The sequence below is a fragment of the Convolutriloba macropyga genome, unplaced genomic scaffold (genome assembly GCF_964194025.1).
Source record: "Convolutriloba macropyga unplaced genomic scaffold, txConMacr16.3 SCAFFOLD_1014, whole genome shotgun sequence".
NCBI classification, from domain to species: domain Eukaryota; kingdom Metazoa; phylum Xenacoelomorpha; order Acoela; family Convolutidae; genus Convolutriloba; species Convolutriloba macropyga.
This window is the reverse complement of record NW_027449575.1, coordinates 2501-70000: the sequence shown is the minus strand read 5'-3', so window position 1 is coordinate 70000 and position 67500 is coordinate 2501. Positions and strand designations below refer to the sequence as shown.

General features: G+C 35.3%; 1 protein-coding gene across 1 annotated transcript; it reads left to right on the top strand.

Moving 5' to 3' along the window:
* Positions 1 to 17728: 17728 nt before the first annotated feature.
* Positions 17729 to 63886, top strand: LOC142355155 (uncharacterized). The gene is made up of 3 exons (XM_075407409.1): positions 17729 to 17820; positions 18764 to 21052; positions 63300 to 63886. The coding sequence occupies exon 2, from the start codon at positions 19811 to 19813 to the stop codon at positions 21014 to 21016; it is 1206 nt and encodes a 401-aa protein (XP_075263524.1). The 5' UTR covers positions 17729 to 17820; positions 18764 to 19810; the 3' UTR covers positions 21017 to 21052; positions 63300 to 63886.
* The last annotated feature ends 3614 nt before the right edge of the window (positions 63887 to 67500 follow it).

Sequence of the window (67500 nt, the reverse complement as noted above, 5' to 3'; positions counted from 1 at the left end):
CTGTGTAAGTACGGTTTTTTTCCGTACTATATCAGTACTCCGATAGTTTAACGCGGCTGGTCCCATCGAGCCTGGCAGAAATAGACTAAAGAACCACAAAATGATACTGGAAAATCTCAGAGTCGATTGTTAACTTGACTTAAGATCATTTTCTGCAACCTGTTTGCTATATTCTATATAAACTGATTTATTTCGTTGGGTCTTGTTGTTTCTGTTACGGAAAACTGTCTAAGTGCGGCCCTTTTTACCGTACTATAGCAGTACTCCTATACTTTTTAATAACTCCGCCGTTTCTTGCCCACAAAGCCTCGAATGAAAAGAGAAGAGGACCACAAATTGATAATGGAAAATCTCAAGAGAGTCGGTTCTTAACTTGAGTTGAGATCAATTTCCGGCAACCTGTTAGCTTTTTTCTTTTTATACTGATCTCGTTTGTCTGAATTTGAAAATTAGAGTAGCGAAGAATATTATACCTAGAAATCTCAAAAGAGTCGGTTTTTAACTTTAACTAAGATTATTTTCCGACAACCTATTTGCAGTATTGTTTTCATATTGATGTCCGTTGTCTGGTTATGTCGTTTTGTTTGTTTTGGAGAACTCGGCGAGTGCTGTTTTTTAACGTACTGTATCAGTACTCCTATAGTTTACTATATAAGTACTCCTATAGTTTATTTCAGTAACTCCGCCACTGCCGGTCCTAAGACCGGAATAAAAATAGAGTAGCGAAGGACCTTCTCTATACTGGAAAATCTCGAAAAGGTTGGATTTTAAATTGACTTGAGATCATTTTCCGATAACCTCTTTGCTAAATTGTTTTCATATTGGTTCCTGTTGTCTGGTTTTTTCGTTCTGTTTGTTTTGGAGAGCTGTGTAAGTGCGGTTTTTTGCCGTACTGTATGAGTACTCCTATAGTTTACTATATCAGTACTCCTCTAGTTTATTTCAGTAACTCCGCCACTGCCGGTCCTAAGACCGGAATAAAAATAGAGTAGCGAAGGACCTTCTTTATACCGAAAAATCTCGAAAAAGTTGGTTTTTAAATTTGTTTAAATCATTTTCCTATAACTTGTTTGCTATATTGTTTGTATTGGTTTCTGTTGTCTGGTTATGTCGTTTTGTTTGTTTTGGAGAACTGTCTAAGTGCGGTTTTTTGCCGTACTGCATCAGTGTTCCTATAGTTTACTATATCAGTACTCCTATTGTTTTTTTCAGTGACTGCCATTACCGGTCCTAAGCCCGGAATTAAAATAGAGTAGCAAAGAACAGTATTTATACAGGAAAATCTCGAAGAAGTTGGTTTTTTAACTTGACTTGAAATCTTTCTGACAACCTATTTGCTATATTGTTTTCATATTGGTTTCTGTTGTCTGGTTTTGTCGCTTTGTTTGTTTTGGAAAACTGTGTAGGTGCGGTGTTTTGCCGTACTGTATGAGTACTCCTATAGTTTACTATATCAGTACTCCTCTAGTTTATTTCAGTAACTCCGCCACTGCCGGTCCTAAGACCGGAATAAAAATAGAGTGGCGAAGGACCTTCTTTATACCGAAAAATCTCGAAAAAGTTGGTTTTTAAATTTGTTTAAATCATTTTCCTATAACTTGTTTGCTATATTGTTTGTATTGGTTTCTGTTGTCTGGTTATGTCGTTTTGTTTGTTTTGGAGAACTGTCTAAGTGCGGTTTTTTGCCGTACTGCATCAGTGTTCCTATAGTTTACTATATCAGTACTCCTATTGTTTTTTTCAGTGACTGCCATTACCGGTCCTAAGCCCGGAATTAAAATAGAGTAGCAAAGAACAGTATTTATACAGGAAAATCTCGAAGAAGTTGGTTTTTTAACTTGACTTGAAATCTTTCTGACAACCTATTTGCTATATTGTTTTCATATTGGTTTCTGTTGTCTGGTTTTGTCGCTTTGTTTGTTTTGGAAAACTGTGTAGGTGCGGTGTTTTGCCGTACTGTATCCGTACTCCTATAGCTTACTAAATTATTACTCCTATAGTTGATTTCAGTAACTCCGCCGGTCCTAAGCCCTGAATAAAAATAGAATAGCGAAGGACCTTATACCGGAAGATCTCAAAAAAATTGGTTTTTAAATTGAGTTGAAATCATTTTCCTATAACCTGTTTGCTATATTGTTTTGTATTGGCTTCTGTTGTCTGGTTTTGTCGTTTTGTTTGTTTTGGAGAACTGTCTAAGTGCGGTTTTTTGCCGTACTGTATCAGTGTTCCTATAGTTTACAATATCAGTACTCCTATTGTTTATTTCAGTGACTCTGCCATTACCGGTCCTCAGCCCGGAATTAAAATAGAGTAGCAAAGAGCAGTATTTATACCGAAAAATCTCGAAAAAGTTGTTTTTTTAACTTGACTTGACATCATTTTCCGACAACTTATTTCCTTTATTGTTTTATATTGATTTCTGTTGTCTGGTGTTGTCGTTTTGTTTGTTTTGGAGAACTGTCTAATTGCGGTTTTTAGCCGTACTGTATCAGTGTTCCTATAGTTTACAATATCAGTACTCCTATTGTTTATTTCAGTGACTCTGCCATTACCGGTCCTAAGCCCGGAATTAAAATAGAGTAGCAAAGAGCAGTATTTATACCGGAAAATCTGGAAAAAGTTGATTTTTTAACTTGACTTGAGATCATTTTCCGACAACTTATTTCCTTTATTGTTTTGATATTGATTTCTGTTGTCTGGTTTTGGCGTTTTGTTTGTTTTGGAGAACTGTCTAAGTGCGGTTTTTTGCCGTACTGTATCAGTGTTCCTATAGTTTACAATATCAGTACTCCTATTGTTTATTTCAGTGACTCTGCCATTACCGGTCCTCAGCCCGGAATTAAAATAGAGTAGCAAAGAGCAGTATTTATACCGAAAAATCTCGAAAAAGTTGTTTTTTTAACTTGACTTGACATCATTTTCCGACAACTTATTTCCTTTATTGTTTTATATTGATTTCTGTTGTCTGGTGTTGTCGTTTTGTTTGTTTTGGAGAACTGTCTAAGTGCGGTTTTTTGCCGTACTGTATCAGTGTTCCTATAGTTTACAATATCAGTACTCCTATTGTTTATTTCAGTGACTCTGCCATTACCGGTCCTCAGCCCGGAATTAAAATAGAGTAGCAAAGAGCAGTATTTATACCGAAAAATCTCGAAAAAGTTGTTTTTTTAACTTGACTTGACATCATTTTCCGACAACTTATTTCCTTTATTGTTTTATATTGATTTCTGTTGTCTGGTGTTGTCGTTTTGTTTGTTTTGGAGAACTGTCTAATTGCGGTTTTTAGCCGTACTGTATCAGTGTTCCTATAGTTTACAATATCAGTACTCCTATTGTTTATTTCAGTGACTCTGCCATTACCGGTCCTAAGCCCGGAATTAAAATAGAGTAGCAAAGAGCAGTATTTATACCGGAAAATCTGGAAAAAGTTGATTTTTTAACTTGACTTGAGATCATTTTCCGACAACTTATTTCCTTTATTGTTTTGATATTGATTTCTGTTGTCTGGTTTTGGCGTTTTGTTTGTTTTGGAGAACTGTCTAAGTGCGGTTTTTTGCCGTACTGTATCAGTGTTCCTATAGTTTACCATATCAGTACTCCTATAGTTGATTTAAGTAATTCCGCCACTGCCGGTCCTTAGCCCGGAATAAAAATACGAGTAGCGAAGAACATTATTTATACCGGAAAATCTAAAAAAGTCGGTTTTTAAATTGACTAGAGATCGTTTTCCGATAACCTTTTTGCTATATTGTTTCATATTGGTTTCTGTTGTCTGGTGTTGTCGTTTTGTTTGTTTTGGAGAACTGTCTAATTGCGGTTTTTTGCCGTACTGTATCAGTGTTCCTATAGTTTACAATATCAGTACTCCTATTGTTTATTTCAGTGACTCTGCCATTACCGGTCCTAAGCCCGGAATTAAAATAGAGTAGCAAAGAGCAGTATTTATACCGGAAAATCTGGAAAAAGTCGGTTTTTTAACTTGACTTGAGATCATTTTCCGACAACTTATTTCCTTTATTGTTTTGATATTGATTTCTGTTGTCTGGTTTTGGCGTTTTGTTTGTTTTGGAGAGCTGTCTAAGTGCGGTGTTTTGCCGTACTGTATCAGTGTTCCTATAGTTTACCATATCAGTGCTCCTATAGTTGATTTAAGTAATTCCGCCACTGCCGGTCCTTAGCCCGGAATAAAAATACGAGTAGCGAAGAACATTATTTATACCGGAAAATCTAAAAAAGTCGGTTTTTAAATTGACTAGAGATCGTTTTCCGATAACTTTTTTGCTATATTGTTTCATATTGGTTTCTGTTGTCTGGTGTTGTCGTTTTGTTTGTTTTGGAGAACTGTCTAATTGCGGTTTTTTGCCGTACTGTATCAGTGTTCCTATAGTTTACAATATCAGTACTCCTATTGTTTATTTCAGTGACTCTGCCATTACTGGTCCTAAGCCCGGAATTAAAATAGAGTAGCAAAGAGCAGTATTTATACCGGAAAATCTGGAAAAAGTTGGTTTTTTAACTTGACTTGAGATCATTTTCCGACAACTTATTTCCTTTATTGTTTTGATATTGATTTCTGTTGTCTGGTTTTGGCGTTTTGTTTGTTTTGGAGAGCTGTCTAAGTGCGGTGTTTTGCCGTACTGTATCAGTGTTCCTATAGTTTACCATATCAGTGCTCCTATAGTTGATTTAAGTAATTCCGCCACTGCCGGTCCTTAGCCCGGAATAAAAATACGAGTAGCGAAGAACATTATTTATACCGGAAAATCTAAAAAAGTCGGTTTTTAAATTGACTAGAGATCGTTTTCCGATAACCTTTTTGCTATATTGTTTCATATTGGTTTCTGTTGTCTGGTGTTGTCGTTTTGTTTGTTTTGGAGAACTGTCTAAGTGCGGTGTTTTGCCGTACTGTATCAGTGTTCCTATAGTTTACTATATCAGTACTCCTATAGTTTATTTCAGTGACTCGGCCACTTCCGGTCCTAAGCCCGGAATAAAAATAGAGTAGCGAAAAACATTATTTATACCGGAAAATCGCGAAAAAGTTGGTTTTTTAACTTGACTCGAGATCAATTTCCGGCAACTTATTTGCTATATTGTTTTCATGTTGACTTCTGTTGTCCGGTTTAGTCGTTTTCTTTGTTTTGGAGAACTGTCTAAGTGCGGTGTTGCCGTACTGTATCAGTACTCCTATAGTTTACTATATCAGTACTCCTTTAGTTGATTTCAGTAACTCCGCCACTTCCGGTCCTAAGCCCGGAATAAAAATAGAGTAGCGAAAAACATTATTTATACCGGAAAATCGCGAAAAAGTTGGTTTTTAAAATGGCTTGAAATCATTTTCCGATAACTTCTTTGCTATATTGTGTTCATATTGATTTATTTTGTCTGGTTTAGTTGTTTTGTTTGTTTCGGAGAACTGTGTAAGTGCGGTTTTTTGCCGTACTGAATCAGTACTCCTATAGCTTATTTCAGTAACTCCGCCACTGCCGGTCCCCAGCCCGGAATGAAAAAGGAGGAGGGATGAACCACAAAAATCATAATGGAAAATCTCAAAAAAGTCTTGTTTTTTAACTTGACTTGAGATAATTTTCCGACACTCTGTTTGCTTTTTTGCATTTATATTGATTTATTTTGTCTGGTTTAGTTGTTTTGTTTGTTTCGGAGAACTGCGTAAGTGCGGTTTTTTTGCCGTACTGAATCAGTACTCCTATAGCTTATTTCAGTAACTCCGCCACTGCCGGTCCCCAGCCCGGAATGAAAAAGGAGGAGGGATGAACCACAAAAATCATACTGGAAAATCTCGAAAAAGTCGGTTTTTTAACTGGACTGAATTAGATTTTCCGACAGTAGCTTAACTATTTCAGCTCCATCAACCGCCGAGTGCAGCCAGCGAACCAGGTAAAAAAAATCGAAGAATTCAAAATCTTGCAAGAAACTTGCAAGATGAATTCATAATCTTGCAAGATACTTGCAAGTTGAATTCAAAATCTTGCAAGATTCTTGCAAGATGATTCAAATCTTGCAAGAATCTTGCAAGCTGCTTGCAAGTAGTATGCATTCCCTTCCAAGATTGCTTGCAAGATTCTTGCAAGATTTTGAATTCGTCGATCACTAGGGCCCCCTTCTCTGCTATACTTTATACGACAATATGGATCTTTTCTGCTAGCGCCCCCCCGCTTAGTTAGGCACCCCCCATTTATAAATGTGTAAACATATTGTTAAAGCTAAGTAATCTTATACGTGAACATATATGAGCAATATGCATTTACTAAAAGCTAGCACAGCTATGGTTTGAAAGTATTACGTATTCAACCAAAATTTGTTGCATATAACGTAAGCATCAATAAAAATTTCTGTATTAGATCATTTTTGGTGTTATCGGCTACTATAGAGCTTGAATTTTTAAAACTTTTTAAAGGAAACTATTCTAAAAGTGCCTTCAGTCTACCTAGACACTCTTGTTTCAATGAAATTCAAATATAGCTCTTACAATTCGCGAAAACTTAGATTTTGGGGGGTGTAAAATTTATCGGCTATATAAGGCTGGGGGGGGGGGGCGCTAGCAGAAAAGATCCGACAATATTACTCGGCCTACGGTTAATGTAGCCGAATATGAGTTTACGACAACATTACTCGACCTACGGTTAATGTAGCCGAATATGAGTTTGAGCGCAATTGCGGACCGCTGTCCATGGCCATGCCTCTCATGCGTTGTGGGATGTAATCCGGAAATCGCGGGTCGGTTATCGCGGCGAAGCCGCGACGCGCGCGAAGCGTGCCCACCGACCCGCCAGTCGGAAATTCTATTCGCTTTGTATTCCAATTCGGCTAGTTGGCATAGCATGGCGTATTTTACTCTATTCAGTTTAACATAGTATGCGCATACGCGGAAAGTTGTTAGTCGTCTTTGATTGGTTAATAAATCGCTCGCTTAAATTCTATTCAAGAATAGCCCCCCCCCTTGCAAAAGGGGGGGGGCAATTTTTGAAAAGATCCGGAACAAAATTGTATTGAATGATTGGCGTTATTGATAAAAAAAAGTTTGATCACTCATCTTTTTTTTTCTAGAATTGATGTATAATTCAAATCAGGCACAAACTTGTTAATGAAAACATTATTAGCACATAGGCCGATAGCTGCATTCAACATTACATTGACGCCACTAGACACCATACCTCTACTTTTTAATCATGAAAGTATAAACTGATTGAGGTTATCTTTGTTCCGACCCCACTTATGGTGGGAGAAACTATATAATCAAATGGTTTTTTTCTGTTCAGTCAATTTTGGCCGATCGATGTTTTCATCGTACAGAAATGTGGTTGGTATCATTAGAAAACGATTCAATTATAGAAATTGAGATTAAAAAGATTTTGTTGAAGTTTGTCTGAACAATTGATATTTGGCTGGAATTTGTTCACTTTAGCGTAATTTTTGATCAAATTAAGAGTTTTTCTATCAAAATGTTAATTCAAAATTGGATTTTACGCTAAAAAATGAAACAATTTTGTGTTCCTAACAGACGAAAGGTGATGAATGGGCTAATTTTGGTCGCATTGGGAAATTTACTATCAAAAATTCGAATTCTATTGGATTGCTGTCCTTTCTAATATCTTTTCATAAGTATTTTTTTTCAAGTCACTTAGAGACTAGTAGCTTTTCATATCAACGTCCCTTTTAGCGAAAAGCTTCATTTACAGTATAATGAGGCTCATTGGAAAAATAATTGGTTTCCAACGAATCGCTCATATTTTCTTATCGCTTCGACACAGTTTTCGCAATTTTGACTAAAGTTTTGAGTTTCATTTAGAGATTTCAATGAGCCGTTGTAGTCCAATAGCAAAAACACGTTGATTATGATGTTAATAGGCCTCCGAAATAGCATTAAATGAGCCTATCTATTGCCTTATATGGAGAGCTAATAGCTGTATAGACGTTTGAAAAACAAACTTTTCAAGCGTTATCCAATTTTAAAATTCTTTCTGTGAACTTATACACCAATTCCACTAATAACAAGGCCCATATTCTCTCTACTGAAATATTTGATTTTTGTGACGCTTGTTTGGAAAGGTTTAACATTTTAGAGAGGCAAGCTCCGATTCTCTATCGAGAATTTTATATTGGATCCCCGAAAATGAGAATATGGGTCAGTTACACTACAAAGTTTTGTCTAAACTTGTCGCGCCAGTTTCGCTTCTTTTGTTCAAATCAAACACGCAAATTTCAGGACAACCACCAAAGTTTAAAATATTACATGCCAAACCATATCATTCAAATAACTTAGTGTGATTTGAAAAAATAGGGTCCGTTCAAGTCTGGTTCTGTGTTTGTATACGTAAAATTGAGTCATATTTGGTCCAAAACTTAAGTTCAACATTTTCATGTTGCTTTAGCAACAATTCCGCCAGTCTATAATTGTAACTTACTTTCAAACTCGTCGACCTTAAGTGACATAGAATTTTATTCAATTTTTGGGCATTCTTGAAGAACAGCGAATTTTGTCCACGTTTTTATTGTTTTCCTTTCCACAAACGAAATTGTGTGGTTTTCTCTGTTCCATAAAATTTCATTGAACCCTGTCCATTTAAAAAAAATAGTGATGTTCCCCAGTGCATCGTGTCTAAATGCAGTGAAAGTTTTTAGGAGTACAGCAATCAACTCAGACCGGCTTGCAATTATTCGGGAGAAAAATAATCTCGGAGGGAGGAGTGTAGAACGCGTAAATTAAAAGTTCCACAAGCAGATACAGCAAGTAAGATAGATAAGCTAAGTGAAGTTAAATTAACAATTTCAGTGCAGCTTTCTGTTAAAAATGTTATTGATTTCTAGGCGATACTGAGAAGAGTTGAGTGAAATATCTTAAAGAAACACTTTACTGAATAAAAGCATATTGAGCTGTCAAAATATTTCAATTGCTGAGCAAAGTTATATCTGTGCATCAGGCCAAATTCCAAATCCACCAGAAAGCAAATTTAAATTTTGAAGTGAACTAGATATTTTGAAGAGAAATCGAGAATGGATATGAAGTGAAGAAATTGAGTTAAACTAATCTAGTAGTTTTAGGAAAAAACCACCAATCTGATCACTCCCGCACCCCCTTAGGTAGACCAATTAAGCGGACGTTAACCAAATTTTAACGTCATGTACAACCCACGGTCCTGTTGGGCTGGCATAGTTTCCGCGCGAAGGCCACCACCCCCTTCCGATTTACTAACACCGGAGGTAGCCTGGTTTGAAGGTTGTTGAAGTTTTGGGCAACGTGAAAAAAATTGGCGCAATTTGTTTAAAAACAAATAAGCGAATAAACATGCTGTGTATTTGATTCTAGTACCAAGAGATAAAAGTTCCTTCAATTAAAGTTCCTTCAATAAAAGGGTACCTTCAATTAAGGTTTTTTCAGCACTTGATTTTGTATTGGTAATTTCTCAAAATTTCGTAGTCGGATTGACTTAAAAATTTGTAGATAGTCTAATTTCATTGCGGGAAAACCAAATTTAAAGTCGCAATTCAGCTCTATCTAACATCCACGAAACTAAAGCACGCTGGTTTTGCGGGAAGTAAAGTTTGAATTGATCGTGGAGTATTGGTAGTAGTTTTTTGGATTTTGGAGGGATAGTGTAACTTTCACGGGTTTTCTAATGGTGTTCTTTTTAACATCCAGGTGCTATAGAAAGTAGGTGTTTCGAGTTTATCTGAGTTCCAAAAACCAGAAGCTGGCTTGTTTAGGCGGCGGAATGACTTTGAATTGATCGTAAAGTGATTACCTGAGACAATTAGTAACAAAAGGTACCCAACCTGGTCAGTTTCAAAGAAAGCAAATTTTTCGGGTATCAGTATCCACGACTCTTTAAAAAAATTCAAAACGCAATTGAATATCAACAAATAAAGATAGGACAATGATTTTCGGCATGCAACAAGTTGACACCCTAAAGTTTTTAAATGTCTGTACCTGAAGTAATTTTAACTTCTAGAACACGAGATACGACCTTTGAATATTGGTCCCCTGCGGAACCCCCACAAGAAAAGTACCGGGCACTGTTAGTGTCCTAATAAAATTTAGGTTGTGTAAAATTGTGAGTAGGTGAAACTGTGGATGGACTTTCGTTGATTATAGTTATCTTTATCAACATGACCTCTGATTTTGAGGTCAAATTGCAGGGTTTTTAAAATATTTGTTTCCCTGATTTTTTTAACTACCTGAAGTTGCAGAGTCGTTGCAAAATTGTGAAGGCCTCTTTCTGTTGTCTTTGGGGATTGACCTTATTTAATTATTTAACTCATGATTTTGGGAGAGAATAATTACAGATCCAAAGGTCGTTTACTTAAGATAAGGTGAAAGTTGAACAATGATTGGCAGCAGTTGAATGAGCGTGCCTAATTTTGCAATGATTTGATTGCACAGTAAATAAAGCCCTTCTACAGAATGTGACAGATAAAGATTTTGAATGTGTCTTGCCATGTTTACATAAGAGATTGAGGTTTAATGGCAGAAGATAAGAGCTTGATTGTTTAGTATAAATTTAATTGACACAAGGAGAGAGTGTCAGAGTTTTTGGACACAGGAGAAATTTTCACACAAGCGAGCGGGAGAGAGAGAGGGAGAGAGAGAGATAGGGCAGTTGGTTTAGTGGTACTTTAGAAGCTAGTGAGAAAAACAGAGAAAAGAACAAAGAACAAGAAAATTTGACAATTTAATGAGACTGAACATTGAACGTTTGTTCATTGAAACTGAGTGTACATCGGAAAAACTGAACATTTGAGCTAAGTGCACTGACTAAAATTTGGAGAAATTATCAGTTTCAGGTAGAACTAGCTGGCAGTTGGCACTTGAAAAACAGAATAAGCAAAAAGTTGAAGCAGTCAGCGATTAGAGTACCTTAGCATTCTCACAGAGGGGAAAGAGTTACAGGAAATAGTGCATTTGCAGTTGGAGGAAATTCAGTCTAAGGATTGTTTGTTGACTAAACAATTGGATGAGCATCAAAAAGAACCCATGGAAATGATATTGGAGGCACATTTGACCAGAATTCGATTGTTGCAGTGGCGCTTGATAAAGATTGTAGAGTTTTTTGACACCTGAGAAATTTTTACACAAGAGAGAAAGAGAGAGAGAGAGAGAGAGAGAGAGAGAGAGAGAGAGAGCAAGAGAGAGCAGTTGGTTTAGTGCGACTAAACTTTAGAAGCTATTGAGAAAAGCAGAGAGGAAAACGAGAAACTTTGACAATTTAGTGAGAATGAACATTGGAAGTTTAATTGCAAGAACAGTTGGGATACTGTGAGTGCTTTTGCTTTAGTTAATTTGTGAAGTGAGCCACGGATATCGTATCGTTATTTTCATTACTATTATATTGTGTCTCGAGTTTGTTCTTTCCACTGAATTGTAAAATGTTTTCCTACTTCTGTTTTCTATATGACCAGAATTGACATTACGGGCCTCATTGCGAATTAACTTATTTCAAGCCTGTTTTCCAGCAGCGTACAAGAGTGGAAGACGGGAAACATATGAGTATTAAAGTAACACTTGCTTCACTTACTCAAAACCATTGTTTTTTTAATTGATCGGTCTTCTGGGCGACAAAGCCCCTTTCCGTTGAGCCTAGCAGAAATTCAGAAGAGGCCAAGGGCACTTCTGGGAGGGTTTATCTGTGCAATTTGAGTTACCAATAGTCTGGTTGTGATTGGTTATCAGTTTGTGAAGCGTTTTCCTTCAACAGAATACGAAGATTTCAAAAATTGTCTTGAACATTGTTTGAACACTGGCATGAAGCTCGGATGGACGGAAGAAGAGATGATGAAACAGTTGCCTACAAAATTGTGTTCAAGGGCCCTTAATGAAATTAGTGACTTACGCGGAGGTGATTTGGCGGTCAACTCCAGAGAAGAAAGCATGGGCACTGACAGAGACGCTGTATCAGATTGACATACGGTTGTCTAACAAACCACTTTTTTATGAGCGAAGCTACAATTTGTTTAACAGACGGAAAGCGGGAAGTAAGGCGGAATTCATTGAAACTAGTGATACTGTGGATCAGAAAACGCGGCAGCAGTGTTCACAGATGTAGATGTATGATACAGGTGGAGGAGTTCGCATTTCTTAATTGGATGAACTTCGGCAAATTGGAAAATTTTCTAAAGGATTTGGCATTGAGTCCGGCTGCCGTGTATTGAGAAAAGAAGAGTTTAGTAAAGATCTGTTTTGGAGAAATGGAAGATAAGAGAATTGCTGAGAGCTGTACTAGAATTGGAGTTCCAAACTAATGCGATGAAGTGCAAACTGGTTTTGAGGTCGAGTTCACGGAGGCAGTTTGTTGTCAACCAAAACCAAAAACTTGTAGGGGAGGTCTAAATGAATATGAAACTTGTGACGCCAGAGATCTGACAGACGAGTCGGCAAACGATGGGAAAAATTTTGGCTCTTACTTTGCATGTGAGAATGATCTAATGGAGAAGAATTTTTTGTTGTTGCCTTTATCTCAGCAATGAACAGTCAGATGGAGGTTAAAGGAGCGATTAGCGAGGCCAGTTTCGCCACAATTTTAGAAGAAGTAGAGTTTGACGATGTGATTGAATGGGACAGCAAAAGTGACACCGGAGTAAAAGCGTTGAGAGATGATATGTCCGGAACTTGGAGCTTGTTGTCGCTACAGACGAGAAGTTGGATCAGAAGTTCTGCAACGTAACGAACGTGGCTGATCAGACGCTTTTGTGTATAGTTGAGTGCACTGAGAATTTGGAGAAAGTGTCTGGTTCAGATGAAACTAACTGGCAGTTGAAACATGAAAAAACAGAAGAGACAAAACCCGATGAAGTCAGCGAACAGAGTTCCTTCGCATTTGAACAGTTGAGAAAGGAGTTAGAGGAATTGGGGCAATTGCAGTTGAACGAAATTCAGTATAAGAATGGTTTGTTGGCTGAACAATTGGATGAGCGTCAAATGTAACCCGTTGAAAATGATATTGAAGGGCAATTTGATCAGACGTCAATGACTGCAGTGGCGCTTGATTAATTGTACGAGGATCAACAGTGTAGGAGAAATGCCTAGCAGATTTTCGTTGAAGCTAGAGCAGAAAGTGGGGAGAGGAATCAGTCGAGATTTTGAGAGATTGCAAAGCTGTTGCTGGAGAACCGGTCGTTGAACGGGAAAGGGAGGCGGAGTCACGTTGAAGCATTTTGAGAGCAGTCGTGGCGGGATTTCATGAGGAATAATAGCTATTGTGGGATAAAAGGAGGACTTCCATTCAATCATCAGAAGAAGAAACTTTTGTGTACATTTGTGCGAATGTATGATTTGAGGGACATCGATAGCTACGTTTTTAGAGCTATTTTATCTAACGCGTTTTGCTTAAATTTTGCTAGTATCTGATTTAATGGCAAACTGATCAAGCACTATAGCCGTAGGGGAAACTTTTAAAACAAGTTTTTTTAGGAAAAAGTGTGGTTTTTTAGATCTGTTTTTTTTTTCATTGATTTTGGGACCAAGGGTAGAATGTATGCAAGAGGCAATAGAGTTGATCAAAAGTCACCTATGGATGCTAAGCTCTTTCTGACGTCATGCACAAATAGATGTTACTTTTTTGTGATTTAATATTTTTGATCAAATTCTTTGATGCAATTAGTTTATACTAATCTTGAGATAACATCAAAATCACTTCACTGGGTAGAATTTTGTAAAAGTTTTTAGGAGTATAGCAATCAAATCAGACTGGCTTGCAATTATTCGGGAGAAAAATAATCTAGGAGGGAGGAGTGTAGATCCCGTAAGTTAAAAGTTCCACAAGCAGATACAGCAAGTAAGATAGATAAGTTAAGTGAAGTTAAATTAAAAACTTCAGTGCAGCTTTCTGTTAAAAATGTTATTGATTCCTAGGCGTTACCGAGAAGAGTTGAGTGATATATATATTGAAAAAACAATTTACTGAATAAAAGCATATTGAGCTGTCAAAATTTTTCAATTACTGAGCAAAATTGTATTTGTGCATCAGGCCAAAGTGTAAATCCTCCAGAGAGAAAACTTAATTTTGAAGTGAAATAGATATTTTGAAGAGAAATCCAAAACGGATATGAAGTGAAGGAATTTAGTTTTACCAGGGAAAAACTGAGCTAGAAATTTCATGAAACAACCACAAAACAAATCACTTCCTCAACCACTTGTTTAGTTTTATAAAGCGGACGATAAATCGATTTAATGTCATTTACACCCAATGGTTCTCTCGGGCTGGTATGGTATCCGCGCCAATCCGACCATCCACCTCCCAGTTGTTAACACCGGAATTAGCGTTGTTTGAAGGTTCTTAAGATTTCGGATTAAAAATTGACCACCTGAATAAAAAACATGGACGCAATTAAGATAAAAACGAATAAACATGATGTGTAATTGATTCTAGTACCAAGAGATAAAAATTCAAGTCGTTTTTAAGTGGTTTAAAGCAGAAAAAATTAGGGTATTTTCAAATAAGGTTTTTCTGCACTTGATTTGGAATTGGTAATTTCTCTAAATTTTATTGTCGGATTGACCTGAAAATTTGTAGAATGTTTAGTTTTGACGGGTGAAAACCGAATTTAAAATCGCATCTGAGTTCTATCTAACCTCCACGAAACTACTGCACGCTGGTTCAGCGGAAATTAAAATTTGAATTGCTCATGAAGTATTGGTAGTAGCTTTATGGATTTTGGAGGGATAATGTTGCATTCATGGGTTTTCTAATACCATAATGTTTTCAAATGGTGCTCTTTTTAACATCCGGGTGCGACGGGAAGTAGGTGTTTCGAAATTATTTGAGTGTCGAAAACCAGAAATTGGCTTGTTTAGGCGGCGGATTGACTTTGAATTGATCGTAAAGTGATTACCTGAGACAATTAGTAACAAAAGGTACCCACCCTGGTCAGCTTTAAAGAAATCGAATTTTTTTGGCTTTCGGTATCCGCCACTCCTTAAAAAAATTCAAAACGCAAACGACTCTCAACAAATAATGATAGGAAAATAATTTTCGGCATGCAATGTATTAATACATGTAACGCCGTACGCTGTGGGATGTGAGGTCTCGAAAAGTATGCAAGTTTCAAATCTAATTTGAAATAAAGATGATTTCCTAGATAACAAAAGTTGTTAAAGGGTTCCTATAACGTTGTCTTGTAGTAAATTATCCGCAATCGTGTTTCTTTACTTGCAATATAAAGCAGTTTCTCGTAACACTAATTAAATTTAATTAATTTTCGTGCATGTAATTTTAGTCTTTCTTTTCAGAAAATTTACCTTGCGACAAAACTGGCATAAAATTTTAGATCATCCACAAATTGAACAACATCAGAGTCATCATTTATTCTTTTTGAGAAGCCATTAGCATAGAAAAGAAAAATGAGAGGTCTTAAAACTGCGTACTGAGGAACACGATGAATGACAGCAGTGTTTCCTGAGAAAATGGAACCAATTTCAACAGGCTGCAAACTGCTTGTTAGAAAACGTTTTAAGACAGCTATTAATGACTCGAAAAAATTAAGTTTTTGAAAATGTTATGCGTAATAGATTTTAAGTGTTTTTCAGGTTGAAGTGTTTTTTATCATTTTAATGTTTGCAATTAATGCTTCTTTGAGATATAGAACAGCATCTTTTGAAAATTTTCGGTTTGGAAAACGAAATTGCTCTCTGTTTAGCAGCCAGTCTTGGTCAATATATTCAATTAAATGTATTAGAAGATTTTGCTCAAAAATTTTTTTCGCTGATGTAGGAATAACGGTTACAATTAGGTATGATAGTTGCGGATAATTTACTTCAAAATTGAACCTCTCTCTACCATGAGAATAAAACAACATGACAGGTCAAAAAAAGTAACTTTCGATATAAGAAAGAACAATAAGTTTTTAACTGATTCTTTTATTGCACAAGCCATTCCAATTTATAATAGTCTGCCTTCTAATATTAGACTGAAAACAACATCGAAAGCTTCCTTAAAAAAACAACTGAAAGAATATTTTTGGAAAGAATTTTTGAAGGACCCAAAAGTAACTGATATTAAAGATGATATTGAGAGCATTAGATTTTAATTTTAATTTTTAATCTTCACGATGTACATATAAATTTGTGAGAACATTTTATGTTCGCATTTTAGGCCATTTTTTAATAATGTAAGGTCAAATTTTTAGTTAAGTAATTTGATGATTTTATAATTTTACATAATATTATATTCTTAACTTTACATTGCCTCTTTTACCATTTGCTTTTTATACTTATGTGTACCAGAGGAAATTAACAATGTTCTTTTTTTTTATGATAGTTGTTCGACTTTGTGTATGAACAGGTGTGACATGTTCATACTGCTTCTTTGAGATATAGAACAGCATCTTTTGAAAATTTTCGGTTTGGAAAACGAAATTGCTCTCTGTTTAGCAGCCAGTCTTGGTCAATATATTCAATTAAATGTATTAGAAGATTTTGCTCAAAAATTTTTTTCGCTGATGTAGGAATAACGGTTACAATTAGGTATGCCAGTTGCGGATAATTTACTTCAAAATTGAACCTCTCTCTACCATGAGAATAAAACAACATGACAGGTCAAAAAAAGTAACTTTCGATATAAGAAAGAACAATAAGTTTTTAACTGATTCTTTTATTGCACAAGCCATTCCAATTTATAATAGTCTGCCTTCTAAAATTAGACTGAAAACAACATCGAAAGCTTCCTTAAAAAAACAACTGAAAGAATATTTTTGGAAAGAATTTTTGAAGGACCCAAAAGTAACTGATATTAAAGATGATATTGAGAGCATTAGATTTTAATTTTAATTTTTAATCTTCACGATGTACATATAAATTTGTGAGAACATTTTATGTTCGCATTTTAGGCCATTTTTTAATAAAGTAAGGTCAAATTTTTAGTTAAGTAATTTGATGATTTTATAATTTTACATAATGTTATATTCTTAACTTTACATTGCCTCTTTTACCATTTGCTTTTTATACTTATGTGTACCAGAGGAAACTAACAATGTTCTTTTTTTTTTTATGATAGTTGTTCGACTTTGTGTATGAACAGGTGTGACATGTGTTTGTTTCAGAACAATGCGAAATAGATTATTGTGGATTCAATCAAAATCTATTTTAACACTTTTTGGGCTCCTGAAATTTCGAGGAAAAGCCCAGCATATGGGTTTAGAAATTGTTCACCACAATTCGGTTCACTTAACTGTACATGCTATTTTTATATAGAACTAAAATTGAACTTGTTGATGATACGAAGTACATTGTTATCACTCATTCACGTTTCTTACAAAAGGAGCCTCGAAACAGATTGAACAAATCAATTGAAGCAACTATTGATTGGGCTGAGAAGAACTGAATCCCTCATTCGAGTTAAATGATGCACAACTTAATTGCTGCAAAAAGAGCATTGCCGCCATTTGTGTTGAAAATTTGAATAAAATGCGCCTTTAATGTCACAAAATCCTAGCAACTAGCATGTGTTTTTGATTGGATGTGTGTGCAAAATTGAATGCCTAATTGGAAAACAACTCTCGATTTTATTACACGGAAGGAAAGGGGGAAACTGTTATGAAATGGCGAGTGTGTAAAATGCATAATTGGAGCTATATCTGAATTTTATTGTAAATCATGGATCGCTTGTTAATATTTTAGGAGAAACCAGGTGACACAGTGGCAGCAAAATAAGAAATAGTAAAATATGCAATTGTTTTTTTTCCTGCTATCTTTCTCTTAATTTAGTGGTAGTAGTCAGTAGCTGCTGCTGCTATTTGCTCCAAACGTTACTGGCAGAAATTGGAAAGCAGTTCTTATTTCCTATGCCACGTCCTCAAACAGTTTAGTCGGTAGGCTAGATTTATATATTTGAGAGAGAGAGAGAGAAAAGAGAGAAAAAGTATAGAATTATGTGAGCGGTTATTGCGTCGTTTACGGTAAATAAACTAACGAATTTTGTCTGATTGTACGTTAGGAAGTGTGTTTAGCTATTTTTCATTGCAAATCAAAGAAAAACACAATTTTTCTTCGTTTTTTTCTTCATCCGCTGTCTTTGTTATTGTTGCATATTTTGTGTAATATTTTTGTTTGCTTCGCTCGCTTATTATTGCTCTCTAGCTTAACAATTGGAAAAGATGCGTGCCAACATCCAAATATTCCCTCACTACTTTTTAAGCAACATTCGTTGTTAATTAAAGGGAAAATAAACTGAATGAGCGGATGAATGGTGTGTATGGTAGTGTACTGTGCAGGAGGCTTAACATGCGAATAAATTCATACTTACACACCCAACATACTACCCACACTACCACAACTACCAATACCACCACACTACTAGTACAAGCCTCTGTCCTTTTCTCTCCCATTCAGTTGTAGGCATACAGCAAAACGTCGTCGGCAAATTTCTATTGTCTGAACGTTTTTAATCACTTTTTCTACCCACAATTTCTTATAAGGGTATATCTCCTTTCCGCTTTTTTGTCCCGATTTCACTGCACCATCAAACCACACACTGTTCCTCCATCACAATAAGTCACACACTAATTTCATATTTCTCACATCTTGTATTCACGTGCTGTCCGCGTGCGAGTGAGAAGGACTACGCTGCTGTACAGGGTTCCTACTCCCCCAATATTCCTATCAGCCCATAGCATTGATTATTGCTTAACTGCAACCCTCGGGCCAAACATTTCTTCCTTCCCGTCTCTTGTCCCCCTCTCTAGAGCCTTTCATCTATCACCCACACGTACTTTTCTTCTTTCTCTCTCAACCTCAAAATTCCCATCCTTACAGGGCTAGAGTGTCCTTCTAGTGTCAAAACATTTGCTGCACTATCTTGCAAAACTTTTCCTCCTAATGTCTTTCTACAATTTAGTGGCAAATTTATATGCAGAGTATGATTTGGCGTTGAGAATATTTGAGGTCGAGTTACAATAAATCTTTTTATGTTCCTCTGATTCGCTGTTAGAGTTAATCCCCTGCCGCCTACCCTGTCCCATCTATTGCCATTTCATTCCCAAAAAGACCTCTCTTTCTAATTTATAATCCCTTCCCTTATAACCATCACCAGAACAGTAATAACAATTCTTTGTACTTGGAGGCTAGAAAATTAAACCCTCTGCATAAAAAGCAGTAAAGCGCTTGAGTTCTTTAATGCCTTATTGTCGCTCCTTTTGAAATTGGCACTAAAAGTTGTGAAATTAATACCCCACAGACGCTGTTTACTCCGTTAGATGGTTAAAACCTAAAGTGAATATTGTGAGAGTTTCATTTACACATTGACCCGTTATGCTAATGTGAGAAGATGTGACAACAAAATTGAGAAATTGAAACCTTTTTTATCCTTGTTACGTCATCAATGTGTTATTACACAACTGCTCCTAATTTCCTCAATTTCACGCATTTTTAGACCTGGGAGAGAGTTTCCTTCGACTTGCTTATCGAGTTTTCCCCCAAAATGTCTGACTTTAATTGGTTACAACACATTGAATCATCAACATGATGGCTGCTGTTTTCAGCCGAGCATTTTGAACTAAATTTTATCATTTTCTGATGGCTTTATACACAGTTGAAATATTTGTGACAGCTTGAAGAGCACAAACAAAACAGTTGAAGTTACGTCAAAAAGCAGCGAAAAGGCGACGTTAGCCATCAAACAACAATGCAGAAATTTGGAGCAGAACTGAGTAGTTAATTTAAGATCAAATGTTTTGACAATGCTAAGGCGTGAACAAAATACATTTTTTCACAATTAGCATACTTTGAACGTTACCAGAAAGTATAAGCGTGAATCTAACAAAATTGAAAACGGGCAGCTACCATCTTTCCGGTGACTCCAACATGCCAGTTGTTGGTGCTGGAGTTCGACTTTCGAGCGGCAGACCAAAGTCCAAACCTCAAATAACCTCGACCAAACCCAAAAAGAATGGCCCGTCTTGTGGAGGTTCCCGGAAACGACACCACCACCGTCATCGGAAGTCGCACATTGTTAAAACAGGCCAAACTGTGAAAATCATGTGTACGTGGAACATGTTTATAGCAGCTTCAATTGCCATGTCGATTTTCTTAGTGGGTCTGATTGGCTGTTTGATTGGCTACCAATCACCCTACATCATGGAAATTAGACACTGGGAAGAGGGCGATACACCTAAAGATCATAAAGATGAGTTATCACCAACAGATGACATTATATTTACAGTACTCTACGACTTCCGCTACGTGGGTCCTGTAGTTATGGGCGTAGGCGGGTTTATAATGCTGTGTGTATGTGTTGTCATGTACAATGAAAAGGATCGAATCGAAACTGGCGAGTCCAAAATGATTTCTTCCGATACGGACATCTACAACCGGGCAATCCAAGATTATCTGGAGCGTGAGGAGAGGTCCAAAAACAAGTATTCTTTCCTTGACAACTCAAGTCATCCTTTGGAGTCTTCGGTTCTGAACCAGGACTCCATGTCATACAGAAGTGCCTCCTACTGTTCCATGAACAGTTCTGTTGTCAAGTTTGGCAACTTCTACCTCCAGACCTCTGACATGCAGCAAACTCAGCTGATAGAACCAGACGATGCCCAAAATAACCTCGACAGCATATCACGTAACCATAGCAACGCCAACTCCTCTGCTGGGCCAATGATCCAGCTTAGCATTCCCAAAATGAAAATGTTCCAGATGTCCTTACGCCACTGTTCCAGCGATTCAGAAGACATCGATCGCTACCTCCAAAATGGCAATAATTTCCTTATTCGACAGAGCACGACTTCTAGCAGTTCCCCTACTCTGAACCTCTCGGAGTACGCGGTGCCTTCTTCCTCGGATGCACAGCACTTAATAGCACAACAGACTCAATCTACCTGTTCTAGTTATAATCAGTTAGTACACAGTAATCACCAGTTGCCAGTAGTTAGCAGTAGTGACAACAATAGACATGGAAGGGCCTCTATTAACACAAGTGGAGAAGTTGGAAGAGCAGAAGTTGTTTTGGACATTCCAGAACCACCCTCGGATCCAGGCTTGCCTAACACCACCTACACCAGACTCTTATGAGAATGACAGCCAAGCTGGGATTTCATCTGAACACAGGTTATCATAAATTTTGATATCATAAGATAATAATTGGGTACCAATTTTTTCTCTTCGTATCTATTCTTAGTTGAAATCGATTCTTGGGACCAGCCAAAATTCACAATACCATAGTACCCAATATAAGAGAAAATGATCTCAAAAATGTTCCTCCTGAAATTGATATTTCGAGTGAAATTAAGGTGACTAGACCAAGCGTTTTTATCATGCCCACAATACTTACTTAATTCGAGTTAGGCTGTGATGCTTTGAATGAAATCCAATGGGCTGCTTAGGCGTGGTCTTGGCAATTGAAATGCTAAATTAGCTCTTACAGCTATGACTTAATTTCGTCGCTGGTTCAACTTAAATCCCTCGAGAAGCGGCTCACGGGAGACTCAAAAATGAAAGAAAATTATGCAAAGACCATCAGTGAAGACCTCGATAAGCGTTACGTAATTACAGTCCCTGATGCACATATGGTCGAGCGGTGGTCAGATAAAGAGTGGTACCTACCACATCACCTCGTAATCAAACCGAGCAAACCGGGGAATGTAAGTTGAGTGCTAAATGGTGCAGCAAAGTACCACGGTACTTCCTTGAACAAGTCTTCGCTCACAGGTACCGACTTGCTCCAAACTTAATCCATGTGCTACTTAGGTTCCGTCAAAATCAATTCACCGTGTCGGCAGATATCGAGGTTATGTTCCTCCAAGTGGGTTTCCCAGCTGACTGTGACCAGCCATCATCACTGCGTTTGATGGCTTGACCCCACAAAAAATTTTGTAGTCAAAACACGCGCCAACAATTTGGGGCTAAAGACTCACCTATAAGCGCTAATTATGCATTACAACGCACGGCCCGTGACAATGTTAATCAGTACCCCGAGGCAAGCTAAGCCGTCCTAGAAAAATTCCACATGAACGATTACTAAGATTCGGTGGAGTCGCCTGAGAGGGCTCTCATCAGATGGAAGGAATTGGTGCATCTTCTCGATTTTGATGGGTTCAAAATGCTCTAAGTCTCGGTACTTTTCTCGCAGACATTTTTATTCATTTGAAAATTGACGTTTTTGCTTTCAGAAGCTTTTTGAATTGCTTTTCGGTTATATGATGAAAAAATTGATTGCAATGACATTTTTAAACAGACTAGGGATTGCTTTGTTTTTTGAGTGCTGTTGATTGGTTCCTTCATTTTCGAGCAAAACGTTTCTGATGCTAAAACCAATCAAACAAAACCGCTCTGACGTCCTCCCTATTGTCTCCGATGCCCAGGTCAAGCAGGTTTACTTCGGAGAAGCATAATTCCACGCATCATTGTGAGTGACTTTTCCTATTATCAAATTGTTTCCTCTGCTATCAAACAAACATATTATTTCTTCTAATTTACAAACTGAACACGTCAAACAAACTGCACATCTATTTGTTTTTGCACGGAGAATGAACCAGTTTCCGCAAAAGTCATTCCGTGAACCATGGTGAGTAACTTCCGCATTTATTTTGTCTAATGCCGCCGTTGGGTGCTATGAAACAAATGAATACTTCAACCAAATTGATTGCTCGATTGTTGGTGTGTAGATAAAAAATCAACTTTTGTGCCACTCAAAAATCCACACTGAGGATCATCTAAAGAACTCACATTTGCAGGATTCTTTGACGTCTTTTTGCACCCTTTTAGGGTGCACTGCAACAAAATGAGAAGGTCCAGTACAAGTGCACAATATTTCAAAACCGCTTTTCAAATTCTGTTTCACGTCTGGATTGATGATGGGCATTTCTACTCTGGGCAACAGTATGCACTCGTCTTTTGGTTTAGCAAGGTGTTTTCTTGGAAAAATTCGACCGAAGTATCGAGCACCTCATTGTAATATTCTCCCGAGACGGAGAAAGGATCAAAGTCTAAATACCTAACGTTAAGTTTTTCGGAACATTATCTGGCATATATTTTAATTATTAATCCATGGCCAATAAGAAATAGAAAACAGTAGTGGATCAAAGTGATCATTTCCTTGGACGCCTCACGCATTTCGCTATGTAAAACTTCTTTCGAAAGACAGATATGATGAGAGGAGAAAAATAGTGGATTGAACTGAGCACCAGCTGCCAGAATGTGCAGTTGTTGGACTAAAAATTGAACAATTTCATTATAATCAAACATTGAACAATTTCATTATAATGGAATTTTCATAGATCCAAAAACAAGTTGTCGTTATTTAGGTAAAATGATTGATAACAATCTAAATTTTGACATTCAGCTGAACAAAACATTAACAAAAATGGCAAATGCTATTAGGTGAATTTACTTAGTAAGACATTTTCTACCACTAAAAGCAAGAATCGTTCTTTTTAAATCACTTGTTTTGTCCCATCTCAATTTCAGTGCAATTTTTTTTCAATCGTTGTCGGTTATGTCACTTCAAAGAGTTAATAAACAAATAAATTGGGGAATAAAGGTTTGCCACCTGCGCAAAAAGTTTGACAGTGCAAGAGATCTATTACTGAAAGACAAAATTTTACCAGCAGAGCTTTTCATTAAAAAAGCTTGTCTTCTTAAATTTTTTGACCTCCTCTCACAATATAAACAGAGTAGTCGAGAAACCAAAAACTCCTCTTTCAGGATTCTTGAAAAGTACGAATTGACCAAAAACTGCAGAACTGTCCAGTTTTTTCCAAAGAATAAGTGCCAATCCAAATGGAGTGACAGGTCACTGATCAGAAATTTTTCTAGGAAGTGGAATAATTTGCCAATTGAAATCCGAAAAGAGAAAACTAAAAACAAATTTAAGGAAAAACTAAGCAGCGAAATGGTCAAACTGCATGAACGTGTTCCAATAGATAGACAAGTAAGAGGCTTTAGGAATTTTTTCTACTGAAGTATAAAGACCAAACTATTCATATATTTACGAGGCGATTTTGAAAATGCAAATATTTAACCAAACGTTCTTGTTGTGGTTATAACTTTAAATTTACATTTTTGAAGATTAAAAAAAAAATTGAAGCCGCTCCAGAAACAAAAATTGATGATGTGTTGAATTTCAAGCTTGGCTCATACAAAATATTAGGAGAATAAGTGATTGCTTTGCGCCTGCCCTGACTGCAACGCTTAACTCCACTGTGTCAAACAGCTCTGTTGCCTCAACGTTGGCTCTTTGCGCGGCAAAAACTTCAAAGGGCCTCAACACTTCACCAACTGCTATTGGTAGAAAACTGGTCTTCATTGTGAGAGCTGCGGGGGCAATACAACAGAAAACTCAAAAAACAACCTAAAAATCCGCCTTCAATCAAAAATACTAAAGTACCTACTTATGATTTATAGTACAAATTCTTATTGACGTGGAGCTCTGCATTGTACAGGTTGCTTAATATTGATTCATTTCAGCGGGGCCTGCTGCAGTTTAGCAGCTGAAATTATACAGCTGCTTTTTTCTGTTTCTATAGCAAGCGTTTTATGCGCGTTCTGTGTTTTTCTTAGTTTTCAGTATAATTTTCAAAATATTCAGCAAATTGCCAATGAGAACAAGAAGTCAGTGACACGTGGGCTGCACATGCCATCCATTCAAATACACGTGGGAGGAACTTAGTTACAGCCTCACATGAAGGCAGAGAAAAAGAACTCTCTGCTTCTTCTTGGCAACAAAACTTGCGTACAACTTTTCTATTTCTAATTCTAGTCTTTTTTCAATTCGAAGTTGCGATCTTGTTTGAGTTTGTTTAGTAAGATCCGAAGGCGCGCTACAGGGCATCAAACTGGTCTCAATTTTTTAAGAACAGATTCAAAGAGGCGGACTCATGAGTTTATGATCGCATTAAAAAATAGATATACAGAGAGTTGGTTAAACAAGTTTTCGTTGCAATTTCTGGAACAATTTATGAAAAATTTTCATCTTTTAGTCACGATATAGTTAGTTAGTGGCTATCAAAGAAAAATAAAGTAAGACAATGCAAACAACAATTTTTAATTTTGAGTCAAAAGTTGTTTTCAATTGGTAAGATATTTGTTGTTTCCCTGGAGAGGACTTATTTTCGTAATATTTCAAGAATCAAAGCCTAGCTGATGATCAAAATGCAGCAGCTTAATTCTAATAAGTTAAAAATAGACTCTGTTCAAAAGAATACTAACCGCCTAAACTACTTTTGAGAATTGAATCGTTAATTTAATCAATCTTGGGGCTTCCAAATCGTTCATATTTGAATTTCATTAGAAATATCTCACCTCAATATCACAACTAGCAATAAGATCTATACTCTAGTAAACCCGTTAACTGTATTCTTTAAATTTTCCACTGCCATCAGTTATTTTTGTATTATTGCTGGCGTAAGTCATGCTTGAGGGGAATTTTCTATGTTCCCTATTTACACAGATTTTTGTTGGCACAGACATTAAGACGGATTAATGCAGGGATTACAGAGGTGAAGGTAGAGGTCAAAATGCCGATTTCTTCTGAATAGATTGGGGTTAAAACGGTTCGTCTTTCACTCTTCTGCTTTCTTAAATGTAAAGCGAACAGACCAATTAATGGCCACTGTCTGAGTTATAACCCCGTAGAGGCAATTTCTCAATACCACGATCCAATTAAATCATCATTGTGACACTTGAAATGTGTCCATTTTGACATCTTGAATAGCCTTTTAGTTGTATAACTGCTAGAAGCTTCAATGCACACGCCGAATGGGTCCAATAAGCGTCTTGATTGCACCCTCTAGCGCTCCTTCTATAACCCTAATTTGAAGGACACCAAAAAGCAATTACCCAAATTGCGGGTCGCTTCATAGGCGCCGTGGAATTGATTTGCAACTTTTGGAAGTCATTTATAGGGGATTTGAAATTGGATTTAACTAAAGAGGTTAGCAAAATTTCCTGGGAGTAGATTGAGGCATTCGCATTGGGAATGTGGGGGTAGATGGGGTGGTGGTTTTTGATGACAAAGGTGTACTAATGACGTGGGCACAGGCAATTAGCTGATTGGCATTTAGTGATTGCTTTTTGCAACAGGCAGGGTTGTTCTTCACAGGGGGTGTTTTGTCTGATTGCATTGTCGCCTTCAATTTGCTTTTACAATGAATGCTCCTTCTAATTTCGTAGTTTTGTGACATGCCACCAGTATTTGTTCCCCCATCAAGAGCTCCCATGATTCTAACAAGTCCGTAGTTTAAAGCCGGGTAGACCAAATTAAAGCCTTCAAATTCAGTCTGAAACCATTACGAGTTTTTGGGTCTGAGTCTTCTGTACAAAAATCTAATAGGACAACGCGGACGTACAGTATTTATTGAGTACCTTTCAGCACTGAACTAGCACTTTTCAAAATTAAAAATGATATTCAGTACTGAAAAATGAAATTCGAAGATAGAGCCCAAGTGACTTGATCAAAAGCCAAATGTTACTTTGAAATCCTGGACAGAAACAGTTTCAAGAAAGCTTTCGATCAAACGACACAGAAGCAAAATCCTTTGATACTTAAAGAATACAAGGAGGCTCGGTAATGTGCGTTCGCACATTAAGTTCCGACCCCGCTCATCTACATTTTCACTTAATTGTCTACCAAATGAGGATTAAAAAATTAACACGGCAACATGTCGTTCAACAAACTAATAAATGAATAAAACAATCTACCTTAGAGGGCCTATGAGACCTGTGACTACCATAACATGACTACCAGAGAAGACGGGGATAAAAATCAAATAGTTTCAAATATTAATTACGACCAAAACTCGTTGTCCATTTTTTGAAATATTGAAAAACCAAATCAAGATGGCGTCAGATAAAACTTACACTAAGAAGGTTAAACCGTACTTTATTAGAACAAAATATGGAACTTATTCTCAATGCAACTTCGTAACAAGTCGACAAGAAATGAGCAAAAGGGCAAAACTTAATAAAACAACAAATGAAATCATTGAGAGATTCTTTTTTACCACCACAGAGAGCGACTGAGACCTTTCACTATCCAGGATATGTCATATGACTGCAAGAAGAACGACGAAAACAGGCAAAAAGGAAGAATTTGCACGAAAAAATTTGCGCGAAAACGATGTCCCAGCCAATTAAAATTGTGCTGTTCATTAAAAACATTGAAAATCTTTGATTGCGTTTTTTTAAAGTGAAAAAATGTGTGAATCAATTGACGCCCATTATTGAAATACTGTGAAAAGAAAACAAAAACCTACGAAAATGGTGAATATGCAAAAATCACAAATATTTTATGAAAACTGGTTTTACCAAGCAAAAAGACCATTTCAGGAAGATAAAACCGTTAGGAAAAGAAAAATGTATTTCAATAGATAAATGACGTGACCTGTCATTAGAGATGCTAAGCTACAAGTTAACAGAAATAGGATTGGCAATTCTCAAAAATCTAACGTCTTTTTTTAAAAAAAAATATTTTCAAAATTCATAGACAACAAAAGTTTTCAACTAAAAGTGTAGACAGTTTGTCTTGCAATTAACTGGAAAACTAACTGCGCCTGTTATTGATGAGACTAAATCATCGGACAACACAATAACTTTAGGTACAAGCTGAACAAAAAAATTTCACAAAACTTTACTAAACCAGATTGTTGAAACCATTAAATTTCTAATAAATAATTATCCAGGAGAACTTAAAATCTTCATTTGCGTCTCGTTTGGTTACCATAAAGTCTTTTTGTAATACGACTATCCCAAATTGACAGCAAAAAGAACCACAAAAAATGAAAAGTTTCACAAAATTCTTCTGAAACAAGTTGTCTAAGCCCTGAAGACATCAGTCAAAACGTTTAAACATCAGAGAATTTATTGTTTGGTTCAACAAAAAATCAAACAGAGCTCTAATAAATGCGAAGTTACAAAAATGATACAACATTGTAAAATACGAAAAGAAACGCAAATCTGAACAAAAAGGGATAAGTTGAAGAATACTATTACTCTCTATTTAGGAATATAATTTGAAAGTCAAAAAAACCATTAGCTATTTACAGATATCAGCTATTAAGTTCCATGATTTATTTATAGTTGGCCACGGAGAACTTTCATCACCAATTATTTGTCATACGACAACAAAAACGAACAACAAACAGAAGGCAAAAATAAAAAACTCTACCAAATTCTGCAAGAGAATGGTGTTGCAGCCCTTAAAACCATATGTACTGAAAACAAAAAAATATTCAATTCCAAGTTTTGTAAAGCTTTTTTCAGTTAGACTGATAACTATTGTGACAATTTAACAAGGAAACAAAAACAACAGCAAAAATGGGCAATTATGCAAAAAAAATCATGAAGTTTTGTATAAAAACTCGTAGTACCAAGAGCAAGAAAACCTTCCGTTTAAACCAAATCCGCCAAAAATTTCGATTGCACTCTATGGGGAAGAAAGCGTGAACTGTATTGATACAGAATACGCAAAAATTGTCTAAAATAAAAGAAAATGACAATTCAAAAAATCAATGAAATTTCCTTAAAACATAAACATTCAATAACATAAGAGAAATTAGGTAACAAGCGAAAGCATGCTAAAGGTTCAATTACACCTCTTGAGGAAGCCATTTGGATCCTCGATTGGTTAGATTTAAAAAGGAGACTGCAAAAACAATAACAATGGAAGGCAAAACACAAGAATTCAGTTGAAGTTTACTAAAACTCTTCCTCAAAGCCATAAAAAACCTATGATTCTCGGAAAACAGAGTCTATCTACATTCAGTCTCATGTTTACTTAAATGAGAGCTGTTCATTAATGGATCCGTGAATGAAAAATTTTGTCAATAATCAACATTAAAAAATAAAAGCAAATTGTTTGAAAGAAGGCGGCACTATAATAAAAATTGAAAGTTTCTGGTTTGCAGCTCGCCCAACAAACTGCCCAAGTGTTCCAAGTGTTTGCGAATTAGACCAATTGTTGCGTGAAATTCTTCAAATATTAAAAAAACAGCGATGCATTTTGTATATTTATCGAGATATAGATGCAAGAAACGGCAAAAATTTAATTCCAGAAGACTTTCATAGGGCGCCTAAATTCAGCTAGCGCTCTTTTGTAGGTTATAAGTTAGAGTCTCTGGTAAGGTTTCTAGGTCACTACGTCTGGTAAACTTTTACAAATTGGAACGAAAAAGCACATTTTGTGCCAATTTTTGATGAAAAAATTCGAATTTTGAAAATTTTACAGACAAATTTTAGCCAAAAAAACTTCATAAAAACAATTCAGCTACGCTTTTCTATCTTTAACGGTTACAATAACACTCTACCGTTAAAAATTTAGATTTATTTTAAATTATTTTACCGAAATTGTGCCAATTTTTAGCAAAAATTACGGTGAAAATTTCAACAAAAACAGTTGACTGTTCACAAAATTTTAATTCTCTATAATTCCCTGTAAAATACGAAAATCGAAAAAATCTTTTTAAATCCATATTCTAGGATGTACGTGCTTTTTAATGATACCACTCACAATTCTGTACGATGAAAATATCGATCGGTCAAAATTGACTGAACAAAAAAAACACAGTTGAGTATATAGTTCCTCCCTCCCCACTAAAGTGGGGGTCGGAGCAATTAGTGTGGAAAACCAAGGTTTCCGCGAGCAAAGTCAAGCAAAGTCAAGCATTGTGGACCTCACTGATTTATATTTTACTATTTTTATTATGTCCACCGGCATTTCTGAAAATATACAAATAGCCCGCTATATGTTTTGGAGTGTCTTGAATGTGAAGCAGTAATTAACATGTTTTCTAAAGATTTCATATCTCAGATAAAGGTAGATTATTTTTACAAATCCAGGTTGATTGTCTACAGAATTGTTCAGTTTTCATGACTAGAGAGATCCAAAGATTCGCAGCGGATTTGACATAAATGGCGACTCGTTTTATAAGCTATAAATTAGTTGGCAAGTCTGGTCCAAATGTCGGAGAATGGCTAATTGATTTATAAAGTCTAAACCGAGTAACAGTAGTTAAGAAAGCCCCGGGATAGAATGCGGTTGGAAGAGAAAAGAGAGGGCATGAGTTGCAATGGAATTGGCTCCCCACCTGATACCACACTATAGTTGTAGTACAATGTGGTAAAGGAAAGTGAATCCATCTTCCTTGTTATTAGCAAACACGACAAAGCAAATTATCATAAAATTGATAGCCAACAGAAAGCATGTCTCCCTTGTATATTATACGATAGACGATAATGAGAATTAGATAAAGTACCATATTCCCCAAATTTTGTAGACCTTGCAGAAAAATAAAATTTGCAAGAAACATCTAATTTTGATCCAGAATTGATGTAAAAAAATCGGGTATCACAATTATAAGTTCCTCAATTCAAATTACGTACATGGAAAAAAGTTTGCAGAATAGTCATTTACCTTTTCGAAAAAATTTCGTTAAAAAGAATGCAAACGAGCAGCATATCACATCATTCATTTCGTGTTTTGAAATTCTAATTGTTAGAATGATTATTATGCTCGGATAAAGTACGTAAATCATAAATTAAAGGTATGCTTGGTTGGGGAACTCATGGTTGCAATCATTTCTAAGTTCAGTCCATTCTGAGAAAGTTTTCTTGCGATCAGCCTTGTGCGCACAAATCACCATGGTGCCCACGCAAATGAGTATTTGCCTTTTGTTTGCTCCCAGAAACCCTCACAATGGGGTCTTCAAAATTTCGTCATCATCAACCCACACAATCGGCTTGAACGGAATAAATGAGCATTGTCCCCCCTCATTGAGTGACAAACAAGTTCGCGCACAGCAATGACTGGACAACTAAAATTGGGGAGCCAAGACTGTAAATTAACTATTGTGTAACTATAGTGGGGCTGAGGTTGTTGTCGCAGAAATGAGTCTTATAACAGGGGATCACTGGTGATCAGCATTGTGGCTGATCCTCTCATTAAAGTCACTGAGACTCCTTGAGATAATTGATTGTAGGCAATTGATAAACCAGCTGGTTGAAAGATTCGGTTATCGGCAAGCAAGGCTATACGTTCAAAGTTTTTCGAACCAAATTTGAGAAAACCCCGAATTATTCAAACGCTAGTGGTACAAATTGGCTACCTATTTCGGTACATTTTCGGGCATATTGTTCAAATTTCCTACCTTCAGCATTTGTCAGAGCAAAACCACACCTCCTCGCCGCATCTGAAATTAGACTGGGCTGCTGTGGGAAATTATGGTTACATCCAACGCAGATAGTTGTCCCACTGACCAGCTGGGCAAGTATATGTCTCCTGGCCTTGAGTTAATATCCGGAATCAAATTTTTCTGTTCGCAGACGGGGGCTAAGTTTGCGGTCGAGCAGGCAGTAAATATTCTATCCCTCACTCTATCGTGCCGCTATATTTTCCCCCAGACCATGGAAGCCTAAAGCGTGATCGCCTAGCTTGTTCAGTCTGCCGTTTTGACAGTAAGGGCATTTTTGTTCCTCAATGTATAATGGAACAACAATCCGATACTTCAATGCGACTCTTAAATCATTTGGCTGAAGGTGAAGGCCCAGACTAGGGATTGGAGATGCGGAAAGCCAGGCACCAGATTGGGGCAACGTTAGTAAACGCAAACGAGCTTTCTCTCGATTTGAAATCTGATTACCAAGAAGGTCAGAAAAAGCAGCATCGTCAAGTGCCTCCTGATTCTTGTGTTGTGTATATTGGCTAATTTCCAGATTCTTCAGTTCCAATGTTTCTTTGAAAATTTGGTTGTCTGTAAATTTCTCACCGGTCAATTGTTTTATTAAACCGTCTGCCTGCGATACTGACCCAACAAACGCCGCTTTCAATTGGTCAAGAACTTCTTGTCTAATTCCAACGCTAGTTTTGCTTATTGGTAGACAAGCCTGCTTCCAAGCAATGTCACTTATAACGGTGCCTAACACATTCTCAAATGTTGTTCTCTGAAGGTAGTCAAAACCCTGCAAAATAACAGAGGTTTCGTCAGATGGAGTGTTACATCGCAAGGAATATACCATCTTTGGGGCGCCAAGTCAGCTTCGAAGAATTCCAGGTGCATGATGTGGGTCGTCTAGATACCCCAGGTTGTCGAGCAGTTTTTCTATTTTGTTTTTGTTGACTCTTTTCCTCAAAGATGCAGCAACAGAGCTAGAATTGCCGATGGCAGCGCCCAAGATCTTCAGTCCTTCTTTGCTGTTTCTCTTTACTCTGTTATCTATAGCGTTCAGAAGAACGGGTGACCAAAGCTAACAATTTTCCATTCTGAACTCTAAACCGCATCCTTCACCCAAATTTGTCAACAAATTCAATGCTGTGCAAAGTTATTGGTGGGTACCAGCAAGGATGCCATCATCCAAATACCAATTACGCAGTACCAGATTTGGTAACTTCGTTTCAATTTCTAAAACGATTGGCCACAGAACTAGTGAAAACAAAAGCGAAGCGGCCCCAAAAGATCCCCTTGTTGTATTCCCGATTGGCTACTTAAATATGTGTTGTTAAAATGCAAATGATTGTGTTGTGAATAGCAAAAACTCGCAAAAGGGGCATCAAAAGGTAAGAATTTTGCGACTGCTTCCAAAACCTTGCCTCTTTTTACCGAATTGAAGGCAATTTTGAAATCAATCTGCAATATTCCGGAATTTTTGCAGTTTTTCAAAGGAAATTCTTGTTGCATGTACTATGCCTTCTTACCACCCTTGACTGCTACTCCCAATTGTTTTGTGTTAAATAGATCAGCAGCTTCTGAATTCGTTTCACGAGCTATGCATTCAGCAATTAGACGTCGAATGACTTCCCCAACAGCAATAGGACGGACCCCACCTTTCAATGCAGTTAGTGTTGCACTACATAGTATAGGAACATCGAATTAGGGAAGCTAACCCCTGCTGGCTAAGTTGACAAATTTTGTTAAACTAGTGATTGCTCGCTTTGATTGATCAGGAGCACCGCATGCAGCAGGTGCTCGAAATACAATTTTGACTGCCCAGCTGCAGTTAATTTGGAGAACAACTCCATTTTAAGAATACTGACGCCTCGTCAAATTGATATGCAATCGTGTTAGCATCTTGATCAAATTGGTGATCAAGTTTCTTTTCCTTAGGGTGGAGCTTTTTAGGTTCATTCAACGTTGCAGCATTGTCAGGAGCAACGCCGTCAGAAGACAGAATTTTTGCTGCCCTGTCAAACTGCTCTTGCAGGCCAAAAGATTTAGCGCGGCTTGCTAAAGCGTCTATTGACTCATTGCTAGTTTTACTTGACTGCTTCATTGAGGCCGCCTCGTACCACAGTGCAGCCTATTCACCTGATTTCCATCGCTCGAGTCTGCTCAACAACTGTTTATGTTTCTGCTGCTTGTGCTTCTTACCCCCACGATTAGACGCACGTAGAACACATTTGCTTATTGCAAAGAATTTTTTCCAATTTTCTAACGATTGCGCGTGTGAAATGCAAGCATCGATAACGGATGTTAGTAATTTTGACCATCTCACTCGAAACTTTACAGGAATGAACCTTAGGGTAGGGATATGCTTACTGCTGATGGTTCGGAGATCTGGGAGTTCAATAGATTTATATCTGTTGCAGCTAGGTTTGCTGAACTCGCGGATTGCACAATCTTGTCTATCCGCTTCGCTAAATTGCTTGGTATCTTTTTTACTTTAGACAGTTAAAAGCGTAAATTGCGAGTAGGCCCATATTGATTTGGAGCACACCATCTCATCAAAGTTTGGTCCCCACTGGTCGTATCTAATTTTAGTTTTTCTTTCATCATCTCTAATTTTAGAGATGATATTCGATAACAGATATCTGGTACAGTTTATCATTTTTGTCGGGGTAGAAAAGTGTTGTTTTGGCGGGCACTTGAAAGCGGGAAGCAGTGTCATCAATTATTAAATTATTCATTTGCTGAGTCAACCCCGAAGATAAATTGCTTTGTTTTGCCCTCTTACTAAGCTCTGTAGTAATGTCAGTCTCAGTTAACAAAACTTTCCTGCTTTCTCTAGTTTTCATAACTGTTTTATCTGATTAACATTGAATGTGCAAATGCTTATCAAGTTTTTTTCCCAACAGATAAATAAAACAAGGGCGGGGTTGTTTTGGTTAGATCTCTACGGTTTGGGGTCCACAAACTGCTGAAGAACCACTAGATAATTGATTTGCTCACGTACACAGTGCTTCTGATATGATAACAGCAAAAAAAAAGTTAGTGGGGGGATCAATCTAGGGTGCTCAAGACTCGGTGTAAAATTTGTTTCTATTTTTCTATTTTCGTCTTGCTTGTTGAAATCAAAAGAGCAACTTAAATGCACGTGGAACTTCATCCGATTCAAGTTCTGGTTAAATTTCAGGAATTTGTTATCTAAAAAAAATTAGTTCTCCTACTGCGTAGTTTTTCGTAGCCTTGAAGGACAGTTGATGTGCGACCAATTTTTTTGAGACGGCTTTGTCTTGCGGATCATGTGTTTGAATGCATTTGTGAGATTGGAAGACAGAATTATTACAAGAGGTTCTGCGTTGATAGCTGCTACTGGCACCCCACTCTAATGTAAGCGTTTAACAAAATTTCTACGCTAGGTTATTATAATGCATCCATCAATTGTTTAGAGCAGGAGTCAATCATGACCGCATCTGATAACAAATGTTAGTGAGCAATTGTTCCTACCCCACTTAGTTCGGAGATCAACTATATGCTCAACTGGTTCTTTTCTTCTGCCATTTTTTGGCGGATCGATGTAATTATTGTAGAGTATTGTGAGTGGCATCATTAGAAAGCCCATCCAGCGTTAAATACAGGAACATTTCTTTTGATTTTCGCATTTTTGAGGAATTGATGTTCCGATTCCACAAAGAATTCATTCTGTAATTTTCGCCCATAAAATCTTCGTCAATTTTGCTAAAATGTGTTAAAAAGTCTGATTGGTTTTACTTTTGAAAGTAAAGGAGGGTTTTTAAAATGTGTGATTCAACTTCTCGGCTAAGATTGCTGCTAAGTTTTATTCGATGTTCAGACTTCTCAAATATCAACAATGGCAGCAAATATGCTACTTTAGCCGAATTTGATGAAATTTGTCAGAAGTAAATACCTGAACTCCGTTGACGCAATCTCTGTATTTTCTAAAGAATTTACTGCTTCCTAAGAGAGTCTTCTGAGCTTAACGTTTTCGGTTGTTTTGATAACTTGACTCGATAATTATTCAAAATCTTTATTTCTTTTTAATACAATGTTTTTTCGCAAAGGTTATCTTTTTAGCTAACTTTTGGATCGGATATTGTTTCTTCTTTACCACTAAGCAATATAATAGCTGGTTTTGGTATCATCGAGGAACTTCATAATCAAAAAAGTTCCAATTGCACTGAGGCTTGGCCGTTTTTCTCTGTATTTTCTAAAGAATTTACTGCTTTCTAAGAGAGTCTTCTGAGCTTAACGTTTTCGGTTGTTTTGATAACTTGACTCGATAATTATTCAAAATCTTTATTTCTTTTTAATACAATGTTTTTTCGCAAAGGTTATCTTTTTAGCTAACTTTTGGATCGGATATTGTTTCTTCTTTACCACTAAGCAATATAATAGCTGGTTTTGGTATCATCGAGGAACTTCATAATCAAAAAAGTTCCAATTGCACTGAGGCTTGGCCGTTTTTCAGTTTTTTTTATGTTAGTTAAGAAGGACAACGATTTAAAATCAAGAAGTAATTATGAAAAATTCTATATGTATATGTTTGACAAAGTGTTTTGCTATGCTTTGAAAAATCTTGTGTTTTGTAAGCGCTTAGGCGGCTTCTTTGCAGTCTCAAGATATAGTCTCACTATTCAAAAATCTAGCTTTCGTCTTTAGCTAGTATAAGTGAACCAACAGAATACTGTTTAATATCAAATGTCTCCTAGAATTTTGGATGTTTTTGTTTAAAGAAAACATCAGTGAACTTTGAAATTTCTTGACTGATTTTTGTATGATTGTAGCTGAGTCAGTAAAAGCAAATCGCACTTTATAGAACTTGATCTTTATCGCGGGATTTTAACTAATGGTTTCTGCTTTTGGAACTACGAGTTGTCATGACAATTCGTTCTCGTTTCTTGGTCAAATTATGACATTAAGGACAAGTTCTTTGGGCCTTGAAAACGGCAAATTTTAATTTTTTTGATTTTTTTATTGAGATAAGCTTATAGTTGTAACGGCGGTGACACCGTTTTCAGAAGTTTACTCTGTTTTTTCGTTAGTATTTTGTAGTTTTTTAGTCATATTTGGATAATGACTAGCATCGGTCGGTTTTCTTTGCATGTATAAAAGAAACTAGTTAATGACTGCTGCTTAAAGCGAATGTATCTAATGACTTTTGAATCAATTCCTTTAAACAAAGGAAGATTCGAACTTAGCCACTTTTGCTATCCTATTTTGTCATTATGTACCTTTATCTCATCACGAACAAATCTGATCACATGCGCTAAACAATAATGCTGATCAAGACATCAACTTCTCTGTTTGTTTTATGTTTTGAATGATGGCTTTTGGGTTGAGATAATGGTTTTTATTGTTTTTTCTTGCTGTCCCTTTACAAAGAGAGCTCAATGACATTGAACAGAGAGGTCTAAGCTGAACAGAGGACTTGTTTTGCAATCATTCTACGAGTTTCTTTAATTAATGGTTTCCTGGCCTTGATACGAGTTTTGAAACAAAATTGTTGATTTTTGAATATTCACTTTTTTAGAGGTTATTTTGGTTTCTTTTTCTTAATATTTACCTATTGACACGTCCAATTGGCGTTGAATGAATGTGCAATTGCCCATTTTTAGTTTTTTTAGGGACCAATTATTAGTTTTAACGGCTGCTTCATCGTTTTCTCTAAGAAAATAATCTTTTTTTTGAAATTTTTTCTGTATTTGTCGCTCGTTTTTTAGTTACGTTTAAATTTCTGGACAAATATAGGTCTCAATTGTTTGCTATGGAATTATAAAAGATAGTGTAACTAATTTTTTTTTACTTACAGCTGTTTATCCTAGAATGATCCTAGTTTTGAAAACTGCCCCTTTCTGCTCTGATAGCGAATCAATGAAGTAGAAGTTAATCTCTTTAGTTTAAGTTTTGTATGATGCCATTGGGAATTTTTTAGGGTGTTTTTGGTTTGAATATACATCACGTTTTTGTTGCATTTAATATTTTTCTAACTTGTGGTCTCATTATTGGCAGATCTCATGGTCCCACTAACGCGTCATTTTATAGTTCATTTAGTGGTTGGAGTTGAAAAGATTTTTAAACTCCGTTTACTTTCGAGCAATATGTGAAATTTTGAAAGTTCCTTATGTTTTCCTCATTTGGTAGAGAATTAAAATTGAATTGTAGATGAGTGGGTTCGGAACATAATGTGCAAACGCGTTTCACTAGTTGAAGTTCGAAGTTTAGTTGAAGATTTGCTGTTTTTCACTGTTTCGTTGGTGTTCTAAAAATTTTTCTCAATGTGTTTCTTTCTGCTAATTTCAGAATCATAAAACGTAATCAATGACAAAAATACTTTTTTTTTTCACAAGAGAAAAGGTTGCTTCTAGGTTGCTATTTTTGCTTAATTTCGGCTGACTCTTCTGGTAATCTTGTAAAGAAATCCAGAATCAAAGCAGTTAAATTCGTTCAATTTCCTAATATTTCTCAAAGTGTTCACCCTAAAAACTGCTGAGACAAAGCTCAGAAGCTGCAAAGAATTCACACCCTCTTGACGTTTTATTGAAACTTCTTTCTCAGGCGAGAAGCTATTAATATTTTTAGTCTTTGTGGCCTTGACACTATTTTAGGTATTCATAGAATTCAAAGTGTTCAAAGTTTTTCTATCGAATTGTGAGCAGAGATTGCATCTGTTGTTATTTACAGCGAGATCAATTATTTTCAAAACTCCTAAGAATTTAAATCTTGGCTTCCTTCGGCGGAATTCACATGGCTTGATGCTCGTTTGACACGTTGGGGTTTAGTGTAAATAGGAGACATTGTTGCCCGGCTTCCAACAATAAATAGTATGAAAATATTGAAGATTTTGATGTACGATTAACTGTTGTACTAAATTTGATGTCACTAATTTTCGAAAACGATTTTGATTTTTGTCGCATCTATTTATCTTTTTTGTTGCAGCGTTTCTCAATCTTTTTCTACTGAGATGGTGCTTGAGTGTTGTGACAGAATTGTTAACTTTGTCAACTCTCAATCCAGTTTTATAGAGTCCCACGAGCCCCTGAGGCATGGGTATTGTGAATTGATTATAATACCAACATTTGAAGTACCCAGGTTTAAGCCTTGACTTATGAAATGACCGTGCTTGACCCAAAAAGGATATGAAATGACAATGCCAGGAAATTGTCCACCAAAACTCTTTAGTTTGAACTTCTAGTCACCTCCATTTAAGCTTGACTTAATTTTTTGCCACTGGAATTGACCTCAACCGAAACTTCTGAACTTTAAATTATTGGCTCAAAATCGATTCTCGATTATCTCTCGACTCAAATTGAAGGAATCATTTTACCTCAGCCCAAATCATGAGTCGACAAAAAACTTTGCTTGCATCTGAGTTTTGCATCGAACATTTTTGTGCGCTCATCTCTTTTTCACTATTGCTTATGTCGTATTCAAAAAGTATGCTCCTTCATGTCTTGTAATTCCGAAGATCCACTAATCAACCAAAAAAAATATTTCAATACTTTGGAAAGAAAAATGACGGAATCAGGTAACGTATAGTCAAACTAACAGTTTTTTGGCATTTTTGCAACTCGGTGTTCAGCTGGAATTGCAAAAAATTCTAGAATTTCAATTGAGAAAAGACTTAACTTGCTGCTCTACCCAAGAAAAGACCGCGCTCGACCAATAATTGTTCCGACCCCACTTTAGTGGGGAGGGAGGAACTATATACTCAACTGGGTTTTTTTGTTCAGTCAATTTTGGCCGACCGATTTGTTTATCATAGAGCCCGGACTTGAGTCGCAGAGCTTTTCAGCACTGAACCAGCACATTTCAAGAGCAAAAACTTAATTCAGTAATGAAACATTGTATTTTCAGAATAATTTAGGTTTCTTTATGTGCAGTATGTCTTCATTATGTTTATATTGAGGTCATAGAGTTCGCCCAGGCTAAACTTATCCTGTATAGTCTGCAAATTACTCATACCCCAAAATTAAGTCTGAGCAGAATAAATTCATACTTTTGTAGCTTATAACTGGTAATTACTATAGTAACTCACTATTTATACTTAAGCTAGTTTGTAGGCAAATATCACAAAGACCATTTAGCGCAGTGGTTACGACTCGTTACGCAAATTAGATGTCACAAGCACCCACGCGGAAGTTCGAATCGAGTTTTGAAACAAAATTGTTGATTTTTGAATATTCACTTTTTTAGAGGTTATTTTGGTTTCTTTTTCTTAATATTTACCTATTGACACGTCCAATTGGCGTTGAATGAATGTGCAATTGCCCATTTTTAGTTTTTTTAGGGACCAATTATTAGTTTTAACGGCTGCTTCATCGTTTTCTCTAAGAAAATAATCTTTTTTTTGAAATTTTTTCTGTATTTGTCGCTCGTTTTTTAGTTACGTTTAAATTTCTGGACAAATATAGGTCTCAATTGTTTGCTATGGAATTATAAAAGATAGTGTAACTAATTTTTTTTTACTTACAGCTGTTTATCCTAGAATGATCCTAGTTTTGAAAACTGCCCCTTTCTGCTCTGATAGCGAATCAATGAAGTAGAAGTTAATCTCTTTAGTTTAAGTTTTGTATGATGCCATTGGGAATTTTTTAGGGTGTTTTTGGTTTGAATATACATCACGTTTTTGTTGCATTTAATATTTTTCTAACTTGTGGTCTCATTATTGGCAGATCTCATGGTCCCACTAACGCGTCATTTTATAGTTCATTTAGTGGTTGGAGTTGAAAAGATTTTTAAACTCCGTTTACTTTCGAGCAATATGTGAAATTTTGAAAGTTCCTTATGTTTTCCTCATTTGGTAGAGAATTAAAATTGAATTGTAGATGAGTGGGTTCGGAACATAATGTGCAAACGCGTTTCACTAGTTGAAGTTCGAAGTTTAGTTGAAGATTTGCTGTTTTTCACTGTTTCGTTGGTGTTCTAAAAATTTTTCTCAATGTGTTTCTTTCTGCTAATTTCAGAATCATAAAACGTAATCAATGACAAAAATACTTTTATTTTTTTTTCACAAGAGAAAAGGTTGCTTCTAGGTTGCTATTTTTGCTTAATTTCGGCTGACTCTTCTGGTAATCTTGTAAAGAAATCCAGAATCAAAGCAGTTAAATTCGTTCAATTTCCTAATATTTCTCAAAGTGTTCACCCTAAAAACTGCTGAGACAAAGCTCAGAAGCTGCAAAGAATTCACACCCTCTTGACGTTTTATTGAAACTTCTTTCTCAGGCGAGAAGCTATTAATATTTTTAGTCTTTGTGGCCTTGACACTATTTTAGGTATTCATAGAATTCAAAGTGTTCAAAGTTTTTCTATCGAATTGTGAGCAGAGATTGCATCTGTTGTTATTTACAGCGAGATCAATTATTTTCAAAACTCCTAAGAATTTAAATCTTGGCTTCCTTCGGCGGAATTCACATGGCTTGATGCTCGTTTGACACGTTGGGGTTTAGTGTAAATAGGAGACATTGTTGCCCGGCTTCCAACAATAAATAGTATGAAAATATTGAAGATTTTGATGTACGATTAACTGTTGTACTAAATTTGATGTCACTAATTTTCGAAAACGATTTTGATTTTTGTCGCATCTATTTATCTTTTTTGTTGCTGCGTTTCTCAATCTTTTTCTACTGAGATGGTGCTTGAGTGTTGTGACAGAATTGTTAACTTTGTCAACTCTCAATCCAGTTTTATAGAGTCCCACGAGCCCCTGAGGCATGGGTATTGTGAATTGATTATAATACCAACATTTGAAGTACCCAGGTTTAAGCCTTGACTTATGAAATGACCGTGCTTGACCCAAAAAGGATATGAAATGACAATGCCAGGAAATTGTCCACCAAAACTCTTTAGTTTGAACTTCTAGTCACCTCCATTTAAGCTTGACTTAATTTTTTGCCACTGGAATTGACCTCAACCGAAACTTCTGAACTTTAAATTATTGGCTCAAAATCGATTCTCGATTATCTCTCGACTCAAATTGAAGGAATCATTTTACCTCAGCCCAAATCATGAGTCGACAAAAAACTTTGCTTGCATCTGAGTTTTGCATCGAACATTTTTGTGCGCTCATCTCTTTTTCACTATTGCTTATGTCGTATTCAAAAAGTATGCTCCTTCATGTCTTGTAATTCCGAAGATCCACTAATCAACCAAAAAAAATATTTCAATACTTTGGAAAGAAAAATGACGGAATCAGGTAACGTATAGTCAAACTAACAGTTTTTTGGCATTTTTGCAACTCGGTGTTCAGCTGGAATTGCAAAAAATTCTAGAATTTCAATTGAGAAAAGACTTAACTTGCTGCTCTACCCAAGAAAAGACCGCGCTCGACCAATAATTGTTCCGACCCCACTTTAGTGGGGAGGGAGGAACTATATACTCAACTGGGTTTTTTTGTTCAGTCAATTTTGGCCGACCGATTTGTTTATCATAGAGCCCGGACTTGAGTCGCAGAGCTTTTCAGCACTGAACCAGCACATTTCAAGAGCAAAAACTTAATTCAGTAATGAAACATTGTATTTTCAGAATAATTTAGGTTTCTTTATGTGCAGTATGTCTTGATTATGTTTATATTGAGGTCATAGAGTTCGCCCAGGCTAAACTTATCCTGTATAGTCTGCAAATTACTCATACCCCAAAATTAAGTCTGAGCAGAATAAATTCATACTTTTGTAGCTTATAACTGGTAATTACTATAGTAACTCACTATTTATACTTAAGCTAGTTTGTAGGCAAATATCACAAAGACCATTTAGCGCAGTGGTTACGACTCGTTACGCAAATTAGATGTCACAAGCACCCACGCGGAAGTTCGAATCGCATTTAAAGCAAACGATTTGGGCGGGAGTTAAGCTGAACATATTATTTTTCATGACGTAAATTTCATTCAAAATTCAGACTAGCCAGTGTAAATTGTGGCATGAACAGAGTACTGGTCATCCTAAAAAACAGAATGTTTTTAGACTGATTCAGCGCTGATTTGCTCTGCCACCAACCTCCGGGAGAACTGTCAGTGGTATCATTAAAAAGCCCGTCCAGCGTAGAATACGGAATTAAAACGATTTTTTCGACTTTCGTGTTTTACAGGGAGTTGTCGAGGTTTAAATTTTTGTGAACATTCGACTGATTTTATTCACATTTTCAGTAATTTTTGCTAAAATTTAGCACAATTCCGCTAAAATAATTCAAAATAAGTTAAAATTCTTAACGGCAGAGTGTTGTTGTTAACGTTAGTGATAGAAGAGCGTTGCTGAACTGTTTGGTTGAAGTTTAAGTGGCTCAAATATTTCGATAAAATTTTCAAAATTAAAACTTTTTTTCATCGAAAATGGCACAAAATATGCTTTTTTGGTCCACTTTGTTAAAGTTTGCCAGACTTAGTGACCTAGAAACCTTAACACGGACTCCCTTATCTCAAATGGAGCGATAGTTGCAATTAGGTGCCGTATGAAAGTTTTCTGCAATTAAAACTTGGCCATTTTTTGCTGATTTAAAACCATAATTATACAAAATGCATCTTTTTTTTTCAATATTTGAAGAATTCCAATCAACAATTGGTCTAATTCGCAAATAATTGGAACACTTGGTCGGTTTTCGGGGCGCGCGACAAAATCAGGGAGAGGTTTGATAATATCATGAACTCATAGAATCAGAGACTTTTTGGTTTTTATTTTGATGTTAACTTTTTCAAAATATTTTGCTTTTGATTTTTTAATGTTAATTACTGACAATATTTTTTATTCACGGCTTCGTTAATGACAGCTCCAATTTACCTAAATGTGAGGCCAAAAGTAGATACAGTTTGTTTTCAGAGAACCAAAGGTTTTTTACGGCTTTGATGAAGAGATTTAGTAAAATTTAACTGAATTCCCCTCTTTTGCCTTCAATTGTTGTTCTTTTGGTAGTCTGATTCTTAAGTTTAACCACTCAAAGATCTAAAGTTCTTCCTCAAGAGGTTCATGTGAACCTTTTCTATTCATTTGGTTGTTACCTAATTTCTCTTATGTTATTGAATGTATTTGTCTTAAGAAATTTCTTTGATTTTTTGAAATTATCAGTTTTTTAAATTATTTTGGTCATCATTTTGCTTATTCTCAGTAAGTACAGGTCGACCTTTCCTCCTTATAGATTAAAAACTAGTTTTGTGGCCGATTGTTTTAATGGAAGGAGTTCTTGCTTTTGTTACTACGAGTTTTCATACAAAAAATTTTTGATTTTTGTGCATAATTGCCCCTTTTTGCTGTTGTTTTTGTTTCTTTTGTAAAGTGTCACATTATTTTACAATCCAACTGAAAACACTTTTACAACATTTGAAATTGAACATAATTTTTGTTTTCATAACGTATGGTTTGAAGGGCTGCGACACTGTTCTCTTGCAGAAATTGGTAGAGTTTTTTATTTTTGCCCTTTATTTGTTGTTAATTTTTGTTGTCAAATATTGTGTAATTAAAGGTCTCAGTGGCCAACTCTAGATAAACAAGTGAACTTAAATAATTGATATCGGTAATTAACTAATGGCTATTTTGACTTTCGAATTAAATTTCTAAAAAAAAGAGTAATACTATTCTTCAACTTATCCCTTTTTGTTCTCGGTTGCGTTTTTTTTTCGTATTTTACAATGTTGTATCATTTTCGTAAATTAGCCTCATTATTTAGAGCTCTTTTTAATGTTTTCTTGAATCGATCAATAATTTTTCTGTTGTTTAAACTTTTTAAATGATGTCTTCAGGGCTTAGACGATTTGTTTCCGAAGAACTTTGTGAAGTTTAGATACTTTTCAGTTTTTGTGGTTCTTTTTGTTGTCATTTTGTCATAGTCGTTTTACAAAAAGATGTTATGATGATCAAAGGAGAAGCAACTGAAAATGTGTAATTCTCGCGGTTAATATCTTATGGTTAATCGTGGTTATATGTAATGGCTTCAAAACTGTGATTTCGTAAAGTTGCTTGTGAAACTTATTAATTCAGCTTGTTATTATTCTTATTTTATAGTTTTATGATTCAGTCGTATCAATAACAGTCGCAATTAGTTTTCCAGTTTTCCAAGCAGTTGCAAGACAAACTGTCTACTCTTTTAGTCAAAAGCCTTTGTTGGCTATGATTTTTGAAAATATTTGTTTTTAATAAAAAAGAGATAGATTTTTGAGATCTGCCAATTTTATTTCTGTTAAATTGTAGCTAAGCATCTCGATGTACCATTCACATCATTTATTCTTTGAAATACAGTTTGCTCTTCATAACGGTTTTATTTTCCTCAAATGGTCTTTTTTCTTGGAAAAACCAGTTTTCATAAAACATTTCTGTGATTTTTGCAAATTTCTCTTTTTTGTAGGTTTTTTCTTTTCACAGTATCACAATAATGGGCGTCATTTGGCTGACAAATTTTGTCACCTGCAAAAAAATCAAACGAAGATTTTTATTGTTTTTAGAGATCAGCTTTATATTTGATTGATTGGGGGACATCGTTTTCGTGCATAATTTTTCGTGCAATTTTTCGTTTTTGCCTGTATTTGTCGTTCTTTTTGTCGTCGTATGACATATCTTGGATAATGAAAGGCCTCAGTCGCTCTCTGTTGAAGTATAAAAGACTCTCTCAATGAATTCATTTGATGCGTAATGTTTCTAATCAGTTCGAATTTAATTCTTTTTTAAAAATAAAGCAATGTTTTAATAGACTTCTGCCGATTTTGCTCATTTCTAACCGACTTGTTGCCAAGTCGCATTGAGAAAAAGTCCCATATTTTGTTCCAAAAAGTACCGGTTAATCTTCTTAGTATAATTTTTATCTGATGCCATTTTGATTTGTTTATTAGTGGTTTTCAAAAAATGGACAAGGTGTTTTGGTCGTAATTAATATTTGTAACTATTTGATTTTTATTGCCGTCTTTTCTGTTAGTCATATTATGGTAGCCACAGGTCTCAGATAACCTCTAGAGTAGACTGTTTCATTCTTTTAGGGGTTTGTTGAATGATATGTTGATATGTTAATATTTTTAATCTCCGTGCGAACGCACGTTACCGAGCCTCCTTGTTCAATTTAGTCTGGACTGCTTTTACGCTATTTCTTGTAGACCTTTATGTCAGTAAAAGAATTTTCCTTCACGTAAGGTAGGAAAGTCGACGGTGTAAATTTGCTCAACCCACGCACTGCCCTTCCAAATGTTTAAAGTTCTTTCGCAAGTATTGGGTCCAGTTATACAAAGATTAAAATCGTAGTGGAATAAAAACGTATTGAAATGATCCGGATGAAGTAACAGGGGATTCGAGAAATTGGGATGGGTAAGCAGTAATCATTTTTTCTTATTGCCCGGGTCGAGGTTTTTGGGTAAATTTTCGTAAGAAATGCGGTGAATGCGGTGAATTTTCGTAAGAAATGCGGTGATTGCGGTGAATGCGGTGAAAAAAAATAATTCACCGCTTTTCACCGCATTTCTTACAAAAATTCACCACCAAATTCACCGCATTTCTTACAAAAATTCACCGCATAGACTATTATGGCAAAATAATGTAAGAAATGCGGTGAATGCGGTGAATGCGGTGAAAAAAAATAATTCACCACATTTCACCGCATTTCTTACAAAAATTCACCGCATATGGTTTCCAAAGTTTACTCAATCTGATTTAAATTCACAAGAATTAACAAACAAGTAAGTGACAGTTGGCGCAGTGGAATAAGCATTGGAAGGCATGCAGGAGGTCAGAGGTTCGAACCCATGTAGGGACGATTCTTTTTTGTAAGAATACTGAGAACGCGGTGAAAAAAAATAATTCACGGCGATTCACCGCATTCACCGCAAAAAGATGTAAGAAATACGCGGTGAAAATTATTTTCTTTTCACCGCATTTCACCGCTTTTCTTACGAAAATTCACCACCAAACCTCGACCCGGGTGGCACAGTTGAGTTCTTTCGGAGTCCTTGAACCTATCAAATTTGTTTACTGGAAACTTCTCATATCATTGCAAGCGAAAATTTCTGCAAGCAAGCAACAAAATAATCAATAATAGTTGTTCCAACCGTACCTAGTTGGGATACAAACTACATGCCGAACTGTGGCCAATTGCTACATTTTAAGTAGAATGACATGAGGTTTGTCATCAGAAATCACGACCAGTGTGGAAAAATAATAATAATAATAATAATAATAATAAAATTGAATTCAACCAAACATGGTTACAACCAGCTTGGTAGTCCCCAGATTAGGGGAGAAATCAGGTTTCAATAATTAAATTTTCTCGAAAACTTTCCATCCTGAAGGGTAACTTTTATATTTGAATCTTTTCAATGCCTCCCCTTCCAAAAAGTTCTTGACTTCTCTTCGAAACCGACATGGATTTCTGTGTGGTGAATAGTTAGCAAAACTGTTTAGTTGAGACAAAGAATTATTGAATCGGGCTACTCTATTAAAGTAATTATCTTCAGAACGTTTCCGAAATCTTTTTCTCGCTTCAATAAAAAACTTTTCACTTGATCTGGTCTTTGGACAACCAAAAGTCATTGACCAGTGGTCTGACGCATTCATCGAAGTTAACCCCATTAAAATCTTGTTAAGCAGAATTAGATCGTTAAAAACTAGAAAATAACTGACTGGCAATTGGCGATTTCGAATTAGGCTCTCAACGTATTCTTTGTCACCCAGAACAGAACGGCAAGTTATCCATTTTAAACATGATCTCTGCAGTCTTTCCAAACGTTGAAGATACTGTGGTCCTGGGTTCCAGACATTTGACGCATAAAAGACCGCAGAGAATATATACGTTTTCACCAACGTGCATTTGACAGTTTCTTTTGTGGTGCGGGGTATAACTCTTCTTAAATGATTCAGTTTTTGAAAACCTTTCTTTACCGCCATTTCGAGGTGACAATTCCAAGTCATGCTGGCCGTAAAAATTAATCCGAGATCTTTAATTTGTTTTTCATTTTTGATGGCAATTCCTTTTGCAAATAACTCTGCAGACGAATTATGTGTATGAAAATTTTTCGACTTTCATCGTTTTTGAGGAATTATTGGTGATTTAATTTTAAAGGGGATGTATTTATTTATTGGGGAGAGAAAGTCTTAGTGAATTAGGATTGGCTGATTTTCACTATTTTTTTTTAATTTTGAATCTTTCGCTCAAAAATTGTCTTATTTACTTAAATTAAAATGTGATTAATGGCAAAAATACTTTCAGTTTTATTTGCAATGAGAGAAGGCTCTTGAATAATTTAGTTTACTGATTTTGCAAAAATATGGTCTAGTTTTCTGGTAGACTCATCATAGCACCAAATCAGCTAACAGAGCTTAAACTGACATCTTCATAAACTACGGTTTATTGAACTTCTGTTATTTATCGAAACTATTTGGAACTGAATTTTTTTGATGATTTATATCGATTTAACTCAATTTTTGATCTATGCCTCGATAAAGCATTGTTTTACCTGCTTTAAAAAATTAAATTGTAATTCGATTGAAGCCTCTGAAGAGCACTTTTAAGAGCTATCGAAGAGCATGATTAAGAGCTGCTGAGTAGCATGGTTAAGATGGCAGATTGTGAGAAGTCAATGACCAAAAAATTGCTCTCCTAAAACGTCAATGCCCGAAAAAGCGCAGACTGCAAAGGAGTCATTGACCTAAAAGCAAAAAGTCATTGACCTAATTGCAAAAAGAGTCAATGACCGATAATCCAGCTGCCAAATAGTTTACGCGCCGCGAAAAAACAGGGATGCAAGAAAAGTCATTCACCGAAAAATGACAATTCGAAATAGATCCAAAAAGAGGGTATTGCTGTTTTTGGCCTTTCGATGATTTCTCGTTATTCCGTTGACAAAATGCTGGTTGCCAGCATATTAGTTTCAACTACTCCATTTAAATGCTCTCAAACGATGTTTGTAGCAATAATATTAGTCCTGTTGGTGTTTCATGCGATTTATCTTGATCGATTATTTTTGACCCATTTGACTTTTTGTCCTTAAAAACGGGATAAACACGTAGCGCCCACCGGGTGTTGAAGTTCTTTAAGAGTCTTCAACATCTCCTGAACACAAATAGTTGCGATGCTTTAATCGGAACTTTCTACGCAAAATGTTTGTGTGACCGATATGATATTTTTGATCAATCTTCATTTGTTTTCGGTTTTGCTTGATCTGTCTTTTCATGAAAGTTTTTAAACTGAAGCTTAATTAACTGCATCATTTGTAGCCAGGTTTTTTCTAGATCAAATGAAGAGTTAGCCTGCGAAAAGAGTTGATTCTATTTTTCTTTTGTACTCTCGAATTAAGATCTTCTCTCTCTTTTTTTCTTTATTTTTGTGCTCCTTCTTTCTCTCCTTCTTTTCTCTCTTTCTTTTCTTTCATTTCTCTTCTTTTATTTATCTTTGTTTTCTGTTTTTTCTCTTTTTTTCTCTATTTCCTTGCTCTTTTTTTCTATCTTTTGTTCTGTCTTTTCTGTTGCTTTTCGCCCCCTCTCTTCTGACGTACTGTTCTGTCTTTTGTATTTTTTTGTCTATTCTTTTCTGCCTTTCGTTTTGCTTGTTCGTTTTGCTTTTTCGTTTTGTTTTTTCGTTTATTCCTTTTCTGTCTCTTCTGTTTTTTTTTCTTTTGTTTTTCCCTTTCTGTTCACTTCCCTTTCATTTGAATTTTTTTCTGTCTTCGTTCTATTTCGATTCTTCTCTCCTTTCCGGTTTTTCTCGCCCCTTTCTCTTTCTGTTCTGTATTTCTTTCCTGTTTTTCTTTTCTCTGTCTTTTTTCCGGTCTTTTTTTGTCTTTCTTTTCTCATTTTTTTCCTCTTTCGTTCCTGTCTTTAGTTTGCCCCTCTTTTTCCTTTTCTCTTGCTTTTCTCTCTTTCCTTTCTGTATTTTTCCCTGTCTTTCTTCTTATTCGTTTGTCTTTTTCTTTTCTTTTCCTTTCTTTTCTGCCTTTCTTTTGCTCATTCCTTTTCTCTTTCGTTATTGTCTTTTTTTCTTGTTCTTTTCTCTTTTTAATAGCTGCACAGCGGTAGCTGGGGCTATTTTTAGCCTTCTCTCGGTTTTTTTATTTTCGTTGTTAGGATTTTTGTTACCACCATATGACTTCACAACCACTTCAAATCTGCTTTTTGTTCATTCGTTCATATAATTTCAACTGAAATGCGTGCGTTACGTCATTTTTTGCTCCTAGTGGAGCGTGTTTTTTCGTTCCTTCTCTGTGATTAAATTTTTGGTCACACTTGACTTATCCCACTCTCAAAAATGACTGCCTCACTTTGAATTAACTTTTTTTTACCTCAATTCAAAGAGATATTTTAACTGTTTTTTTAAGACTGCAGATCTATGAAGCTATTGCGGATATCTTCTGGCAATCTGCCAGCTATGTTTGTTTTTTTTTCTGTCTTGCTTTTCTCTCTTTTCTGTATTTATTTTCTCTCTTGCTTTTCCTTTTCTCTCTTGCTCTTCTCTCTTTCATATCCTTTCCGTCTTTCGTCTCTTTGGTTTTCCTGTCTTTCCTGCTTTTCTTTTCTCTTTTATTTCTTTGAATTCTGCTGTTCGTCTGTTCTGCCTCTTTTCTGTTTTGTTTATTTTTTATTTTACATGTCTTTTCTTTCCCTTTTCTCTTGTTTTTTTCTGCCATTCTTTTTCTCAATATCTTTCATTCGTTCCCTTTTCTTTTCTCTTTAGTTTGTCGTTCTTTGCTGTTTTCGTTCTGTTTTCTTTTTCTCTCTTGCTTTGCTCTTTCTTTCCTGGTTTTCTTTTCTTGTTTCCTCTTCCTGTGATTTTCTTCTGCCTCTTTTTTCTCATCCTTTGTTTCTTTCTTTTGGTTGTTCTCTTTTCTTCTTGCTCTTTAGTCTTTCTTTCTTTCCTGCCTTTTTTACTCTGTGTTTTCTCTTACTTTGTTCTCTTTTTATTTTCTGCTTTTCGTTTAGCTAGTCTGCTTTTCTTGTTTTTTTCTGTTCTTTTGTTCTGCCATTCATTTTTCTCATCCTTTTTCTCTCTTTTATTCTCCTTAGCTTATCTCTTTTTTTCTCGCTTGCTTTTCCGTCCTTTTTGTCTTCTTTTTCTCTTTCTTCTCTGTCTTTTGTTTCTGTCTTTCTTTTAATTCTTTCTGTTTGTCTTTTCTGCCTCTTTTCACTTCTTTTTCTGTTCTATCTCTCTCCTTCTCTTCTCTTCTTTTTAGGCTGCCTTTCTTTTTTTCGTCTTCTGTCTTTTTTTTTCTTACCTTTTTGTATTTCGTTTTTTGTCTTTCCTCTATTGCTTTTCTCTTCTCTTTTTTTTGGTTTATGCTGCCTTTCCTCGTTCGCATTCGTTTTCTCTCCTTCCTGCCTCTGTCGTTTCTCTATATTTTCTCGTTCTTTCCTTTTTCCTTTCTGTTTCATTTCGTTTTTCTCTGTATTTTCTGTCTGTCGTTTCTCTCTTGCTCTTCTTTGTTTTCTGTCTCTTTTCTCTCTTTTCTCTTGCTTTTCTTCTTTTGTTCTCCCTTGCCTTTCACTTTCCTTTTTCCCAATTATGTCTTTCTTGTACCTCTTTCTCTTGTTCTTTTTTCTTTCTTTCCTCATTTTTTTCTTTTCCGTCTTTCCTTTCTAGATTTCTTTTCTGTCTTTCGTTTCGCTTTCTTTTCTCTCTTTCGCTTCCCTTTTTTTTCTCTTCCTTTTCTGTCCATCTTCCCTACTGTTTCTCTCGCTTTGCTCTGTATTTTCAGTCTTTTTTTTCTCTCTTGTCTTTCTCTCTTTTCTGTTTCTCAATTCTGTGTGTTTTCTAACTTTCTTTTACCTCTTTCTCTTGTTCTGCGATCTTTTTTTCTCATTTATTTCTTTTTTCTCTTTTTCTCTTCTCTCTTTCCTTTCTGTCTTTTTACGTCTCTTGTTTTTCTCTCTTTTTCTCCTGCTTTTCTCTCTTCTCTCGCTTTTCTCTTTTCTGTTTTACTTCTCTTGTTTGTCTCTTTCTTTTCTGTCCTTCATGTCTCTTTTTTTTCTCCCTTTTCGGTCCATCATCTTTTTTCTTTACTGTTTCTCTTTTTTTCTTGCTTTTCTTTTTTTCCCTTTGTTTTTCTTTTCTCTTTCATTTTTCGTTAATATCTTCTCTCGTTTTCTTCTTTTCTCTCTATTTTGTCTTTTCTGTCTTTTTTCTCTCCTTTTCTCTCTTGTTTTTCTCTTCCTTTTTCTCTGGCTTTTCTCTCTTTCCTGTTTCTCAATTCTGTGTGTTTCCTATCTTTCTTTTACCTCTCTTCCTTCCTTTTCTCATTTGTTTTTCTTTTCTCTTTTTCTCTTCTCTCTTTCCTTTCTGTCTTTTTACGTCTCTTGTTTTTCTCTCTTTTTCTCCTGCTTTTCTCTCTTACTTCTCTCTTGCTTTTCTCTTTTCTTTTTACTTCTCTCTTTTTCTCTTTCTTTTCTGTCTTTCATTTCTCTCTGTCTTTTCTCTCCCTTTTCTGTACATTATTTTTTCTTTACTGTTTTTCTCTTTTTCTCTGGCTTTTCTTTTTTTCCCGTTTGTTTATGACGTTTCTCTTTTTCGTCTTTTCTCTCTACTTGGTGATTTTTTCTGTCCTTTTTCTCTCTTTTTCTCTCTTGCTTTTCTCTTTTCTTTTTTGTTTTTCTCTCTTTTGTCTTTCTTTTCCCTTTTTCTCTGTTTCGCTTCTATTTTTTTCGCTCTTCCTTTTCTGTACATTTTATTCTCTACTTTTTCTCTCGCTTTGCTCTGTCTTATCTGTCTTTCTTCTCTCGTGCTTTTCTTTCCTTTTTCTCTTGCTTTTCTCTCTTTCCTGTTTCTCAATTCTGTGTGTTTTCTATCTTTCTTTTATCTCTTTCTCTTGTTCTTTTCTCTTCCTTTCTTTTTTGTTTCTCTTTTCTCTTTTTCTCTCTTCTCTCTCTCCTTTCTGCCTTTTTTACTTCTATCTTTCATCTCTTGTTTTTCTCTTTTTCTCTCTTCCTTCTCTCTTGCTTTTCTCTTTTTTTTTACTTCTCCTTTTTGTCTCATTCTTTTCTGTCCTTCATTTCTTTGTTCCTTTTCTCTCCTTTTTCTGTCCATCATCTTTTTTTCTTTACTGTTTCTCTCTTTTTTCTCTTGCTTTTCTTTTTTTCCATCTGTTTTTCTTTTTTCTTTCTTCATTTGTCGTTTATGTCTTTTCTCTTTTTCGTCTTTTCTTTATATTTTTGTATTTTTTCTGTCTTTTTCTCTCCTTTTTGCTCTTGCTTTTCTTTCTTTCTTTTCAGTTTTTTTTCTTTTTTTGTCTATTTTTTGTCTTCTGTCTCTTTTCGTTTATTTCTTTTCACTTTCCTTTCTGCGTTTCCTCCCTTCATATCTCTTTTTTCGCACCTCAAACATGCAGCATATCGTATTAAATGCGTTACGCTACGCCACCATGTAGAAACTCGCTATCTGTACAAGTCTTAGCGCGCCTTAAATATGCAATTTTACAAAGCCAAAAAAATTGAACACAAAATTGCTGGTACTTGGGGGTAATATACTAAATCAAACACATCGGTAACGTAGCGTAATGCCTATGACTGTTGAACGAGTGGCATATGTTCCAGCCCGACGTGGTACGAGAAACAAATGAATTTTAAAACTTCTATTCTTTTAAATGATCTTGTTATGCTTTTGCGGGCCTGCTAGTTCAAATTCCAAACTACTCCACGATGAAAAAAATTGAGAAATTTGGTCAAATAACTTTGCTAAAAACTAAAACAATCTAAAAATTGCTGCGTAGATACATAGATCAAAAATTACCCCAAAAATAAATAAAATTGCGTCAAATCGGTTGAAACCAGCAAAAAAAAACATTTAAAGTTTCTGATGCAAACAGCTTTTTGAGTGGTTAAAATTTTGAGTAGTTCAAAGTTTTGTTCTACCTATATCCAATGTTTTAACTATTTAATTTGACTTTATGAAATAAATTATAAATTTTTATATAAATTATAAATGACAAGGAGGCTTGGTAATGTGCGTACGCACATAAGGTTCCAACCCCACTCATCCACATTCCTGACTTAATTGGCTACCAAATGATGAAAAGTTAGGAAACTTTCAAAAACATATATTTGGTTCCATGAACAACGGATTTAAAACAATAATGCCACCCTTATGGGCCGATGAATGTTGTTGATAATAGGACAACTAGAAAGGACAATAATAAATATCAATCAACAAACATTATTTACGACCAAAACTCCATGTCTATAATAAATAAAATCATCAAAAAATCATCAAACTCCCGTCAGATAAAACCAGAACGAAACAATTTAACCTATACTTCTTTAGAAAAGATATGCAATTGGTTAACAGGTTGACAAAAAAGAGCAAAGAGGTGCGAAGTTCAAAAGTACGTTTCTTTTTTTTGAGAACAATTAATTTCACCGCTTTTAATCTCAGTAGATATCAACTGAAATCCATAAAATGTTGATTTATATCTCCACAGGAAGCAATTGAGATTTTTATCTAATGTTCTTTTGCGCAAAATTTCAAAGCCAATGGGACCTTCGATTGTTGTTATAAAATAAAAAGAAATCAAAAATGCTATAAAATGTACAAATAAAAAAAATCTCATCTTTGAAATCTCGTAGTAACAGTAGTAACAAAGCCGGGAAGCAAAAAGCAAATCTTTGAAGGCAAAACCGTTTTGGAGTTTAATTTATAGTTCACTGGAGACGAAATGCGACCTGTGTTTACAGAGACTGAGCTACAAATCGACCAAAAATCTATTTAAAAAAAATGAAGCTCAAAAACCCAAATGTGTTTTTGAAAAAAAACATTTTCAAAAGTCATAACAGACTTCAAATGTTAACAATCAGCGGTAGATTAAATTCAAAACCGCCGGAAGACAATTGGGCCTGTTAATACTGAGACTAAGTCGCGACGCCACAAAAAAAAAACAAATATATTGAGAAGCCAAAACTTCAAACAATTTTACGAGGTCACTCTGGTCAAGGCACTATAATTATAAGATGTTAACTGCAAGAACTGTATATCGTCACTTTCCTCTCTTTTTAAGATCAAAGAGCATTCTGTATAAAAGGACTGCGTAGAAATGACAACAAAAAGAAACCCAAAAATTGAGCTTTATAGAAATATCGAAAACTTTTTAATAAATTAATGGTCCAAGTAGTCAGTATCCACAACGCAATGGTCCACAACGTATAAGCACAAGAAAAAAAACTTTTATTAAAAAAAAATAATTGAGACTTCTATTTAGTGAGATTGAGTTGATAAAAAAATGAAGGCAAAAAAGAAACAGTTGAAAGTTTTTTTTACTTAAATTTTAAAGTCTTTAAAACAGCTATAAATTGAAATCTTTAGCTAGATTCAGTTATAAGTCTTGGGGAAGCAATTGAGAACCAACGTTATCAGGTATATGGCGTATAACAACAAAGAGAAAGACACACTTAGGAAAAAACAAAAGAAATCCATAAAATTTTGCGAGATAACTGTGTCTAAGTCCAAAAAGCATAATCTATATAACAAAAACAATTAACATATCCAGATACGCCTTTTTCCAATGCGTTGCAAATTCCCTGCTATGCTTTTTTAAGTTGGATTGTCAATAATGTGATGATTCGACAAGAAAACAATTGAACTCATAAATTATGCAATTAAGCTCAAAAATAAAAAAAAGCGAAAACGCGTCGTATCAAGCTAAAGATATCATTAGTAGAGCATAAAACCGTTACAGACATTAATTTATATCCCACAAGAAATCGGTTTCTGCCTGTTTTTACTGAGATTGAGCTCAAAGTTGAGAGAAATCAGAAAAAAGAGGCAAAGTTCGAAAATTAACCGATATCTTAAAAAATTTATTCAAATTCTTAGCAGACATTAGATAACAACTGAAAAAATGTCTAGGTTCATTATTGCCTCCTAAAAATAACTGGATCCTTCACTGGGGACAATAAATCATTTCGCTACAAAAAAGATAACAAATAAAAGCGAAATTCAAGAATTACATAAAAAAGTTTTTAGGAAAACAATTGGTCAGAGCCAGAAAAATCATGAGCCTCACTCTGAAACCATAATATAATCTCATTGTGCCTTATTTTTTGTAAATATTATTTGCCATTAATTGAGCCCTGATTTGAATTTCTTGTAAGTAAAAAAAGTTTAGATGAAAAACACTTATATATCGGAAAAATTACAAAAAATATTTTATCGTAAAGATGCATGACGAGATCAAGATCAGCCCCGGTGTTGCTGTGCATTTTAAAAAATACTCACTTCTTCAAATGGCTGGGAAATAGATCAAATTTTAAATAAAATTGTTTAGTTTGTCAAAAATGAAAAAGCATTTTGTAGAATTATAGAGTTTATATTTGCAGAAAAATTGGCAAAGTTTTTATTCCAGAAGACCCTCAAATCAAGTGGGTGTACAAATAACTGGTTCGTGAGCTTAAAAAGAATATGGCCGCAGGTTTAAGGTATCTACTTCCAGCAAATTTAAAGGAAGTGGGCTAAAAAGCAAATTTGGTCCAAAATTTGTTCCCGAAAAAGTCAAGTTTTTGAAAATTTAGCATAAATTCAAGCCAAAAAAGTCGGATCAAACAATTGAGCAACACTCCTCTCTCTTCAGAAATAAAATTAATAACACTACAGTTAACAGTTTGAAGAAATTTTTTTGCAAAATTGTCGAAAATTAGGTGAAAATACCGAAAATGTTAATAAAAACAGCTGAATTACGTCTAATATTCACAAAACTTAACCTCTCTAACTCCCTATAAAAAGCGAAAATTGAAAAAATCTTTGTAATTCCATAATCTACGCTGGATTGGATTTTTAATGATAACACTCATATTTCTCTACGATGTATATATCGATCGGCCAAAATTGTCTGAACAAAAAGAAACTCATTTGACTATATAGTTCCTCCCCCACTAAAGTGGGTCGGAACAAATATTTATGTAATTCAAGTTTTCTTTCATAAACACTTTTACGTTTTTATGCTTTTTAGCAATGAGAAGTGAAATTGAAGCAATGATTTTATTAACGCTCGAATTTTGAAAGTGAAAAATTTTTGAGTATTATTAAAATAATAAAATTTAGGCAAAGCCTTTTGACAGCAGAGTGGACGTGTTGTATAAACAAAGTTGTGGGTTTCATATATAAATCAATTTCAGATGGGCCAATTTGACTGCACTTTTTTCTCTTCTGATTGCATGTGATTGCTTTTAAAGCTGATATATTTGTTCCTTTGGTGCATATGTTTTTTGAATCAATCAACTAACATAAAATGATTTTCATGGCTTTGAATCTATATTTTTGAAAATCATTTGTGATTACTTCACTTTTAATTGTTTTTTTTGTTAATTCTTTTGCCTTGTAAATTTTTTTCCTTAAAGAAAGGTCGCAGTTACTGTTTGAAAGGTCTTAAATACACATTTTTAGAACGAAAATTTTTTTTTTTCAAATAACAGAGTCTCCTAAAATTCTGGTGAAATTCCTTGTCCCTCCTGTATTTTTTGTTCTTTTTGAGGTCTGAGCATAACATTTCACTGAGGAGATGACAATTGAAGCCTCCAAGGTATACTAAGTGAAGTTTCAGAACTTTCTTTTTGGTAATTAATGGGTTTGATGGTTTTCACACTGTGTTAATTTGTAAATTTGAGTGAATTTTACATTTGCCTCTGTTTTTACTTTGTTCCTTTTTCGTGTTCATCATGAAACCCCAATAAAATGGGGTTTCATAGGGTTTTCTCAGCAAAACTTAAGTTAACTTAAGCAACGTCTTCAGGCAATGAATTACGGTTTAGTGGCGTCGACGCCATATGATTTCAACTTGCTATTTTTGTTAAGACATTTTTTTTGTTCTTTTGAGCAAATTTTATTTAGCTTGTTTACAGATAGGGCCATTAAGTTTTCTTGTGCGCCGTCAATGAGTTTTTGTATAGTTTAAGGCCAGTGGTTGATGTTTTTTTCTTAAATTTGAAATTGAGTTTCTTTGCATTAATAATATGTGGCATCAGGTTTCTAATGCAGTCTGTGGTATAAAATGGAAATTATTAACAATGACACCATTTAAATCTTAGTGTTGGCTTTATTTGTTTGCAATTTTTGGCCTGGTTGTTTTTTTTTGTTACTTGGTCGATAACTGGAATTGATTAACGATTCCTGCAGCTTCCAATTACCAAATCCTTTGAAGTGATTACTATCATTACCGTAAAAAGGCAGAAAGTGGTAGTTGGCTCCGTTTTTCCTTCAGATTTTAGTTTGGAACCTAATCTCGTATTTTTTTTCTATTCAATTGTATTTCTCCAATTTGAAGGACCTTAAATATAGAAGTGACGTTCAAAAAATTGAATTCATTTTTGTTATTTGACAATTTTCGTGTGACCAAATTGTTGTCTTTTCTGAGCGAAAAATGTGTAAATGTTCATTTCTTTTTGCAATTACATGTGAAATGTGTTACTCATCTCACTTTTTTCACTCTGCCGATTTCACAATTAAACAGTGGCAACTTGATCCAACCTATGTATTATATCCTATCTCTGCTTGATTTGGTAGATATCTAAGCACAAATAAGGCTGGGCAGCCACTCGAAATTTTTGTGAAAATTAGTTAATCGCGGAGAAGAAAACATAATTCACAGGAGGGCACTCGTAGTTTCAGCGGTGAATGTTCAATGGGTATTAATTAGCAACAGTTACATAATTTGTCGATGAAATAACAAGCTGAAACCTAAGCTAAAAGGTCATTTGGTGCCGAAAAGGTTCATAACGGTTGTTATTGCCACTTTTGAGGCCAATCAACAGCTCCGCTTCCTCTTGGAGATTGGCAGCTTATCGAAGTTGACATTATTTGGCCAATTGCCAGAAAGGCAAATTTCAGAAAAAAAAGTGGTGTAGGGTAAGCACGTGTGTGTGTGTGTGTGTGTGTGTGTGTGTGTGTTTGTGTGTGGGGGGAGGAGGGAAATAGTGCGTACCTATGTACTAAGATTAGGTGCAGACAGAGCACCTGGACATGAGAGTGAGAATGAGAGAGAGAACAATATGCCTGTAACATTATCATGAGTGAGAACAATATGCCTGTCAGATTACCTAACTGCTTGACTGAAAATTTCAATTGAATTAACAGCAAATTATTTTTTTTAAATGTTTTTTGCTTAACTAATATTTAAATCAAAATGTCCACTTTTCCGTAATACCATGCAAGAGTCCAATTTTTGGTAAATTTTCCGTTAGTTTCAATTTGAGAAAACAACACTATGAAAAAATTTCAAGAAGTTAATGATATAAAATCAGATTAGTCATTTTCAGAAAGAGTTCAAAAAATCTAGTGTCGTCTTGAAAAACATATCGCGAGTTTTCCGCTAGTTTCATTTTCTGAAACCCAATACCGTAAAATAATTTCGGCAAGATAATACGGTTCTAATTCTTTATTAATTTTTTCAACACTGACTTCAAGGAAGCTGACTACAGCACAGAAACAAATGAAAGTTTTTTTTCCGTAGTTTCAGATTTTAAGAACTTAAACTTCATTTATTTGTGAAATGTACATCGGTGTTACGGTATGTTTTTAAAAGTTATTTTTCAAAAAAGAACTGAGTAGCGATAATTTGACGGTAAAGAAAATATGCTAAGATCGGCTTTTTCATACTTTTACTTTCTAAAACTTCGAACCGCAGGAAAATTTGTTTCAGAACGGTATGTAAGAGTACCTGTTCATAGATTGTTTCTCAGCAAATAGTTTAATGATATTCTTTTTAAAACCATAAAAATTTTTAACCGTAAAATCTTGAAATCACATTTCATTTGATTCTTTATTGAAATTGTGCGTTACAGTACTTTTGTTTAGGATGTTATTTAATGTAGAATCCAATATTCAAAATCCATAAATTTTCGCGGGTTTGCAGTTTTCCAAAAGTTTTTGAATCTAAAACCTGAAACAAAAGATTTTTTGTTCTATTACATCTTTTTAGGTCGTCTTTAATGTGAAATACAATGTGATTATTAACGTTGAAAAACGCCAAGTATTTGTTATTCAATGAAATACAATTAGTAATCTAACAATTTTTTCAAATCAATTTTGGACACAATCTACACAACGGCTCAAGTCGATAAGAGATCTTGGCGTAATTTTCTCTGAAAACCTTTCTTGGGACTTTCACATTGGCGATATTGTAAAGAAAATTCTCCAGAAGGTAGCTCGTATGCGATGAGTTGAGCCTGCTGAAACAAAAGCGAATTGTAACTGTGTTCTGGTTGAAAGTTATTTACTTTCAGTTATCAACTATGGATCAAATATTTGGTTCCCAGTTAAAGTTAGACTACAGCGTCTGGATAAAGTTCAAAGAAGATGCGTTAAGTGGACATGTAGAAAATGGAATCTCTCCGATTCAGACTATGTCTTAAGTCTGATCAACCAATGTCTTTTCCATTGGGTACAAGCTGGTCCTCACAGATCTCCTTCTTTTGAACAAAATACTTTGTTAGACAGACTATTCTGAATCCATTTGATTTCTGGGAGATGAAATCACACGACTTGAATACAGGCGCCAGTGGCAAAGTCTTGATTTATGCTAGAAAAAGGGGACAGAATCGTCGCGAAGAAAAATTTTGTTCGTGTAGCCAAATATAACAATGCGCTTTTATTCACCCACAACCTTTCCTGGAATACGCCTCTGGTGAATCCAATACTTTCCAAAGAGAAATGACAAAATTCTTTGAGGCGGAAGCAATATCGAAACACAGACACTACTGCTATCCTTCTGGATGGGATCCGTTAGAAAACCTTAATCAAAATTGAACCTCCCCTAAATGGGGCAAAACCAAGATGGTGGAAACCAAGTTTGGTTTGTTTTCATTTTTATTATTATAATATATCTCATACGTTCGTAAAACTAAACAGAACGCAAAACTATGGACAAAATGAAACCTTTAATTATTTTAGTCTTTTGAAGACCACCCTTAAACTCCATGCTGGAAAACAACTTATAAACAGGTACTATAAACTACTATTCTGTTACTTCTTGCGGTTTCAACTTTGAAAAATAAAACTTTGAAAAACCCAAATTTAGCATCTTTTTTCACCGTAAAATTATTGCAATTGAAATCTATTTTGAAAAATACCCTATAAAGTTGTACTGCAACATACATTTTCAAAAAATTTTAGTTTGAGGTTTCTGAAGCTATGATCAAACAAATTTTTTTGTCTCTCCTGTGCTGTAGTAATCTTCATTGAAATCTGCGTGAAAAAGCTTGAATCGGGCATTAGAACTTTTATATTTCGAATAATTCATTATACGGTTTTAGTTTTGAGAAACTAAAATGTCGGCAAACGAAAGCTGGCGATATTTTTTTCTAGAAAAAAATTAGGTTCATTGAACTTCTTCGAATTTTTTTTTCATAGCTTTTTGATTTCTGAAGTGAAGCTACCAAAAAACTTACCAAACCTGCCATAAGATACTACCAGAAAATTGGATTCATGCATGCATAATACGTAAAAACCGACGTTTTTGAATCAATTTTTTAAAATTAAAAGGTCTTTTTTAAAACAAATTTCTGTTAGTTCGAGTTGAAAGGGGTTCAGTCAAGTAGTTAAGTAAATTGACAGGTCTATTCTTCTCACTCATGATAATTTGGCGGATATATTGTTCTCGCTGTGATATTGTGACAGATCTCTTGTTCTAACTTACTTTCATGTGCTTTAGCTATACCTGATCTCAATACATTTACATCTTAAACTTTTACGCACCCAGCCACCCCCCCCCCCCACACACACACACTCCTGCTGACCCTATACCACTCTAAAAGTTTAAACAATTGGAAATTTGTGGAACCCAGTGGCAATAGTTCGTTTGTTAGTATTCTCCTTTTGCGTAACTTACCTATTTTCACAATTTTGAGCATTCTATTAGCCTAAAACATTATTGCCCGATTTTTATTAGTATGTAGTTGTGGACAAATTCGAAGACTTTCCAAATAGACCAAGCAGGCTTTCTTCCATTCGGGACTAATTGACATTATCTCAGTTATAAGATACTAAATGTGGAAATGAGTTACTCAGCGTGGAAACTACTTCGGATATATCCGAATTTGAAGAATTATTGAACTATATTCGCTCGTTGTAAGTAGTTTCCACACTCGCTTAGTAAGAAAATCGGGCAAATTTACTCGATAAATCCGACAATGGCCACGTAACTCACACCCATGTAAAAATACAATGTTCAATCAGTATCTATCATCAGCATGTCTATCTACTTCTAAATCTTCAGCTTTTCTGTCATCATTATTTCAAGACTCCAGAGATTTCTGGAGAATCATCTTTTTCAACGCGTTCGCCGCATTCTTTCCAAAATTTTGAGAAGGTAACCGATCATTTTGCTTTGAACGGTGATCTGTGTTGGTTGCGGTCTGTAATCCACTGGTCAGTCAAAGCAGCCTTGCTCAATTTTGTTCAATTGAATATTCGATGATGCCGAAAGTTGCCTTGCCTGCTAAAGCAATCTCAGCTACACTATGGTACCAAAAAGCTACGTACAGCATGATTTCTGCTTTTAAAGCATGATTCGTGCTTCATAAGCATGATTTGCGACAAGGCGTAAAAAAAGTTGGGGAATTTAGAAGTTTTAAGAGATATTTCATTCTCACTTTCTCTGCTTAAACAGAAAAGATGGTTAAACCGCTTTGTTCTTATACCGTTTGCCAAGTAGTTACGCTAAGAGATATCGGATTTTCATGGTCTAAAATACAAAAGCAACTCAAATTAAAATCAAGATCCAGTGCACAGTATGCATACAACCGTTACCTGAAAAAGAACAGTTTCGAGGCCCAAAAATCGAGCGGAAGACCCCCCAAATTGTCAAAAAAATCAGAAAAAAAGTTAGTTGCCGATGTTTTGAAAGATCCCAAAACCTCACTGGAGCGAATTCGTGTGGCTCATAACGCTTTCTCTTGCTACGATACAATTTCCAGAGGTACAGTTAGACGAATTCTCAAAAATATGGCGTTTTTTCAAGAAATGCTGCAAAAAAAGTCAGTTTGAAGAAGAAAAGCAAGTGTTTTCGTTCAAAATGGTGTATCAATATGCTCAAGAAGCCGTTCTGTTTCTGGCAGAATGTGGTTTTTACTGATGAAACAAGGGTGCGAATTTCCAGTTTTTCGAAGAAATGGAACGAGATTTATTGAAAAAAAAACACTCAAAAAATGTTCGGACAAACGATTACTTATGTTTTGGGGTGCAATACGATCAGATGGACGGAAATTGCTTGTTAAGTGTCCAAACAAGCTAAACGCTGTCGGTTATTTGGAAATTTTGAAAATTTACGAAGAAAAAATGCATTTCCTGGACCTTATTTTTCAGCAAGATAATGCTCCTGTGCATAAATCGAAGATTATCGGCAATTTCTTCCAAGAAAACGAGTGGGAGGCACTGGAATGGCCAGCATACAGTCGAGATCTGAATCCTATTGAAAATTTATGGGCGATTTTGAAGCAGCGATTACGAAAACAGAGTTTTTTGGGAAAATTTAGAAGAAAAAGTGTATGAAATTTGGAATGAAATTGACGCAGACGTCGTGAGAAACCTGTATGAAAACTATACAAACCGTCTACTAGACGTTAAAAAAGCTGAAGGTGTAATGACGCGTTTTTAGAGAACTAATTTGAACTCAAAATGTTATTTTATTTGTTGCTTCTATTGCTTTTTTAAAAATCTTTAGGTGTACGTAGCTTTTTGGTACCATAGTGTATGTTGAAAGAAGCAGTATCACATAATGGGTGAGTGTATAGAGAAATATCAATTTGTTTTGGCATATATTGGGGGGGGGGTGGTATTTGAACAATGCGTAGTCTAGCAATACATACAGCACAACTCTAGTACCCACTGGGGAACAAAGTATACCCTCAAGTGCTTTTTGATTAACCCCGCCCACGATATAAGACAAGTCTGTCAGTTTCGATTACAACCAATACATGCTGGTATAAATTGAACCCAATTTGAAATGCATTTTATTCACAAAGCAGTATTGTGTTTCGGAAGGTACAGAATATTGATTGAGTTGGCATTAGAGGAACTCAGAATTCCGCTCTAGTTTAGGTTAGTCTGCGTTGGAGACGGGGTGGGAGTTTGGACTAAATTCAGACAGGATGGGTTTTACAGGAAAGGGAACAACAGGAGCTCACAGTGAATAACTTTTCGCGGATCGTTTCCCCCGTTTCCCCCCTCTTTTTCCTCAGTTTTTAACTTAATTGCTATCTCAGGTTGGGTTCATTTTGATCAATACTGTAGATTGTCGCAGTACTAATGCACTTTTCTTTGTTTAGGATTTGCAACACGCCGCACATGGGTAAGGCCTTCGGACGGATTGAGTAATAATGGAACAAACTTTCATTGATCATTATCTCACTCATTTATTCAGCCACTACTAGTACTACGCTACTGCTCACTCTAGTGATCAAATATTCCTCCTGCTGCCTTCTTCATTCCACATTACAATCAAAATGACCAGTTATACAGCGTGAACCAACAATCAATCACGCACACACATCGCGCAAAAGACATGAACAATACCACTAACTGAAATAAAAGAACCGAAATGAAACTGAATAAATTTTGAGTTAATCCCCTTTGGAAAATATGAACAAAAGCTGACCAAATATTCGCATTTAGCAGTACAATCTGGGATTAAGTGATTAAATGGAGTTAAGTTTGTTCATGATAGAACAAAAGCATCGGATATGTAAATTGGGATTAAGACTGCCCTGCTCTCAGTGGAGTAGAGCACCTGTTCACAAGCATTTTCATTTCAAAATTGGAAAGTTGATGATTGGTTCTTCTGTTTGGATGTGTAGTCGAGTTTCGTATTTCAATGAGCATATTTTGCATAAATTTAGTCTTATATTTATACAAACCAACCGTTTTATTGTTTTTAGATCATCAATTATTAATGACGTTTCTAGACAAAATCAATACACGACCGCGTTTTTCCATGGGCAAAATAGGAAAGAGTAATTAAAGCAACATCAAAAGAGTTTCCCCAAAATGTTGGATAAACTCGGAATTTTAAACAGAGTGCATAAAATAAGACGGAAAGACGCTTTCAAATTAAATTATACATGAATTACTTTAGTGGGAAGACTTCGATTGGTGCGCGCTTTTGCAAGGCTGCTTTGTGTACTGGAAGGCAATCACATGTTGTGTGATGTTCCTCAACTGAATTTCGCGAGGACTGTCAATTCGATAATCTCAAAAAGATTAACAAATCGATAGCAGAAAAATGTTTACGAAATTAAGAATTCAGTAATCGATAACAACAGCGTTGAAATGTTCAGATTTTACGAACATACGTTGAAACAATCCTAGCATAATCAGTAGTATCGACAAGAAAATATATTTATCAACGATTCTCCAAAAAAGGTCTGTCGGATTTTCGATAAACCAGATGTGGCAACGTATCAAGTGGTGAAAGATGAAAACTGGATAAAGCAGTTGCGAAATACAATATTTAATTTTGGTTCTACTTCTTTTCACCCCCTTTCATTTAACCCCGATTTATTCACCGCTCTATCATTTAACCCCTCTATCATTTAACCCCTCTATCATTTCTCCCATCTATCATTTCACCCCTCTATCATTTCATCCCATCAAGTAGCACTCGACATTAAAGGCATGTATTGTAATAATTAAGTGGATAAACTAATCCCACGTTCGGTTGTGATAGTTTCATATCAAGTCCCACGGGCCGCTGAGGCATGGACATGGCCCGCGAGGCATGGCCAAATGATTATATTGCTAATTTAATAATGCTTATTTTATAGAAAGATTAAAATCGGGGTGAAAAGATAGAGGGGTTAAATGATGCAGGGGTGATTAAATCGGGGTTCAATGATAGGGGTTAAATGAATAGGGGTGAAAAAGCGGGAAACCTTTAATTTTTTGTTTTAGATACCAGTAATTGCTATTATACTTCCCATTTGGTTCCTAGACATCAGTTATGCTTAAATTAGGAAGAATTCATTCTCAATGAAAGTGATCATGCAATCTCGAAGATTTAGAAACTGATTGAAATGACAAATTTTCGTGACAGAAAACAGCGCCCTAGCAACAAAACATTTTTTTACTCGTACAGACTTAAATAATTCATCAAAAAAACTGTTTACCTTTTAATTCGAACTCGACCAACAACCTCGTTAAGATACATATTTTAACTATATTAGAGCCTCAATTACAAGAAATTGTTTTAAAAATTGGTGTGAAAAATCATGCCAAAATGTAATAGTCCATGAAAAGATTTTAAACGTTGCTTTAGTGATCAACTCGGTTTAATTCTGTTGAATGATGGAAGAAGAAACACAAAGCAATTTTGCTCAGATGTTTTTTGGTACAGAACTGTGATAAAAAATTCATAGGGTACAAAGGACTGGTTTTCAAAATCAATGAAATATTTAGCCCTACATCTTTGCAACCGACAACTTGAACACTTCATTTAATTGACTTTTCAGCTTGTCAAATAGTTATTGTTGCAAAAATTGCTCTAACATGAGATGGCCCGGCGAAATGGCCACTTTTGTAACATATTATTGGAGCAAAAGGAATTGGTCGAAATTAAACACAAACATGAAATATACGATTTTTTGTAATTGCTTGCGTTTTTCATCTAGTACTATGCTGAAGATCGAAATAGAAGTACTATTCATCTAGTACTATGCTGAAGATTTTCATCTAGTACTATGCTGAAGATCGAGTACTATGCTGAGTATCATGCATAATTTCCACAGCAATTTTTGAAAACTCATTTTTAAATTCACTTTAACGCATACAGTGCCTGAAAAAACGTGTGAAGATCATTCTAGGGCCATTTCATCTGCTGATTGGCTTACTGTTCGCAATAAAAAAGCTCACTCCGAAACGTATTTCACAACGGAACATCGTTCCTTCTTCAATCTGCTTCTGAAAAAAATGGAATTTTTGAAATGTTTTAGGACTGAAAGATTGGTTTCATTGTCAACAAACAAATTCTCTTACACTTTTTTTCAAGAGTGAATTGCTCAACAGAAAACAACTAATATTTTTTATACTTTTCTTCAAATTGATCAATCGTTACTAAATCAGAAAATAGTAAGTAAAGAAGGTAATCAAAATAAGAACAAAAACAGTAGTGATATCGGAATTGATAATGAAAGTTGAAAAAACTAATGACCACAAGAAAAGCAAAAATGATAAAAAAAAATTTAGTTTGATGAGTTATTTTTGATATAGTTACTTCGAAAATGAAAGAAAGTATAGAAAGAAAAATAAGGAAAAAACTAAAGAAAATAATACTGATATAAATAAAAAAAACAAAGGAAACAGCAAAAAAAAGATTTTTGATCTATTCAATTTCCTACAATAAAAATTCAGAAAATAATTTTTGCTTATAAAATATGTAAAAAAAATTGCATAATGAAAAAAGAGCATCAAACATAGATATGCAAAAAATTGTACATGGGTTGAAGTTTAGGCTACATTAAGATAGAATGAGTTTTACAGGAAAAGGAACAACAGGATCTCACAGCGAACTCGCCACAGTTGAATCAAACCTTCGGGCGGATTGAGTAAAATTGGGACAATCTCCCATCGATGATTATCTCACTCATTTTTTTAACCGCTACAAGTACTACACTACTGCTCGTTCTAGTGATTAAATAGTCTCCTTCCCTCCTGCTGCCTTCTTCATTCCTCACTACAACCAAACTGAGCCAGAATTATGCAGCGGGAACCAACAATTAATCAAGCGCACAAATCGCGAGTTATTTTTGATATAGTTACTTCGAAAATGAAAGAAAGTATAGAAAGAAAAATAAGGAAAAAAATAAAGAAAATAATACTGATATAAATAAAAAAAACAAAGGCAACAGCAAAAAAATGGTTTTTGATCTATTCAATTTCCTAAAATAAAAATTCAGAAAATAGGTTTTGCTTATAAAATATGTAAAGGAAATTGCATAATGAAAAAAGAGCACCAAACATAGATATGCAAAAAATTGTATATGGGTTGAAGTTTAGGCTACATTAAGATAGAATGAGTTTTACAGGAAAAGGAACAACAGGATCTCACAGCGAACTCGCCACAGTTGAATCAAACCTTCGGGCGGATTGAGTAAAATTGGGACAATCTCCCATCGATGATTATCTCACTCATTTTTTAAACCGCTACCAGTACTACACTACTGCTCGTTCTAGTGATTAAATAGTCTCCTTCCCTCCTGCTGCCTTCTTCATTTCTCACTACAATCAAACTGAGCCAGAATTATGCAGCGGGAACCAACAATTAATCAAGCGCACAAATCGCGCAGAGGACAGGAACAAGGACTTTCACTGAAATGAAAGAATCAAAATGAAACACAATACGTGTGCAGTTAACCCCTTATTAAGATTTTGAACCAAAGCTGACCAAATGCTCACATTTAGCAGTAGAATCTGCTATGAAGAGTTTAATCGGATTGGGATAATAGCAAAGTGCTCGTATGTATGTATGTACGTATG

Bases quoted from the DNA above. Each gene is read 5' to 3' on its own strand.
- LOC142355155 (XM_075407409.1), top strand. From the start codon at position 19,811: ATGCCAGTTGTTGGTGCTGGAGTTCGACTTTCGAGCGGCAGACCAAAG.